The 51121-nt window shown below is 38.5% G+C and overlaps 1 protein-coding gene across 1 annotated transcript; it reads right to left on the reverse strand.

The window, feature by feature from the left end:
• Positions 1-6150: 6150 nt before the first annotated feature.
• cplx2b (complexin 2b) lies at positions 6151-45465 on the reverse strand. Its single transcript, XM_065266629.2, has 4 exons — positions 45333-45465; positions 26921-27066; positions 11129-11304; positions 6151-9180 (listed from the first exon to the last, which is right to left on the reverse strand). Exons 2-4 carry the CDS (start codon positions 26949-26951, stop codon positions 8983-8985), a joined length of 405 nt encoding a protein of 134 aa, XP_065122701.1. The 5' UTR covers positions 26952-27066; positions 45333-45465; the 3' UTR covers positions 6151-8982.
• Between the last annotated feature and the right edge of the window lie 5656 nt (positions 45466-51121).

Consider the following 51121-nt stretch of genomic DNA (forward strand, 5'->3'; position numbering starts at 1 on the left):
CAAATCAGTGCATGTCAAAGTGGGTTTATTGGTGTTATAAATAATGCAAAGCTCCATTATCTCAACACAATGACAGTCAATGATATATAAAGCAGTCAAGTGTCAGCCTCAGCTGGGTCAAGAGGTCTTTCTGTGTAGAGGTTGCTTATTCTCCCTGTGTCAGTGTGGGTTTACTTCAGGTATGCCGGTTTCCTCCAACAGTCCAAAGAGACACAGGACAGGTAAACTGGAGATTTCAAATGGTCATGGCATTAAGAAATAAATAAACAAATAAATAGTCAAGTATCATTTTCTCTTCTGTGCTAGCTCAGGTTGAGAAGTACTGTAATGACCTTGAAAGATAGTTGAATTGAATAAACTGAACCCGTAAGACCTCCGATCATTTTTAGAAACACAGTTTAAGATGTTTTAGATTTAGTCCGAGAGCTTTCTGACCCTTCTTTGAAAATCTATGTCTGGTATACTGTCCATGTCCAGGAAGGTGATAAAAACATCATCAAAGTAGTCCATGTGACATCAGTGGGTCAGTTAGAATGTGTTGAAGCATCGAAAATATATTTTGGTGCAAAAACAACAAAACAAATGACTTTTTCAGCATTGTCTTCTCTTCCGGGTTTGTTGTGAACTGCGTGCACAAGACTGCAGTGACGCTGCTGATGTACGACGCTGCTGACGTGTTATCGGGTGCCCCCCAGCTTTTTTTGCCCACGAGCTTTTTAACAGTCTGAGGGAGACGCACGCTGTAAGTTTAAAAAAAAATCTTTGCAAACGTTTCTGAGGATAACACGTCAGCAGTGTCGTACGTCAGATGTGTAACTAACTGTGCACGCACGTTTGCAACAGACGTGGGAAAGAATACAATGCTGAATAAAGTCGTAATTTCTGCTATTTTTGGACCAAAATGTATTTTCGATGCTTCAACAAATTCTTACTGACCCACTGATGTCACATGGACTACTTTGAGGATGTTTTTATTACCTTTCTGGACATGGACAGTATACCGTACATAGATTTTCAATTTAGGGTCAGAAAGCTCTCAGACTGAATCTAAAATATCTGTGTTTCCAAAGATGAACGGAGGTCTTACAGGTTTGACATGAAAGTGAGTCTTTAATTACATTATTTTCATTTTTGGGTGAACCATCCCTTTAACTGTCATCTGAATGAAATTTTATAGCAAAAAATAAAGACAAACCATCAGCTCACACTACCTGTTAAAGCAACCCTAAAAAGTGTTTTTGCTCTTTGCTCCCCCTACAGGTTAGAAGCGGAATTGTCCATTACCACTGTTGTAAATAATTGAGCCTACTGCAGCAAAGCATGCTCTGATTGGATTGTAGGTCTGCCGTAAAGCAAGTTTTTGTAGTTTTTTACTCGAACTACAGTACCGCGACCCGACGGTTGGAAACTCTTTGGTGTTGCTTTAACAGTTGCTAAGATTATTTATCAACGAGACAAATTTTCAATCATTATTGGTTTAGTATAAAACTTAAAATATGACAAACACAAAGAACATGAACAGAGAAAAAAGTTATAAACATTTAAACATTTTTATAAACCATTTTATTTCTTTGTTTTCCAAAACCAGTAGTTTCATCAGTGTAACAGATTTACAGTGATTTGGTTTGAGAGTTGTTTTGTATAACATGCAATTAAAGCAACACTATGTAGTTTTTTAACCTTTAAATAATGTCTCTAAAATTATTTCAGTGATAGAACAACTTTTAATTGGACAAATTGTACTGTTGCTGCAACCTGAGCAGCCTCCTAGCTGCTACAAGCACACACTGAAAGTGGCGGTGGAGGGTAGAGCACACAGCCCCGCCCCTCCCCCTGCCTGCAGAAGAGTGTCTGATACCAGGCACTGTTGCGCTTTTCAACCACATGGGGGAGCTGTAAGTCATTTTTACATGGAAACTACATAGTGTTGCTTTAAAGGAAACTCATTCTATACATTGTGCACGCTTGAATCAACCCTGAATCAAAATATCTCAAATGTTTAGATGCGTAGCATTTTTATTTACCTATTTATTTACCATTATATTATGATGCTATAGCCTTTCAACTTTATTACAGTATAGTCATAAATAAAAAAACATTTGTTGTGAAATACAGTGAAGAAAACGTCCTTTATTTCTGTTTATTTTTTGTGTTTTCTTTTCCAAGTCAAGATGTAAACATGCCGCAACTTGTTAAATGTTTTTGCTCGATGCTTGCTGTATTACACCCTCATTGACCACATCTGTGGTTGGAAGTGTAATTTTGTTAGCTTGCAAATCCAATAACAAATGCACTCAGCATTCACTCTTGTGCCTTAGGATGTAACATTTAATTGTATAACCAGCCTAATTGTTGCACCCGTTGGCTCATAAAATTAACCAAGAGGATGTGTTGTTTTGAAGAAAAAAAAACATATCTATCTATTTCAACACATACTGTATGTTAAAACCAGATAAAGCTGAAAGGTTTCACTGAGGTTAATTCTGAAATGTGAGGTTCACTTTAGTTTCTTTAAACTCCATAGGTTATGGTCAAAATCATCACAGGTTTAGTAAACAGTACTGTACATCATTCTACTAACATCACAAATCCATTGTTGTGTTGTAAATGCTAAAGTAATAACATTATAATTCTTTTAGGAACCCAGCAGAAGGGTCTTATACTACACTTTTAGAAAAAAAGGGTACAAAAGTCTTTAAAACGGTTCTAATATGTACCACATTGGTACAGATGTGTACCTTTGAGGAACCAGTATGTACCTCTAAGGTATGTGTACCTTTGAGATACCAATATGCACCTTTTAGGCTTTTGTACTTTCTATTTTTTTCTGAGAGTATCATATGTAACGGTAACTATTTTAAATTGAGAAAAACGATTACAAATTAATTTGGGTCCATGAGAACAAAAAATTGCTCAGTTAAATGTATTCGCTCATTCTGTACTTCCACAAAATAAATAAATAATTATTCTCATAATGAAACCATTCAATGACACAGGTTATGGTGTAAGCAAACAGGTCGCAATAACATGTCTGTATATGCTAACAAAAACTTTCAAGGGTGCCCCTGGGTTGCTTTGTGTGCCCTGATGGCATAAATCAGGTTTATATGTATAACATATTTGTTAAACTATAGAAAATAAGAGAATTTTGGGCTGCTGTTTGACATGTTGGTGCTATGCACTACTAGTTAAGCTGTATGAGAAGTTGTTGTCATATGTTTCCTACTGTAGCTTTTTTGTACAGTTGGTCATAGTCACAACAAATAAACATATTTTATTTCATTCTTGCAGTGAATCATCCAAATCTTTTCTTATTGATGCACATTCATGAAATGGTTGCTGTTAAACATGAGCCAATGAAAGCTAATCATTTGTAAAAGTATGTGTGTACTCCGACGCTAGACATGATACCAAGTCAAGACATATAGTAGCCCTTATTATGGACATTTCCATGTTTGCCATGACATGAGAGCATGTAAAGCAGGATGCACACTGAACACACGCACACACGCGCACACACGCACGCACGCACGCACGCACGCACGCACGCACGCACGCACGCACGCACGCACGCACGCACACACACACACACACACACACACACACACACACAAAAGGTCTGACACTGCCAGAACGGAAAAATGTTGGAGGAAAAATTGTATTGCAACGGTCATTATTCGGCTGCTGGTAAACATGTCAAACTAGAAATTAAAGACTGCATATTTTACAGGATTTCAGGAATCTTTTAGGATTTGGTCTCAGACAGCCAAATTTTTACAGCCTGATTTCATGAATTTCGGTATTATAGCCACAGAATATTTTGCTCATTTATCTTTGTCATTGTCACGGATCTCCACATTTTTCCGTGTCCGTACCACAGACTTTGAGTTTCACATATTGGTTACTCCATTGTTTTTTCTATTTTCTTACCATTGTTGCTTGGGTTTGGTGTTAGAACGACTTTACAGTATGTTACATAAAATGACATCCTCCAAACCCAACTCTAACCCTAATGTCAAGCGACAATTGATTAAAAATACGGAATAAAATAGTATAAACCAATAGTTAAAGTGACATCCTAGCCCAAACCAAATCTAACCCCAAACCCAAGCGACAATGGTTTAAAAATAGGAAAAACAATTGAGTAACCATTATGTGAAACTGACACGGAAAAGAAAGTCTGTGGTACAGACAGGGAAAAATGAGGAGATCCGTGACAATGACATTGAAATGAGCAAAATAGTCCATGACTATAACCCGGAAATTTGTGAGATCAGGTTGATTGTGGCCAAAAGTGTTATTACTTGTTATTATTTTATATATTGGGTTAATTCTGAACAATGATATATGACTATGTAATGATTAAAGCAAAAAAACTGATATCCAAGTACTTGCAAAGAACGTAAAGAGATTTACAACCCCTCCCATTTTTTCATGGTTTGTTTGTGCACCTGATTTTACATATTTGCACATTTTGGTGCTCAATTTTATAACCACTTAAATGTTAGATTTGGTTTCTGAAACAATACAGAATCCCAGACTGACTAGTTTTCAGTGTGCATCTATTTATTAATAATACTGCTCTCAACCCTGAAAAATACAAGAATTAAGTTATTAAAAAATAATTTAAAAACAGCAGGAGGGAAATCTTTTACTCTACATAATAACTTCCTGTTCCTCTGTTGAAGAAACAGAGCATTGACAATGTTTCTAAAGACCAACCAAAAGACATACATTCCAGATCTCTTTCATTAAAATCATTTTAAATAAGGGGATTGTTTTATAGTACTGGACATCTAAAGTCCAAAAGCATCCTAAGGATAGAGAATCATTAGGGAGCCATTTAACCCAGCTATTCATTATGTAATGCCAATGTAATAACAATAATACATGAAAACAGATGAAATGTATCAATGAAGGAGTTAACTAAATATACAGAGACGTCAAAAAGAATTTGAAAACTTACAAGACACTTTAAATGCATTTAAATCAAGCTTTTTAAAGGTTGTAAATTTTGCAAACATAATTGCAATGTGTAAAACTAACTTAAACAGGCTCTTTGACCTATTAAGTAGCTGCAGTGTTAAAATTTAATGTTAATTTGAGTTATTTTTCGGTAATGTTGATATTTAATGAGATTTGAGAATTATCGCTGTGATGAAGAGTAAAGTTTTCATTATACTGTAGGTTACAGGCAGGCACATTATACTTGTTGCTTTTTTCAAGTAAATGCAAGATGTCCTTTTTTCATACAATTCACCCATTTTAAGTTTAGAGAAATCTTTATATATGTGGAAGTCAGGAAAAGGAAATTAAGTTTTTTTTTAGAAAAACATTCCAGGATTTTTCTTATTTTAATTGACCCCAACACTTAACACTTAACTCAACACTTAACAGTTTTTATTTTTTATTTTTATATTCTTTTCAAAAATGACAATCGTTTCGCTAGATAAGACCCTTATGCCTCGTTTGGGATTGTTTAGCTTCCTTTGAAACTGCAATTTTAAACAGCATTAAAACTTTTACGTGTTGGGGTCCATTAAAATGAGAAAAATCCTGGAATTTTTTCCCTAAAAACATAATTTCTTCTCGACTGAACAAAGAAAGACATCAACATTTTGGATGACATGGTGGTGAGTAAATTATCTGGATTTTTAAAAAAATTTACTTATCCTTTAATTTAAACCAACAACTCGTTTTTTGCATAAGAACATGTATGTTTACGTAACAAAATATCAGTGGTTGTAAAGCTTTCACACAACCAGTTTACAAAAAGTTTCAAATTATTATGAAAGATAATGACAAAAGTTATTTATTTATGTCAAAAGTATTTGCAGTTTATGCATTTTTGAAATGTAACTTTTTGGTGGCCGCAGTATGTTTTAATGTTGGCGTGAACCACTACATTGAATTTTATTTATGCTGAGAGGTTGATAGTAGCTTACTATTTATTGTCAATTTTTTGTTCAACTGCAAATAATAATCAGCTAGAATTTAACCTCAGTAACATATCTTTTCAAATGATCATCCAGTTCAACAACAACCTGAATAACAGGCCTAAAAAGGGTATCATATCTCATAAAACAGATGGAGACCAAGCCCTGTATAAAGGGTGAAGAGCTGCAAGGACAGACAGTAATACATAAACATGTCACAACCCGACGTTCTGAATTTGGTATTTAATGCAAAGTTCATCTGCATGCATACATATACATTAAAACTCCCACAACCCTACGCCACTGTATCCATGACAGCGGCCACAGTCTGCTTGAATGTGCACACATGATTGAAAGACATCAACAGATACAACATGAAATAACATATACAAATACAGACACACATATAAATACACACATTAAGTACATATAGTAGACATTACTACAATGCAATCTGTCTCTACAGAAATGTCCATGTATATACACTTCCTGGCATACTTTGAAGAATTTAAAGACAGATTAAAGAGATACAAACATATCTGTACAGAAAACATATGCATGACTACATGTATTATTTTTTCATAAATTATTGCAGTCTAACAATATGGCTTTGACTAGTGAAAAACGCTTCAGCACTACAAAAATGAAAAAGTTAATCTCAATCTTTCTTTATAGTTTAATTTAAAAAACATACTTCTGTACCGCCAAAATAAGAGTTTACTTTGAAGTAGGACGTTTATTCTAAAATGCCATTCTGTACTTACTAAGATTTGAATGAACTTCTACCGTAAAAAGCATTTTGATCGCAGAACAACCAGCCTAATGGGTACAAATACATTTCTGTTTGCTAAAAGAGTTTCAAAGGGTTACATTTAAATCTGATTGGTTGAAAAACATATTCTTTGTGAAATCAGCAAAACAAAACATATCTACAGTTATTTTTATCATGCAACACAATTCCTAACCGAGTGTTACTTTACAAAATGAGTTTTCTTTATACCCCTGTATTCATAAACAGCTATGTAAACATTGTATCTTCCACCCCAAATAAGTCTTTAACATGTTTATCAAATGGCAGTGTTAAAACAAGGCTTTGAGACATTTAACAATGCACACCGGCAAGCACTAAGATAAATATTTTGAACCATATGAGAGGACTATCGTGTTATTTTCGTTTAACAGCAGGCAGAAATGTTTGTTGTTGATCAGATGTAAGCAATTCATCTACACATTATTGTTTTGTAATAGAGTTAACATGCTGTTTATTAGTATTTCAGCACTGTGCCATCCACCTCAAAGTTTACTAAAGCATTGAAATGAGATTTACTCACTCTCTCTTTGGTATTTTCATGTTACTGTTGTGATAAAAACTCATTAACTTTTATTAGTATTTCCTAATGCCTTTTGATTATAATCACGGCCAATATTATGCAAAATCCACTTTTACAAGGTGTTCAGACATAAATGTGTGTTGGCAGTGTGTAAACACAACCACCCTAGAATGAAAAATACACCCACTCCTCATTTTTAATCCCCATTAAACCAGAGCATGCTGTTTTGATTCTCTTGTTAATGTGATGTCACACTAACAAACCCCACACATAGACACTGACTGACTGATTAACTTTATCAAAAGCGTTTGTTAGCCCGTTGTAGCACTAATGCGGCTATTGTCCCAAACTGTATTCACAGAAATCAGATCAATTTTTAAGCAAAAACAGAAGCTCATTTGCATTTAAAGGTACACAGCACTTTTTGCTCCTGCCCATATAAGGGCATTTTGGACATCCTATAAAAAATAATTTGGTGTGGTATTTTAAGCTAAAATTTCACAGACGCATTCTAGGCACACCTGAGATTTTAATTTACATCTTGTAAAAATGGGCATAATATTAGCCCTTTATTGTTCTTTGTGATGCCAATTACAGTATGCTTCATTCATATTTTACACACAGAATGTTTTGTTTTACATCCATTCCTGTAATAAAATGTTATATATATATTTTTTGTAATTATCAATACCAAATCTTTACATTTTAAATGAAAGAGCTTTCTATAAGACTAGCTGAGTATGTATTTTTCATATCCATGTATTTATATGTATATATTTCTGATTGTCGTCCATGAGTAATCTAAAATCAGATCATCTGCTTGTTTTGGCAGTAGTGCAGTGAATGATATCTGAATACATATTGAAGTTATTTCTGTAATGTTTTGAGATCCGTAAATATCCCATTTAATTGTAAAGATTTGATTTGGTCCGGTTTGTATAAAGATAAACTGTGCCATTGTTGCCGTTTTAGTGCCTACTAAGCTATTCCTGATATAATATATTATCTACTGCTGGCAAGACATGTGTGAATATAACTTGTGGTCAAGCCAAGTTCTTATTCACATAATAAATGTACAGAAGTATAAAATAACAAAAAAATGAAACTATATATCACAGACAATGAGAACTGCCAGGTTGCAAACCATGTGAGCAGGTGATGGCACAGTTAAGCCCGTATAACAATATCTCACGCTTTTAAATGACAACACATCATTCCTTTCATCTTACAAATTGCAAACAGAACCGATCATACAATCAAAAATCTTAACCTCATGCACGCTACTGAAAGCATTCAGCCATATTATGCACAGAAGGAAATAATAGAAAGTTGCTGTTTAAAAATACTCTTGCTTCACTCAGAAAGTCTATAGGCTGTCCAAAATAGACTGTTAAATACATCAATGTGAATTTTATCCATCAATATCAGCCTTCTGGAATGTTCTGTAATTGTATGGGCTACTGTAATAGTAAAGTACCCAAGGAAGAAAACTTTGAAGATATCAGAGACCCTGGCGATGCTTTAGTAAACAAATAGAAAGATCTATAGAAAGTGTAAACAACCTGAACCTGAATGGCAGTGAAAAGACCAAACGTTGTTAACCTATGAACCGTGTTCCTATCTTTAGAAAGGCGCAAATGAAACTCTGTCAAGGCAGTGAAAAGACTTTCACCTGTTTGGCAAAAATCTCCCTTCGAGAAACTGCTCTGTGTCTTTTACTTCTTAAACATGTCCTGCAGAGGTCCAGGGAGGAATTTGAGAACGGTGTCTAGAATGCTCTCCTCGTCCTCCTCGTCGTTCGACCCACAGCCTGCTGGGATGGCCTTTTTGGGGCGAGTCAGTGAGCCCTCGCATGCTTGCTCCATAGCTGCTTTTTCTTCCGCTTCTTTCTCCTCTTTCTTCTTTAGTCCGTACTGAAGGAAACAGAAGCGAAACACAATTTCTCAAAGCTCTATATATCTTGCTTATGGGATAGAATGAGACATATAAGAGATCGCCTTCACTGATGTTCATGGATGATATAAAGAAATAATGTTTTATATCCATTACGCAGACCGGATGTGCAGCTCAGCGCCGCGCCGTTCTAAAAAAAATCAAACACATTGTTTTCTATGTGTATACGCACACCGGCGCCGACAGGTCATGAAGTTGCTCAAATCCCTGTCACGCCACAGAGCGCCACTCACATAGTTTAACATTAAATAACAATAAGATTATAAGATTATCATTGGCTGCTAACGTATATTAAAGCAATAAGCCCCAAGAAGCAGCGGAGTGCCTAAAACCCCCTTAGCTGTTATAAAATGCACTGTAACCCCACTGCTTCGCAGGGGTTATTGCTTTTATAAAATGGTTACTTCATATGCATAACGTTAGCGGGATTTTATAAAATAAAACACAAATAAGTTATTATTATATTAGTACAAATATTACTCTTCCGCCAAACAAAGTAGTTCCTCAGAATCAAGTGTGACTGAAACAGCGCAGTTCCCAACCAACACAGATGCAGCAAAGACACAATGAAAATATGATTTAAGACTTTGGTGTTTATTTTATAAATCAACATTCATCTAATTTATGCATTAACATTTATATCGTGCAACTGTTGAAGTGATGATCAAATATGCTTGGAAGCATTCAAGCATGCTGAACTCTTTCCCCGTCAGAGTTAAGTTGCCACCCAGTTTTAGTTTAATGCCTTGCAGAAAAATTATCTTCTTTAAATAAACATAAAATATCAAATTAAAAAACAGACCATCCGCTTTCAAACAACAACAACAACAAAAAAACGTTTCATCCTACCTTCATTTGTTCTCTTATCATCTCTCAGATTTTTTAGCTAAAAGCGGAGATCATTCCATTTATGTGAATAACTTATGTAAGAGATCAGATTCAAAGCCATCAAAACTTACACGCTGTATTTTCAGTGTTGAGTGAATGCGTCAGTGTTTAAGTTGGGTAAGATCGCCACCCAGTGGATAGCGGAAATATGAATTTGAGGTAGAAACTCCTCAGAGAGCGTTTTCTCTTTATTGATGAGATGACTCAACAATATTTATTGACAGTTATCTGGATATCGCCTTAATTGTGCAATTGTATACAAATTAAAAATATGATTAAAGACTGTGGTGTTTATTTTCATAAATCAGTACGCAGCAACAGTGGCACAGTGATACTCCTGTAATGCGGTCTGAACCGTGGGTTTACCGGGGTATTTTATCACGGCTTAGAACGCGTTTCAACCAGTCAGAATGAAGAACCAGAACTGCCGTTTAATAATTAGCATTTTGAAGTAAACGCTTTCTGGCTAAGCTCGCGCTATTTAATGTGCACTTCCGGTGTACAATACCTCCGAGTTGTCCTAGACACGACTCTGCGTGGTGCTGCGCTTCTCGTCCGGTGTGCGACCCCCTTAACCGGACAGTATGGCGTACTTAACGCTTCAAGTATTGGTGTATGACATCATGAGAGTGATGCAACAGTGCTGCTTAACACATGATTAAATATTTTATCGATTTAGAGCCCTAGAACAAAAAATATTAGACTGAGCTAGTGATTATTGGATATTTTAATGCAAAAATCATACATATTGTGCCTTTAAAAGTAAAAGCTGGAGACAATTTCTTTCTTTATCGAGGATCTTTTAAAATGCAGTAATTATCTGGCATGCAGACCTCCTGCAAATGTGACATTTCATTAAAAGGCTAATAGAGAATCTCATCTGATGCGCTATCCCCACACCCACATTAATCATTAAGTGAACGCTAACGGCCTCAACCTGTTTTACTTAGACATTGATTAACAATTAGTGAACGCTTCTTCTAATTTGACTTTAAAGTATCAGGGAAGGGTAAAGCTCACCTTATCTCGAATGGCCTGTCTGACTTTTTCCCTCTCCGCTTCCATGCGAGCGTGTTTGGCCTTCCGCTCCTCCTCTTGTTGTCTCAGAGCCTCCTGACGCTCTTCCTCTTTCTTCTGGGCATCAGGATCCTTCTCCTCCTCTCCTCCTAACATCTTACCCATGTCTTTGGTGGCTCCTGTATGACATAGATACATGTGTTGGCCTTCACCATTCATAACACTCAAAATCAGAGCGGCTCGTGACTGCTCATCCGAGGGGCGCAAATTCAAAATATGTGTTTGGAGTGTTGCTCGTGTTTTCAAAATATGTGTTTGTTGCGTCATGTGCATCACGTGTTTTGTCAAAATAAGTGCCTGCTGCACACGCGTCAAAACCGTTTATGATAAAAGAGACGCTCACGTTCACAAAAAAAGACATGTGTATGTTTTATGTTGTAAATCGTAAACGAATATGGGTTTTCACAGGATATTCCAATTTTTCTTCTCTGTGTGAATTGCTGATATGTGGATACACTAAGGCCAAAATGATGAAGCCAAACAGATCCACCAGAATGATGCATGCGCCACACCTCTCGCCACCATCTGCTTCTCTGGTTTTCCTCAACCTGTCATGTTGTTTTTCTCTATATTCTTCTTCATAAATCTGTTTGTTCTGGGTTTGTCAGGAGTAATACGACAAAAAGTGCAATGATAATATTTTCCTACACCTCCATGTTCACATCAACCATATGTTTCAAAACACAAAACACAGCTGTGTTGGTAGCTCGGTACACACTGAAGTAACTGTTAACAACCCAAACAGCAGGTTTCCAACAAACAAAGATTTGGTTGAGAAATTTTGCACTATTGCATTAAGTCATCATTTGCAAAATGCCTGTGTGCAATGTGTCTAAACGTAACTGTAAGAGCTAAACGTATTAATTATTAATCCTGGTCATTTATTATGCATTAGAGTGCATTGGAAATCCAACGTCGAGGGCTATACATCAACCTTCACCTGTGTTTAATTGCTTCGGTATCACACGCAGAACTTTCAGGAGGAGAGTGGAAATGTACTGATTTAAATGCCATGTACCTTTGTGTGGATGTGTGCTGGGTTTGACACATTAGCACCCATATTGTGTCATGCTGCAGGTGGCTTACAGTCCACAGACGACATGTGACATCATTTACTAATTGTGTCCTTGGGTCATTCAGAGCCCACACCACCACTTTCACTTCCAAGGTCCCTGACAGATACTTAACCTGTCGTTTAGGCTCAGTTACTGTAAATCTTTGCCTTTACATTTTTTATTTTTAATGGTAATTAAAGGGTCAATAACACTTAGTGCCTTCTGTATGTGGGCAGAAAATATACGGTCAAGGGTTTGTCAAATAAACGGATGATTCTGAGGTAAGCTTTAGTGAACCTCACCACTACCATCTGTTCCAGCCTCACTGCTCCAAAACAAATGTGTAATTTCTGTACCTACAGTACAGTGACACCAAATTAAATACACAATGAGTGTGTTTACATATACAACAAACACTGACTACAATAAAGAATATCCCCTCATTATATAAAGCCAACAAAGCAACCCTTTTGTTGTAGACTGTAGAACCAAGCGCCCTAAATCATCCCTAAAAATTTGCCCTAAAAAATTTGCCCTAAAAATCATCATATGACAGGATTTATGCGAGATTCATGAAACATTCGGATAGGACAATTTTGTGCCGTGATACAACTATTTAAAAAACACGACTGTTTTTCAATATTTTACTATTGTAAGGGTTTTATCTCGTGTTCTGTTTTGTGTTTGAACTTTTATTTTGATATCCTTTTCTGTTTTCAGTCTTTTATTTTGTTTTCTGGTCATGTCATACTTCACTTCCCACTTCCTGTTTGTTCAGTATAAAACCGGTAAAATCTGAATATTCCCTGCAAAGTATTGTTGGGCCGACTCAGGCCCGAGTCTATATTTAGTTATAAAATTTACTATTTGCCGAATTTTCGTCATCCGACATGCTCAAGTTTTCAAAGAACAGTGGACCAGCGATTATTTTTTTGTTCAGTGTAAGGACCGTGCAGTTTGTATTATATATAAAGAAAGTGTGGCAGTTTTCAAAGAATATAATCTGTGTCATCATCACGAAACCCGCCACAAAGTGTATGCTAGCTAGTGAGGGCAAGCAAGAAAAGACTGGATTCGGAGGATGAAAGGCAGACTGGCTGCACAACAGAATGTATTCCTTCGCCAAACTCAGGTAAACCAGGCTGCTGTCCGAGCTATCTATAAGGTAGCTCACCTAATAGCTACCCATGGAAAGCCGTTTACTAATGGGGACTTTGGCTGTGCCAGGCTAGTAATCTCTACTACACAATGAGGCCTGCTGGTGATCATTTTTGTCTGGGTCATACAATTCTATGTTATATAGCTGACCCGGCCCCCCATCACAGTCAGGAACGATAATGTGGCCCCCAGAGAAAAAAGTTTGGTGACCCCTGGTGTAAAAGCTGCCTTACCGAGCGTTCCCTTTCAATACGGTTCACTTCGCATTGCGTCAGTTAGCTGACGCTATGGGGGAAACTCCTGTTTACTCCGTGACTGAAGCCTATTGGTTAACGTCTGTACAAAGTACAGACCAATGACGTTTGAACCCGCGCGCGGGAGGAACGCGTCCCTATATAAGCGCGGTTCAATCGTCAGGAGCTCATTATTTTCTCCTTCAGCGCGAACCTCTCGCTGCTCCGAAGAAAAAGAAGAAGCCTTACCTCGCCGTTGACAAAAGCCCTGCAGCGGAGTCCAGGCCTAGCGTCTTCCCCTGCCGTTTTCCGGCTGAGAACCGAAGATAGCAGAGTCCAGGTCTAGCGTCTTCCCCTGCCGCTTTCCGGCCGAGAACCGAAGATAGCCTTCGCTTGCCGTGGTACGAGCCCTGTGCAGCGGACACACGCCTGACGAGGTCTCCCCTGCGGCCGCCCGGTAAGATCAATATTTTTAATATAAAGCTATAAGGTAAAAGAGCAGGCGCTGTTGTAATAGCGTCCAGCACAGCGGCTCGGTGAGCCTCTCTGCTATGAATTTCCTCCGAGCGCGTTACCGGTCTGGCACCTCCCACGCCGGGACCGCGCTTATGCTTTGGTTGTCTTATCCATGTTTCGTGCTCCCCCTGCTGTTCCTCTCTCGCCGGGATGAACACACGGCGAGCCATGAGACTAGATGGATGCATAGACAAGCACACACGGACTAACCCCCCCTGTGTTCTGTCACACCGCAACCGTTCATGCTTACAGAGTCCCTTCGCTCCTCTTACATTCAGTGGCGAGATCTCTGGCACATATATTAATCCCCCGAGTGCATCGGGTGATACCGTCACGACGCATGGCTGTTCTGTCTGTGTTGCTGCTCCCCTCTGCCGTTCCTCTCTTGTTGAGATGAACAAGCGGGGAACCGTAGACCTGGATAGATGCATACGACAAGCAAACACGGGCGGTCTGCCCCTGTCTCTGTCATAGCACAGCCACTCGTGCTCCACGCTCGCGGAGTCCCTCGCTCCTTTCCCCACAGTGGTGAGGTCTCTTAACGGCTTAGCTAGCACGCGGTATTACGGCTCGCTGCCTCTAAATGCAGCTGTCCAGTGTTCAACGATTACAGAGCTTCATGCCCCTCCCCTCCTGGAGCGGCGCGATCTCATTCGTCTGCTCGATAGGGCCGATTCGCCGCTATTGGAGCACCAAGAACACTCATTATAAGAGAGCTTCATGCCCCTCCCCTCCTGGAGCGGCACGATCTCATTCGTCTGCTCGATAAGGCGGACACGCCTCTATTGGAGCGCTAAAACACTTATTATAGAGCTTTACTGGCCTGAGCCGATCTCACTTCAGATAGCTCATTTTTTGTCTGCCTGGTAATTTCTCTCTGGTTTAGACGGAATCAGAGGCAGAACGAATTTGTTTATAATATACTGAGGCCCGAATACCTCCCTTTATTCAGTCCCGTCCTATATCAGTGCGCTGAATATTGGTACATTCTTATATATATACCCGGTTTTTCTGCCCTTTTAATAAACGGCAAAACCGCGGGCCTCACGGCAGACTTCCTCTCTGCGATGGGTTCAGTCTGACATTAAACCACCTAGACATACTACCCTGCTCCGTGAGCCGTTCGGTCACCGTCACTACTGAGGCTTGTGCACCTGAACGGCTGAGCTCTGGTCTCCGCAGCACAGCTGCATCAACAGAGAACGAAACTGTCTGGGAGAAAAGGGGTTATGTCGCGCCTCGGCTGGACTGCCCTGAAATGTTTTCTGTGTGCTGTTTATCCAAACATACTGTGTAATACTGTCGGCTATGCGACCTCACTATAGTGGCGAACGGTATTTAATTCCTCTAAAAAGAGTAATTTCCGTGCTTACTATACTGTGTTTTGACACCCACGGTTGTACGGTGTCTCTAAACACTTTATCGCCTTACTGACAAGCAATCAGTAATACGCACACACGGCCCGCTGTCCATAATTCTATCGACGCTAGCCGAAAAAACCCCGGTTTGGCCATATACTGTGTATTGACACCCCACGACTGTACGGTGTCTCTAACACCTTTCTGCCAAATTCGCTCGCAGCCCACCTCAGTTTCTCCGCTACGATGCTGATGGCGCAAACGAGCACGGTCTTACGGCTGTTATTCTCTCTTCCTAGAGGAAGGACAGCCTCAGACTTTTGCATGGCTCCAAGCGTTTGAATCGCGCCCTCTCCGGACGGCCACTCAAAGGCTTACAGCCAAGCGGTTTATGACGTTTTTCGGCCATATAGCTGATTTATATTAGCGGATCCGAAGACGCTCACACCTCCGCTCCAATACTCGGAGATATTAAGGGTAATATCAACCTCAAGTGAGCTTGCTACCCGCCACAATAAGTTTCAAAGCTTAAAGCGCGCGCACAGTCAGACGCGCGCGGCATCTCGTTTAAGACGGGCACACGTACCCCTCTAACGAGCCTCAGAAAGCTGAATATCGTGGCATTCTGTTCATAAGTCCACTTCAGTTTGACTAAGCAAAGGTCCCGCCCCGAGCTGACGGCCGGGAAGCTTGCTTAAGTTACACACGGCTGCATGAAGTGCTGTCATTACGAGCTAGCCCAGCATTTGCTGTGGGTTGAACACGCTTTACGACGGCAATCAGCCTTCGGCGCGTGGAACGCCGTTTGTCTCATATAAATCACCTTGTACTGTGAATACGGTACATTAAGAGGATGATTTAGCACTGCAGCACTCTCGACCGTGTTATTGTGATAATGCGGTCGGGCAATCTACGGTGGTTTCATTATTTACCGAACCAGACTGAGATCTCGCCCCCTGAACAAGCTGACGAGTCATCTCCTTTATAAACTCATTGCATCGCTTTATAAGCTATGTTCAATCAGAGTGATACGCATCTCATGCTTAACTACCAATATTAACCCATTACGATGGGCGTGCGGAGATGGCATCCGTGGGACACGACCTACATTACGTGCCTTATGACACATTGACACAAGCTGCTAGGACCCCTTTCACGAGGCGTCCTTATGCAAAGTCTGATCCATTCTGTCTAGTGACATTGGAAAGTCAAAACCCCCCGCGAATCGCCGGTGGAACACTTTTCTCCTCACTACAGAGGCACGGCGGCTCTCTCCCCTACCTATATCTATGTGGCCGTGATAACAGCGAACCACGCTTTTACGACCGACCATTCATTTAATTCACAAGCCTGTCATCTCTCAGATGCGGACGGCGGCGGTACAGCGAACCATGCTTTTACGGCTGGCCATTCACTTTATTCATAAGCCTGTCATTTCTCAGATGCGGACGGTGCCCGAGGCACAGCGCTCTGGAACTGTCCAAGGTCCTGTATGACACATACGTCTGACGTACATCAGACGATCAGCTGTTCATCTGCGTCACAGATCACTCACTAGAGCACCTGTCAATACAGGCTATTTATGGATCGTTGACGTTATCACCTCCCGTGACAATTATGCTCACTTGTCTTAGAGCATGGGCATGGTCTTAGAGGTTTCTCATTGACAATTGTGACACGGCCGGCTGGTCCCCGCCGTCCACGTTGTCAGTTTACAGCTTCGACATCCCTGCTTCGCGCACTACTGAGGTTTGTTGCATTAAAAGTGCGCCCATTAGCTCACCTGTATGCACGATATGGTTTTTAATTATATGCGTCCACCGTGCGCTTAGAGAAGCTCACATGTACACGCTATAACATTTTGGTATACAATAAGATGCGCTTGGGAAAGCTCACCTGTATACACAGCTGTGTTATGCTTTGTGACACATACATTGTTGTTCATCTGTGTACGTTCACGGTGCGTTGGGTGCCCACCGTTACGTTCATCAATCATATCTGTACACATTCACGGCGCGTTCTGTGCACTGATTTATCTATACGCATTCACGGTGCACTGAAGAGTTCACCCGTGTGCGCACAATTTATTATCAGAACACATGACGGCGCGCTCGAGAATCTTGCCGGCCTGTGCATTATAACACTCTGATTCATCTATATGCATTCACGATGTATTCAAGTGTTCACCTGTGCCCGTGCAATTTATAGTCAATACACATTTACGGCGCGCTTGGAAAGCTCACCGATCTGTGCACTATAATACTACCTATATGCATCCCGATGCGCTCGAGGGTGCACCTGGGTTCACACTATTGTGGTATCTGTATAATCCCACGCTACGAACCGTTCTGCCGCATATTATAGTCAGATCGGCCGTTCGTGAGCTGCGCAGATCACTCACTACGTATGTCTGTTGCTAACAGTGGTTATTTAGATGGATCGTTGAAACCATCGCACCGGCTCACGCCCCTCTATGAGCTATGTCCTATATAGAGCCCACTCTGTGCGAGTTTGGCTTCTTCATGAACTTGGTCTACAGGGGTATCTATATCTATATTTGATATCTGCTACGCGGCCGGCTGGTCTTCGCCGTCTACGTTGTCAGATTGTACAGCTTAGACGTCCCTGCCCTACGAGCGCAGGTTCTCTCGGCTCAATCATGCACGCTCATGCGTTTTATGTGTACACCACGGTGCGCTCAGCGAGCTCACCAACGTGACTCTGAATTTACTTATCTCGCACAGCCGCGGCGCGCTCGGTACCTCGCCGTCTTGTGCTATGTTATGTGCCCCCGGTGCGTTTAAAACCCCACCGTGTGCGCGTCAACAATTTATATGGTGCTTACACATTTGCTTTTAAAGCTGTGAATATGCCGGGTATAGGGCCACACGCAGTGTCTCTCCGGTAAGGCACTTCAGTACGTTGTGTATGCACGGCGTGATGGGATTACGTTCCCCCATAGCGTCAGCTAACTGACGCAATGCGAAGTGAACCGTATTGAAAGGGAACGCTTAGGTTACTCACGTAACCCCGGTTCCCTGAAATAACGGGAACGAAGCATTGCGTCTCTTGCCGTGCTACAAACGTCTACGCAGCGAGTGTTATTCGGCTGCGCGCTTCAGTCGAATATAATGAGCTCCTGACGATTGAACCGCGCTTATATAGGGACGCGTTCCTCCCGCGCGCGGGTTCAAACGTCATTGGTCTGTACTTTGTACAGACGTTAACCAATAGGCTTCAGTCACGGAGTAAACAGGAGTTTCCCCCATAGCGTCAGCTAACTGACGCAATGCTTCGTTCCCGTTATTTCAGGGAACCGGGGTTACGTGAGTAACCTAAGCGTTCTTGTTTATTGCCTGTTCCTGTCCTGTTTCTTGTTCAAGTTTTGGATTTTGACCCTTGCCTGTTATTTTGGGTTCTGATTGTTTGCTGCCTGCCTCGACCCTTGCCTGTTTATTGGATATCATTATTGGATTGCCCTTGATGGATGTGTTTGCTTGCCTATGTGGATTTTACTAATAAAACCTCTTTGCACATGGATTCATCTCTCTCTTGCTTTGTGTAAAGCAGCCAATGTTACAACTATGTTCTTACCTCAACTTAGACAAATTAATACATACCTATCTTTATTCATGAATATCAGTCATGTGACCTTTTACGTCATCTGCTCTTTTTCCGCCATTTTGAGTACCTACCGAGTACTAGTAGGCTACTGACAAGCATTAGCTAGCTTGCTACTATTTACGGATTTCTTATCTTTTAGATTCGTACAGATACAGTAAATGCTACGAAAGACAACATTTTGCACATTGACTGTCAAAAAATATCTTGGTTAGGGTGTGATGCCTACTCGATCCCTGATGCGTTCTTCCAGCTGCTGTCCGCTGCTACCGAACTACCACAATTTTTACAACACTAAGAAGACATGAAACAACATGAAACTTTGTAAGACGTACCACCTGGATCTCTACCCATGAACGCGAGCATTGAGAACATTGTTTGTGTACACAGAGTTTACTAAAAAGGAAGGTTTTGAACAACTGACTTTGGTTGTTTTGGTGTCCACTCGTCATCTTTGCCAGACATAAAGAATCGATTTCCGAATGCGAATGATTGGATCTCATATGAGGCTCCTTTTTCAACTAGAGGGTCAATATTGTTTTTCACTTGCGACAAAACAACAAATTATCCGTGCATTTATATGGAACTATGCTTTAGGAGCTATCCATCTTTACTCTTTTCCCTCCTTACGTCGCATTCGGAGATCGATACATCTTGACTGGCAAGATGACGGCGAGCGGACACCAAAACAGACAAAGTCAGTTGTTCAAAACATGTCTTTTTAGTAAACTCTGTGTACACAAACAATGTTCTCAATGCTTGAGTTCATGTGTAGAGACCCAGGTGATACTTCTTAGTGTTGTAAAAATAGCAATTTTGATGCTCACAACATATTGAAAGCATAGCTTCTAGTTCTTTTGCGCAACTTCAGGTACTCAAAATGGCGGAAGACAAGTAATATTCATCAATAGGTGCAGTAATATTGACGTTTGAGCGAGAGGGGGAGTAGTCAGGAGTGATGATGTTACTGCACATCGAGGATGAAGTCTCGCAAACTAAGTGCTCTTCCACCATACAATATAGTTCTCATTATTCGCTTTAAAAACTGCCACGTTTTATTTTGTTTGGTGGCTTCTAAATTCATCCCTGTTTGGATCCTAAGGAATGAATGGGGCTATGCTAAATGCTAACACATTCACAACACACTGTATGAAGATAAGGTGCACGCACTGAACAAAGATAGGGATTTATTAACTTCTTACACTCTGAGGCTATTTTGGGGATTTCCGCCTGGATTTGGCCTACCAAATTTCAAAAGCTTCCCATACCCACATGCAGAGGTGCACATACAAAAGTTTGGTATCATTTTACAAGAAACCCTTTGAAATTACATAAAACACTGTTAAAAGTGGTCAACATGGTTGTATGTGTTGTCAGTCCTCTAATAAACACAAAAATAATTAGGCGCTTTTTAATGTTTTTTTTTCTAAAGTCTGTATTTAAAAGTGTATAACTCTGGCCCTGAGTGGTAACAAAACCTACAGACAGTTTTGTTTGATTCCAGCTATTGCCAGCTTATTCTATCATAATAAATGCAAAAGTTATTTTACTCCAACTGAAGGGAGGAATAATACCCTTTTTGTATTTAATTTCTGCCTAAAAATATTTGAAGTGCTCCCATAACCACATACAGTGGAATAAATGGAATATCTTTATATCATTTTAAAGAAAACCCTTTGAAGTTACATAAAAAGCTGCTGTTTGTGACAAATAGTGTTATTTATGTTGTTTTTCATATGATGAAACACCAAATTGTCTTTTTTTAATTTGTAAACACTGTCTGTGATAGTGTATAACTCTGGTTCTGTGTGCTCTAGCAGACTGCAGACAGTTCTGGTTGTTAGCAGCAGCAGACAGTAAACACCCAAAAAAAGAATGAACTCTTTAGCATGTCGCATTCAAAAGTTATTCTCATTTTACTGAAGGGTGTGAAAATACATTTTTCATATAAATATTAATTTTTTGTTTTGCACATATAATAAATAGCAAGGGATTATATATGCACACAACCAAAGAAAATGCTGTGAATGGACTCATTTTTTAGAGTAGGACCTAAAATAAAAGATGATGTATCATTTGTGGCTATCTGTGCTATCTGAGGCAGATCACACTCAAGTTTCCCATATGTTTACAAAAGACCATATTTTACCTCATTATTCATTCGACGATTGTTGAATATGTGATAATAATAGAACAAAAATAACGTTGTAGCTTTATTCCTGAGAGTGAGAGCTTTCATTTGATATAAGACTTGCCCATGTTGGTCATACTTGAAAAATATGAAATACGTGAATATTAAAATCATATACAAAATTGTGGGGGGGTGATAGTGTAAATTAAGTGTAAATAACTTTCTTACAGTGAAAGATATCTCAAAGTGATGCATATCTGCAGAAAGTAGAGACTCTAAGCTTTCAAACAGTATCTCATATGTGGTACTGGGTCCATGATAGACCATTAAAAATTACAGGAATATTTTATATTAAGTCAAAATAAGATAATTCTGGACCCGGTACAGGGTCCCAGAGTTAAAGAAGTTAATTTGTCTAAGTTGAGGTAAGAACATAGTAAAATATTGAAAAATGGTGGTGTTTTCCTTTAAAGTTGTTCGAATGAAGTCCTTAGCAACTGCTAAGGACTTTTTACGGTTTACTAAATGTCCTGAAACAACATGATCTTTACATAATATCCTAATGATTTTTGGCATAAAATAAAAAAAATCTCTCATTTTGACCCATACAATGTATTTTTGGCTTTTGCAAATATACCTGTGCTACTTAAGACTTCTTTCTGGCGTTCCCAACAGGATTTTTATATAGCTTTAATAGTGACCCTTAATTGGTCAACCAGGTTTTCCTGGAGGGACCCTGCTGTTTGCTGTGTCCACCAGCCAGACTAAACACTGAAGTCTTTCAGTAGATAAGAAAACTACATTTAAATAGTTTTTAAACAATCAGGTTTCTCGTCTACCCTTTATGCGGAGCAAAAATCTAGGTGTCAGTCCAGTTTTCCGTAAACCATTTACAGCGTTTTCTGACTTAAACTACAGGTTATGCACAATCATGCATGTAAACACATCAGGTTTTCTAAAATCTGTCCCTGTCGTCCACTGGTTTAACAAACAATCAACGTCAAACGCCAATGTTGGTGGTTGGGTTTTGTGGAAGGTAATCAACTTCCTAAACATTTCCTAGATATAGTAGTCTTTGTATTAATCTAGCATATAGGAAAAGGAATTTTAACATCTCAAACCTTACACGGTGGGTACCTTTAAGAGAAATATTCGTAACATTTTCCCTCTGCACAAATTATTCTACAAACACAATGCACAGTGCTCCGGAGAGCTTAAAATTAAGATGTAGGCCACCAAATTCAGGCCTGTTGTTGTTTAAGGCCACACAGAGGATGTTTAACATAACAAAAGAATTGCTTCCCACTATCAGATTCTCCAAGGCTTTACATCAAAGCACCGAACAGGAACAGCAGTGATGGTTATGGATGGAAGAGCAAATCTGTCTATGTATTAACTAGGAAACAGCAGCTGGAACTGTGCTACAATATCTCTGGAAAAGCCCTAATACTTAATGTTTTGCGAATTATCAGAGCTTAAGAAATTAGCATATTAATGAAGTTCTTTCAATGCAATAAAGCAGTAGCGGTAAAACAGGTCACATGCATTTCATAATACCAGCTACAGTAGGCTTCAATACATAAAATATCTTAAGAGCCAGGAATCTGAGAATGGTTATTAGAGTCGGTGAATGCATCTGATAACATTTCCTGTGATTATTTCTATTAAAATATCATTTTACGAGTGCCTCTACACTTTCATTACACAGCAGGTCTTAAAGGACATCAATTTATATACTTAATATTACATTTTTTCTCTATATGGCCATTTCTATCTTTTTTAATGAAAGTCTTTTACACTTAGCAATTATAGTTAGTGTTGTTTATAGCTGTAAGTGTAGGGCGATTTCTCTATAGTAGCTTTAAGGAATGCTTTATGCTTCTGAATTATTTGCAAGGATTGATGAAATCTGGCTAGTGTAAATCTGTTTAATAATGGATGACTTTCGTGGCTAAATCACGCTCCATTACCTCCAAGCTAAAATGAGCAGAATCTAAACTACAGTACGTTCATTCGTTTTAAAACAGAAAACAAAGCTTTTATTGTAGCAATATAAACTGCAACAGTACACATTTCCTTTATTTGCATTCAAAGTTGGAATATGAAATCTTAATCTTATCCGTGCAGAACATTAAACAAATGATGTGGTATCCGACATCCATTGAAATTTCTGCTGCTTAAAGACACCACATATAGAAGGTCATCATGTGGTCACATGGGACTTCCAGGAGGCAATCTGCTACAGTCGGCCCACTCAAAGCAATTGACAGTTAGAGGAGAAATACATTTACTTTTATTGCCCATAGTCACTCAGCTGATAGAGAACCAAATCGTGAAATTGATTTAAGTGCTCAATGACCTTAAACAAGGTGTATGTTCAGGGGACTGAACAAATCCGTAACTTATAGATAACACGTAACGTGACGTCAAATAAAACCAAATAAATGATAATCAGTTTTGTTTTGTTTTTTTAAAAAATGCATAGAGAAGCTATGGTAGCCACCACAGGACAAAAGCTCTCCCTGATTGGCCAGCTAATCTGTACATTGTGATTGGCTTGAATACCTCTGACGTCAGCCAGAAATGTGACGCTCCTTACCATGTTTGAAAGATTTGGTTGCCAACAGGAATCAACTTAAAGGCTGTCAATCCAAGCGGGAGGAATTATGATAATGTCGATCTTGTCTACATCACCAATCCCAGCAGGGACGTGCACAGACATTTTGAGGGGCAGGGGCTCAAGTGAAATAAAGGGCACTTCTCATAATTATGTATAAAAAAGTATATATATATATTAACGCAATTCTGACTTCCTTTTTAAAAAAATATTAAAAAAGTTAATTAATTTTATCTTCCTCAAACTCACGCAATTGTTTAATTTTCAAAAGATGTCTACAAAATAATCAGTTGTTCACACAGACACCATGGTCTCCTTAGTAGTCTAGGTTTATAGAGCAGCAAAGGAAGCCATTACACAATCTGCATGTTTTGAAAACATTAAATTACACATTAATTAAAAATTTGTTAAAATGCTAAAAACAAAGTTGTGACTGCTGAGTTAGCGCTACATGCCAATAAATGCTATATCATATGCTAGCGTTTAGCTGATTAGTTGTTACTCAAAATGTATTTTTTTCTGATAAGGGCTCAAAATATAAGGTCTGTTTACTAATGTGAGCTTCTGGCATGAGCCTCGGAGCAGAGCAATCAGAGCAGAGCTCAACATTATTATTCATGACCCTTTCAAATAGGGCAAAAAAATGACAAATTCTAGGGTTGTAAATTGACATGTAAAAACGTTTCTGATAATTTTTGCACTTAATAAAGCAACATACCTTCTATGTAATTGTCAAAGAACAATTTAACATATTATGACAACACATCCTATGGCACCTTTAATCTTAGGTTTCATATTTATTAGGGTTACACATGTCAGAAACAACAAATATAGATTAGGCCTATTTTATTTGTATTTTATATTTTACTTTTTTGTGATGTCAGTGAAAATTCAGACTGGGCAAGTAAAATACTCAACCATCAGATTTCTTCCCAATCTACTCCAGCACTCCACTATTTAAGACATTATACTTATTTAACAGCCATTACAAAACACGCAAACAAAAAAGCTTACTACTGTAGTTAGCAATTATATTATTGTTTGTGCTTTATTATTTTATGAGCAGTCTATTTAAACTACATACACTACACTGTTACAAGTTTGCAACCCTTCAGGTTAATATGGGATTGCCATGGAAAACAATATCTCTGAATCGTTATGTGTAACAACGTGTCCCATATTTTGTGCATAAAACTGTTAATATAAGAATGCTTTCATCCTCAAACACTTACCGGTAGCTGCCTGCATAATCAAGCACATGATCGCGTCTCTTTCAGGGCAGGCTGAGCTTTGGCGCTTGAAGCACGAATGATGCAGCAAGAGTGTACACAAACCAATCATAAAGCGAAGTAAGTTAGAGAGGCGGGACTAAGGAAAGGTAAAGCCAATCATATTAGCGATTTGAATTTTGGAGGCGGGACTCATCTGTTAACCGTTTGTGTGCCACAAATAGCGCCATTTTTCTTTATATAAGAGTTTAAATCTCATTTAAATGATTTCTGAATAAATTAATGTTAAATTAAATAAGCAACAAGTAAAAAACACAAGAAACAGACAGACATCAGTTGTTATATGAATAAAGATCATATTATTATTATTTTTTTTAAATCACCCCAGAAAAAAAGGGCACTTTCTCTCCAGGAATAAAAAGGGCAGGTGCTCAAGCCCCCTTTGATGTCTATGTGTGCACGTGCCTGAATCCCAGGAAGTAAACTGTTGCCTACAATTCGTGTGTTTGTTGTAGTCCAATAAAAGAGATTTACGTTGGAGACGACAGCTCACGTCATTGTTTACTTTGGGATTTGTACCTTTTGCATATCGTTAACATGTACTAATACACACTTACACACCAAAGGAAATGTAAAAACGTGAATCGGACAATAAAGTGTAGTCAATATTTAAACCTTAAAGTAATAGTCCATTTTCTTAAAAGAAAAATCCAGATAATTTACTCACCACCACGTCATCCAAAATGTTGATGTCTTTCTTTGTTCAGTCGAGAAGAAATTATGTTTTTTTAGGAAAACATTGCAGGATTTTTCTCATTTTAATGGACTTTAATAGACACCAACAATTAATACTTAACTCAACACTTAACAGTTTTTTTCAACTGAGTTTCAAAGGACTATAAACAATCCCAAACGAGGCATAAGGGTCTTATCTAGCAAAACATTACAATTTTTGACAATAAAAATAACAAATATACACTTTTAAAGCACAACTTCTCGTCTAGATCCGGTCGTGATGCGCCAGCGTGACCCCACGCAATATGTCATGACGTCAAGAGGTCACAGAGGACGAACGCGAAACTCCGCCCCAGTGTTTACAAGCGTCTTGAAAGAGGACCGTTCCTACGTTGTTGTATGTCAACTGATACTAATTAATGTCTTTGTGTCAGTTTATTGTTTACAATGGTCCGCAAATGTGCGTTTTATATATGTAACACGTGACCTCCCTACGTCACTACGCATTTACGTTAGGTCGCGCTGGACTGGACCTACACGAAAAGTTGTGGTTTAAAAGAGCATTTTTTTTTCTTGTCAAAAATGACAATCGTTTCGCTAGTTAAGACCCTTATGCCTTGTTTGGCATCATTTATAGTCCTTTGAAACTCCGTTGAAAAAAACTGTTAAGTGTTGATTTAAGTGTTAAGTTATGGTGTCCATTAAAGTCCATTAAAATGAGAAAAATCCTGCAATGTTTTCCTCAAAAAACATAATTTCTTCTCGACTGAACAAAGAAAGACATCAACATTTTGGATGACATAGTCGTGAGTAAATTATCTGGATTTTTCTTTTAAGAAAATGGACTATTCCTTTAATAATAAATCAGTTTCTACACTTTGTCAATGCAAAACACATTCACTAACCAAATGAATATACAACATGCATAACGAAACTGATATTCAGAATTGAGATGCAGGTCATTCTCTCACATCATACACCCATATATATATGAAAGAACAATAAACAGCACAGGGTTATGAGAAAAATGGCTATCGTGCACATCTCTCAATATTAGTTTGTGGTGACAGCGTGACACTTACCACCCAACGCTTGCTTCATCACGAAATCCATGATGCACTCAGATATCTGGACCTCTTAAAGCTAAAGAAAATGTCGCATTTAGTCAAGCTGTGATCCTGATTATATTGGTCCACCAAAATGTGTTGATTTTGTGCGTCCTCCAAACCTATTGGGATAAAGACATCTCAGTTAGATGATAATGATTATAACAGCGCTAGTACAGTTTCAATAAAGCAGTTTAACTGGAATTCCTTAATGTTTTCTGTCAGGTCAAGCCATCTTCAAGCAGAAGTATCATCATCATTACTGCCGAGTGAATAATATGCATTATTTTTATATCAAACAAATGATGCACTTTTATATTCTGCTCACAGAGAGCTTGTAGACGAATCACATGGCAGACACATAAAATGAGTTCACCGTCAGTTCATGAAACTCAAGAAAATTATTGCTTACACACTGACACACTGGCATTATCCTTAGTAAAGGTCCCATATTTGTATACAAATATGTACCTATGAGGTACTAATATGAACTCTTTAGGTGCACTTTGTGAAAGGGTCCTGTCCAAGTTGTTTTCTTAAAGTCCAGTAACACGTTGAACATCTCCAGCTACAACATGGCATTACTGCTTTCAGAGGCTTTAATGGATATTTCTTTGTCTATCTAGTCGTGCACCCTGAACGAGGGAACAGCTTGGCCGTGACATCTATGTAAATGTTTAAGACATCACTGCATGACTGCAGGACTTCCCAGTGCATATTTCAGCTTCATTATTTGCTAAAGGCACCATCAACAATTAAACATTGAACAATTGAATCAAAGCAGATTCCTAAATGATGGGTACGCCAACCGTGGGTAGGCACACAAGACGTGCCCTTTCTCAAGGCACACCAACATACATTATACAATATAATAGAGAACCATTAACCTAAGGTAAGATACTGTATGGTTTCGTAATGAATACAAAACTGGAACATGCATTTGCATACGAAAAGCTTCTTTACACTTACCACTTTATTGACTTCTGCAATTTGGAAAACTCTTAAATAAACACCAAAGAAACTTCATGCTTGAACAGCTGGAACATGGAAATGCATCCACTGCATCCTGATAAACCATTAACCTCGCTCTCTCTCCCTTATCTCTCCATTTTCCCCTTCCTCTCTCTCTCTCTCCTTTCCCTTCCCATCCCCCTTATCCAAGCAGTGCATTCAAGCTATACATTTTATCCGTATGTGTGTGTTCTCTGTGATTGAACCCATGACATTTGTGGTGCCAATGCATTGCTCTACCAGTTAAGCTACAGGAACATACAATGTATTTTAATCAATTGTTTTGTTTTTATTACATTTTTGTTCCTGTATATCCATTTACATAAATTGCACTTTATGCAATATTTTTGGTCATCTACAGCACCCCCACCAAAGAAACATTACTAAGGTAAGATGCTATCACTGAACACATGCCAGATCTGATAAACATAACACACTGCACCCTTCTGTGACCTTGAGACTGGGTACAGTTTGAGCACATTTACCTTTTATATATACAATTCTGTTCAATCTGATTTTTAGTACAGCCGCTGCTTTGGAATAATACAATATTGATGTTTTCCAGTATTTTGTATAATCTAGCCTTCATGAAACTGGATATTGCATTTAATAATGAACAAGCCAGCCTGACCTTACTACAATTTATAAATATTTACAAGGTGGCTAAATCATATGAATTAGTACAAAGTGAATCGTAAAAAAAAACGAATGATTATTTGCAAAGTCCCAACATCACTAGGGGTTAAAGCAGGTCATACTAAATGTATGAATAAGATTGTGCCGCTGGATATGAATTACTTGCTTCGCAAAATAGTTACAAACAAGTCAAATATATTCAATTACTCTCACTTAATTTATTATCAATACAACACAATCAAAATATAAATTTAATAGACATTTGAAGAGTTCAGATGCAAAACCCTCTAAGTGCGTCTAACATGTTTTCTTGTAAATTAGATTTTTTTTATAAAAAACAACAACAACAAAATTTGTATTTCTTAATTTCCAGAGGCGGGATTAAACAGATTTTAAGTAAAGACATTCAATGAACATATAATACGTACTGAGAGTATTCGGCTAATATCAATATCATTCAAACTGACACTGTCCTTTAAAACATGAATGTGCTACACTGTAAAAAAATTCCATAGAAATTACAATGTTATTGCAGCTGGGTTGCCGGTAATTTACCGTAGATTTAAATTTATGTTATTTACTGGCAAGAGTTTGTTCAAAGTTAAATAAATTTTAAATATTAACAAGTCTTTATCTTTACAGAATAAAACTATACTATAACAGCCTCATGCAAAGCATTCTGGGAACCAGAAATCATCATCAACCTTTTTCTGTTTTTTGCTTCAGATTTTGTTTCCCAAATTTTTTTGCTTGATGCTGTTTTTTTACTTTTAGTCTGTAAAGACAAAGACTTGTAAACGTTAAATGTTTATTTAACTTTGAACAAAATGTTGCCAGTAAAAAACATAAATTTAAATCTACGGTAAATGACCGGCAACCCAGCTGCAATTTCTACGGAATTTTTTTACAGTGTACAGCCGCATGTACAAATACAAGAAAAAGATAAAGATTACAAAGAAAAAAAGCTATTAGCTAGAAGAGTCTATTAACAGATCCTTACGCAACCTTGACTTCAGAGACATCACAAGATCACGGCGGGGCATTTTATTTTTCAAAACATCACTGATGTACTGTATAGTATAGAATAATGTTGCAGTAAAGTGATAATTTTCTGAGAGAGATGCTGCTTGCACTAAATACTGTGATAGGTTTTCAAAGGCTTTGGAAAAACAACATAACAGCTTAAAGCACGGCAATGACTTTGCCCAACCGAGCATGAAATTATTCCTCTTGCTATTAAAGAATTTATCCTTTACACAATGATGCAGTAAATGACTAGAAACGTGGCTTTTGCACGTACAGCAAACCTCTATGAAGAAGAAGAACTTATTACTTTAGCTTGGATAAGCAGAATAAATGATTTCCCCCTTCTTTATATTTACACTTTTATAATAAGTTTGAACGTTTACATTAATGCATTTGGCAGACGCTTTTATCCAAAGCGACTTGCACTGCATATCCATTTTATCAGTAGCCTGTCTGTGTTACCTGGGTTTGCACCCATGATGACCTTTTGTGCTGCTAATGCAATACCACAGAGCTATACAGGAGTAAACAATATGGCTCTGAATAAAAATAAACATACTTCATGGTGAATCTGAATGTAATGTATTGTTAAGTAACTTAGCTATCCTTGATTCTGTCCACATGCTGTCTCATCTCCTTACAGATCCTTTCAAGGATAGTCATTTACTGTAGGAGCGATACACATGCCCCCTAACTGCATCCATTAAGTCTATGGCAAGCTATGTATCTTCAGTCGCAGCTTAATGACTGGTAAAAGAGGCCTGGAGGCAGCTGAAATCAATAGATATGGACAAGCAAAGATGCCTGACTTTCTTGAGAACCCTGGAGCTTTAAGCTTTAGACCGGGCTGAGTGCAAACACCCAACTTTAAAACACATTATACTCTCAAACCTTTCTGCCAGGAAGCTTCTCATAAGCAATGACGCCTAAAAAGCACAAAGAGCAAAGAAAACAGCAAAGAAACCAAATATTAACATCCTCTGTCATTCTTGATTTCTTGTTCTTTAAAGGGACACTTCACCCATTTGCATGAAGCTTTGTATAGTTAAAAACGCAGCCATGTTTTTGAATGGTCATGCATCATTCCCTCTGTTTCCCCTGAGACAGGAGAAATATGGATTTCAGTGTTGCACTTCCTTCTTTCAATGATGTAAAAATCATCATTTTGCATCATTGAAAGAAGGAAGTCCTATATCTTTATAGAGGGAGTGAGGCTACAAACAACCCTTTTCTCAGTCAAATAGGCACCAAATTCTAAATTTATGTTACATTTAGACTAAAAATATGATCCACTTTTAATAAAGATTAATGTTTCCACGGGTGAAATGCTCCTTTAATGGGCTTGAAAAGTCAAACGTTTGCATTTTACAGAATTAAACACAGTGACATGATGAACAATAATGTATAAATAAATTCCTCTTGGGGAAATAAATGAAATATTACAGATGTGGTATTTACATTTATGCATTCTAGCAGGCTGTTCTACTATGCAATTCAACTGATTTTCCCTTATAAAAAAACAGAAAGAGAATTACGAAAGTGATTTAAACTGCAATTCATCGACTGGCCGCTAGAGGCAGACTCTAAAAGGAAGTGAATCCCAGAGACCCCTATGTTAAAATGTCCAACTTTACAGTAGAAAATAATATGTTTACAGCCTGGTAGAAAATAGTTTTTTGGTTTGTAAAGCTAACAAACCCTTCATGACAACTGCCAGGGGGGGTGAATTTTTTTGTAACTCATCCGTTTAAATTATATTTAGCCTTAAAATTCTGCATAATTAGGGCATGACCACTTAAGTGAAGGTTAAAGAGCCACTGCTGTCACTAGGGGGGTCGGGTTTCAGCAACCAGTCACCTCAGGTTTACTCACGTCCCGCCATTTTACCCCTTTTCGGATATCCGCAAGTGTTGCACGGTGACCAAGATGGGGGTGACCAAGATGCCGAAGGCAGACAACGCTTACTTTAAGCTTCAAAAACGATCTTCAGAAACCTATGGGTTACATCACGGACACTACGCCCATATTTTTTACAGTCTATGGTTTGTACCCACACTCTCAAAAATAAAGTTACAAGCAGGTACAAAAGTAATCACTTGGGCAGCATCTTTTTAAAAAGTACACGTTTGTACCTAAAACTGGTACACACTGTTACCTAGAGGGACATACTGGTACCTCAAATGGACATATCTGTACCGTCCTGTGACAACTTTTGTACCTTTTTTTCTGAGAGTGCAGTAGCTTTGCCAACTATGGGATCATTTTATTGGTCCAAAATCCTGCATCATTAAAAGTCATAGTGAAAACAAACAATCAAATCAGGGCCATTCTGTAAACAGTCTGATTCTTTTTAGGAAACATGACAATTTTTTTATTTTTAACAGCCCCATCCTGGATATAATTTAATTTTACTAGAACACATTATATGCAATAATGGGTTTATAGTTCTGTATCATTTATTCTGTGCACTGTAGAACAAATAAATGTTTTCCTCTTAAGGTTACATCGTAATTTTAATATTTTATTGACTTGCTTATTTTGTAAAAATTAAGTTTGCAGGTAAATATTTCCATACCATTTTGTCTATATACTTGAAGTGGATATTGTTTATATATCTGTCTATAATAGACTAAATATGTAAGAAAAAGCAGCACAATTATGACAAAAAAAGTTTTTATATGTGACCCAGTCTGTAATAACCATACTACAGTTGGTTAAACATAACAAATGTTTTCCTCTTAAGGTTACATCGTAATTTTAATATTTTATTGACTAGCTTATTTTGTTTCATTAATAAATAAAAGAGAAGTCAAGCTAGCCTGTACAAGAACACAACCGACCCGAGGGTAACAAACAAAAGCGCCTAACATTTACAAATAAATGTTTATAGGTGTACGCCGTTATTACAAATAACAAATACCTACTGTTATACCTACAAAATGGATTTCAAAAACATGAAGCATATTTGTCCAGCTAGTTAAATTAAGTGATAACATTTGCAAAAGCACTCTTTTTCAGCCTAGAGACAAGCCTGAATTAAAGATGAACAATATTTTTTGGTTGAACTATATGAACGTGCTTTTGGCAAGCTATGCAATTTGTTACAATTATTCTGTGACATTTCTCTTAAGTTTGCCGAGCAGATGTGTTCTCAAAATATGACATTTGTGAATATGCTAGATTATAATAGTAAACTGTAAAACTACAGTATGCACTCAATCCAAATGTTGCCTAATTTTAAATTGATAATGAAAATAGAACAGCAAACCAATTACAATGGTTAAATTCTAAATAAGTGATACAGTTCCAGTTCGAGCGAGGCAGTGGGATGTTGTGGGAAGGATACAGGAAGGCAGGGTAATAAGGTTAAACTCAGAGAGGTTCTGCCTGGTTTATAGTGTTGTGCAGAAAAGCCCCACTGATGATTCGATTAAACATGTAGCATGGCCTGGCTGGCTGGCTAAAATACTTTAAAGATCCGACTCAACACATGGTAACATGAAAACAATCTGTTCATTCTCAGCTTGTATATTAATACATCATGCCTGAAATCATTTTGTTGGGAATTACATTTACAAGTACTGTACATCAAAACATTAATCTACAGTAGTGCTGAGTCTTGCATCTTATGTGTGCTGTGCTGCATGTACAGTATCTTGGTTATTACTCAAAACAGTGTAGTATAAATATAATGCAGCAGAACTAGACAACACAGCTTAAATTGATATGAAAGACTTCCATGTGTTGATTTGAACAGTATGTGGAAATTGTCCCAATGAGTTTGGGAACTTATAGCAGAGCACAGATGACAAAATATTTGCTTGAGACAGTGCAAGCTAGCCTAGCACAGGTAAAGCTAATCTACATTATAGCGATGACGCTGTAGTGACAATTCTCTCAGACCAATCAGTGACCTACAGTGTTTTCGCGTCACGTTTGGTATCAGCTCGGGTCGCTTGGAACCCCAACCGAGGTGATATGAAAAAAAGTATCGAGTACTACGTACTGCACCCAACGGAAAAGCTCCCAAAAGTAAGCTGACCCGACCCAGACTAAACCAAACCGTGGAGTACTATGCAATGGAAAAGCGCCATTAGAGCGACTCATTTCAGTAGCTCTGTGTGTGTAAACAAATGTTTGAGCTTGTATCAGACAAAGATACAGATTTGAATGAAAAATCAATTATTCTGAAATGTTAATGGATGGTTATGAGTGGTAAGTTTGTCAGTATGGACCTGAAAAACTTAACTGTAACGTCAATAGTAGAACTTCAGCCTAAACTTTAGCATATAGCATTAACTAGCATATAGCACTAACTCAACAGTCACAACTTTGTTTTTAGCATTGTAATTAATTTAATGTTACCTATTATGTCATTTCCATGTACAGAACTCTTATTATTCATCTTTGCCTATGTAACTAAGTTTTACATTCTATGGCACTTTTAAATAAATCAAAACTCAAATCAATACATTGTACAGTCAATACAGTCTTATATAGGCATAAATGTAAAAAATATAAAGTTTTTACAGAAATGCGAAATACTTTTCATGACTAGAAAAAATACGGCTAGTAAGTTTACTGTATTTTACGTGTGTTTTAAAGTTTATTCTAAAGTTAATTAATAAATATAAACGTTTAAATTAATTGGAAAATATTATGTATCTACTATATATACTTCATTGAATGGACTCTGCCTGTCCTTTACAAATCACTGTGAATAATTAAATGGAAATGGAGAAACAGGTGGAGCGTTACCAGAGCAACAGCGTCCTATGCAAAATGTCAAGCAAGAGTAAAGTACAGATTGACTGCAGGGAATGAAGCGCATGAGCTCTTCATTACTCTGACTTTGTGGCCTTGCCAAAAAGAAAGCTTTGCTATTGAATTTCAAGAGCTTGCCACAGATTGAAGAGAAATCCACTGGGAGTTTGAAAGACATCTTGTCAGGGTCTTCTTGGAGAGCACTGCTGAGGATCTGCTCATATTAATTCTTTCTTTTATAAATTATTCTTGTGATACGTGTTGGTGCTGTCCAAGCAATTTGTCTGTGATGTTACTGGTGACTAAAGGTTGCTGTGCTGAAAATGGGCAAAAAGTACATTTTCATGGAAATTGTACAGTTTGATTTTAAGTTTTTAAAAGCTTTTAATGCACACTATTTGTTTTACTCCAGATAAGAATATATGTTAGATGAACAATTATCTAATACACAATGAGCATTGCATCCATGTTAAAATAATGACACCCAATAACATGTGATTACAAGGTGTTTGGTATTTATTCTATGTCCTTTATTTTGGGGCTATGGTAGACGTCTAGAAAATTTTACTGATAGCCCAAAATTTTCCTTGTTTTAGCCTAGACACCTTGGCTGTGTTTGGACGGCTATACACTCTAAAAATGTCTGGGTTATTTTTGACCCATAATGGGTAAATATGGGACAAAACACACAACTGGTCCCATTGTCCCAATGCTGGGTTGTTTTTATCCAACTGATGGGTTATTATATGCCATATTTGCTAAACATCAACCCAACATTGGGTCATTTTTAACCCAGCCTGTGTTCTGTCCAATATTTTCCCATTATGGGTCAAAAATATCCCAGCAATTTTTAGAGTGTAGATGTCTTTTAATCCCTAAATTGTTTACTGGGTACAATTTTCTCTTTGTGGGCTGATAAAGTGCATTATTTAAGCAAAGTAATCACAAATTGGGTAAAAAGTAGTCCTCAAAACCAAAAATAAATGATAATCCTCTACATGTGTTACCAACGCAATGACCGATGCATTTGTATTAAAGACGCCATTATCAGCCGCACAGTGGAAAATTCAACCTTAACCGTACTAGTTCTGTCCGATTGTAACGTAATGGAACGCTTGCAAAATGACGGGTGATGGAAATCAACTATTTAGTCTCTTACTGATAATAGATATACTGTATATAGCAGAAATCTTGTCAAGGTTGCAACAATTGCAAACCTTTAAAAACTGAAAAACAGCTCTTAGTAGTATTTAGTTTGACCTCCTGAGGTTGACAATCGCAAACACCAACCGTTAAAAAAAGTCTGGTTCAGTTTCTGACTTGATGTCCCCCCCAGCTATCCCACGATACAATAACTGTTGCTATAGTGTCCCATAGTAAGACTGATTCTGAGTGACATATAAATCAACCAATCATGGTTCAGCTTTGTTTTCAGGCGGATACAGGGTCTTTCAATGTCCTCCAAAAAAATAACGACCTCATAAGTCGTTTGTGCAAGCACCTTATTACAGTACAACGTATTAACACATGAGTGTCCTCTAGCGGCAGTAGCTTATAAATACAATCTGTTGTTACGTTTTAAGTTTTTTGTCTTATAGACGGTTTCATTGGACGCACGTGATACACGTCTGGATCCGAACCTTACTTCCGGTTTCGTTTTTTTAATGGTCTGACTAGTTACTAAACTGATCTCTTGAACGAATGCCTCGTCAAAAATAACAAATGTTTTGGTTTCCTAGGTAATCTATGTGTTGTTTTTTTGCTTGTTATATAAATAAACTACGTTTAAAGAACTTTGTTGTTATTTATTCTTAGCGGAGTTTACCGGAAGTTACGTGCGGACCGTGACAGCCGCTTGTTTATATTGTTACTGCTGAAACGGTCTATACATCAGACACATTTAATTTTATGAATTTGTAAATATAGAAACGGTTTCATAAACATTTATGGTTTTAAAGATTTTTTGGAGCATCTAACCCCACCCTCAACCTAAACACAACCACTTCTCAACCATATCAAACACAACATGCAAGTAAAAGTACAGTCAGGTATTCATGACATAAAACAGTATAAAAGTATTACAAACAATTCGCATCGCAAACCTTGCGCACGGAAGCCATACGATTACTTTATACGAAGAACGCACAATCAGATCTCATTCAAACATAAACCAGCATGACGTAGTCGGTCATAAGTGCCAATAGCTGACGTGATGATGCGATTGGTCACGAGACACATGAGAGCCAATGCCTTTTCACAATCATAGATGACGCAGCATCGTGGCAGTTTTTGAATCAGTGTACGTACGGATCTGATATTTACAGCAGATTGTCATCACTTTTGCATCTATTCTTCAAAGAAATCAATCGTTTGACCTCGGTACACTTGGAATATTTTAGGTAAATTTTTAAAAAGTTGTGACTGTGAGGATTGCAGGACGAATGAACCCAATAGCAGACGATGTCGGGGAAAACAGAAAACACTTTATTACAAAACAAAGACCCACGAGGGGGTGCACAACATGAAACATAAAACTAACAGATAACACTGAGACTGAGACTGAGACTGAGACTATGACTATGACTATGACTATGACTAGATCGCTAGACTTGAATGCACACGCAACACGAGCACACAACACAATGATCCTGCACAGAACTAAAGAAACACTGACATTAAATAGAGCAAACCAAACACGATAACGAGCGGGGAACAGGTGATGGGAATAAGTAATAATTAACAATAAGCAGGAGGACGAGGGAGCGGGGACAAATGACAAGACACCGGAGGGACATGCCAAACACAAAAACTAGGCATGAACCTCCACACAAGGCCAGGGACTGCCAGAACTCTGCCACCCTGACAAAATACAAATTTAACAAGACTTTAAGGCAGAGTCCTGACAGTAGCCCTCTCTCAAAGGACGCCACCTGGCGTCCAAAAGGGAACACACAAGACAAGAAAACATGACAGATAAAAAACATGACAAGACTAGAAGACCTCAGACTAAAACTTAACAAAAGGTGCTAAAAACAAAACTCAAACACACTGAAGTCCACAAAATACTCAAAATAGGACAGTCCATGGGGGTTTGGGGCGAGGACGCAGCAAAGGCCAAGCAGACCTCACTGATTTAGTCCGTTCAGTCAATGACTGCGCGGGCTGGGTCGACTGCGCGGGCTGCGCGGGCTGGGTCGACTGCGCGGGCTGCGCGGGCTGGGTCGACTGCGCGGGCTGCGCGGGCTGGGTCGACTGCGCGGGCTGCGCGGGCTGGGTCGACTGCGCGGGCTGCGCGGGCTGGGTCGACTGCGCGGGCTGCGCGGGCTGGGTCGACTGCGCGGGCTGCGCGGGCTGGGTCGACTGCGCGGGCTGCGCGGGCTGGGTCGACTGCGCGGGCTGCGCGGGCTGGGTCGACTGCGCGGGCTGCGCGGGCTGGGTCGACTGCGCGGGCTGCGCGGGCTGGGTCGACTGCGCGGGCTGCGCGGGCTGGGTCGACTGCGCGGGCTGCGCGGGCTGGGTCGACTGCGCGGGCTGCGCGGGCTGGGTCGACTGCGCGGGCTGCGCGGGCTGGGTCGACTGCGCGGGCTGCGCGGGCTGGGTCGACTGCGCGGGCTGCGCGGGCTGGGTCGACTGCGCGGGCTGCGCGGGCTGGGTCGACTGCGCGGGCTGCGCGGGCTGGGTCGACTGCGCGGGCTGCGCGGGCTGGGTCGACTGCGCGGGCTGGGTCGACTGCGCGGACTCCGGCTCTGGCTGCGCGGACTGCGCTGACGGCTGCATGGGTTGTGCAGGCTGGGTCGGTTGCGCAGACTCGGTGGGTGACGCGGACTGCGCAGACTCAGCCATCCCGTAGGCCGAGACAAACTGGACAGCGGCCAGACCAAGGATCGGCCCGGACAAGGCAGCCATCCTCTCAAGGGCCGGATCGGACTCGACAGCTGCACTCCAGAGCTCGGAAAAGAGCCGCCCACGGATCCTCCCGGTCAGCCAGTCCGGGAAAGGACGCACCACGATTGGCAGCAGAAGCGAGACAGGAGATGATGCGATGGACCCCGACACCGTCGCTGGGTTCAGTGTTGGCAGGATCATTCTGTGAGGATTGCAGGACGAATGAACCCAATAGCAGACGATGTCGGGGAAAACAGAAAACACTTTATTACAAAACAAAGACCCACGAGGGGGTGCACAACATGAAACATAAAACTAACAGATAACACTGAGACTGAGACTGAGACTGAGACTGAGACTGAGACTGAGACTGAGACTGAGACTGAGACTAGATCGCTAGACTTGAATGCACACGCAACACGAGCACACAACACAATGATCCTGCACAGAACTAAAGAAACACTGACATTAAATAGAGCAAACCAAACACGATAACGAGCGGGGAACAGGTGATGGGAATAAGTAATAATTAACAATAAGCAGGAGGACGAGGGAGCGGGGACAAATGACAAGACACCGGAGGGACATGCCAAACACAAAAACTAGGCATGAACCTCCACACAAGGCCAGGGACTGCCAGAACTCTGCCACCCTGACAAAATACAAATTTAACAAGACTTTAAGGCAGAGTCCTGACAGTGACTGGTTTTGTATGCTGTGTTTATTTCATTTAATAAATAAATAGGTATGTAATTTGCCCTAAATGCCCGAATAATGTAATGTGTAATAAAATACAATTAATCCTGGCGGTTTAAATTGTAAAATCTTATCCCAATGTGTGTCATCATAGCGAAATGATACCCCAAAATATCATTTTATACCTTAATATATTAAGTTTCACATCCTGCCAGTAGAGGCGCTAATTTAGTAAATGCATCTATTGGTCGTATTTGGTGAAATGGACAAACGATACTATGTAGTACTGAATTGTGGAGTTACACCATTAAACAGTTTTTCCACATCTCTGTGTTAAGGATTATTTGGGCAGGGCTAAAATGGTGGATCAATGATGCAATAAAGCCACGAGCATGGCCCTGCCCCTAAATCAACCACTAGCATCCATTCAGGTAGTAGCAGTATTAGAAAGTGGGGTGAATGGCCATGGTTTAAGCGTTAACAGCGGACACGCCCCCAGCGCTTGAAAGCAGAGAATACTGCCTATTTTTCCAGAATGATTCAATAGAGGATTTGATAACATATTTTATTTATTTGCCGTTTTTCCACATTCAAATTAAGTTGGGTGGTTAATACCACGAGAACACAAGTGTTTTAGTTTTTGTGTCCCAACTGGCCACAGGCATGACATCTAGAGACTATTCGCTAAATGACAACAGTTAACGACAGGCAACAGTGGGCCTGTTGTACCCAATTCATTAAATAAAATCAATTTTGTAATACCATTTGTCTCAGGGTTTAGGAGAACTGTAGCGAGAATTCCAGCTATTAATAAATCTAGTTTTATGGCAATATATCAAGAATCAACAGTGACCCACTCATATGAATATTACACCCCTGCTGTGTGAGAGCAGTTGGACCCTTGATTTTCAGGAAGGGGGTCTATAGCTCCTTTCTCCAACCCCCTGCTATGTAACTGTCAAAACTGATCATTGCGTGCTGGGTTGGGCTCACACAACAGGTCATGAGAACCCCCATCTCCAATGGGGGCCAATTAGCTTCTGTCACATTTAAGTTTTCATGTCAGCGACACATTACTGCAGTGTTTCTGACTGCTCTGCTAAACACACTATTTCTGTTTTGCTGTACTCAAGCGTAGTACTATGTCATTGAAAATTTGTGTTGAATTTGGTTTTTAACAAGCAGGGTCACATATATTTGTGTAAACTATGAATTTTTTGACCACCTGTGGAAAGAGAACTTATGATGTGTTATGAAATATGCCTCATAGTGTTATAAATCATGATGCATGCATTGCCTGTTTTCAGAACGCCTCTTCTCAGTTTTTCATTTTGCCACACAAAATAAACAATACTGTACAGAAGCTCTAATAGCATGGCAGCTGTGCACATACATCTCTATACGGATCATTTCCCTTGTTTTGTCAGTCACTTTGTGAAAGTCTGCAGCACTTATTTTTATGATTATATTATTCTCATCAAAAGCTCTCACACTTAATATTGCTTGTACATGAAATGCATATCTGTTGACCTACAGGTTGTCCGTTTAAGCTTCCTCGTGCATCTTCTTGGTGTCTGAAGTGTGTTTGTATGTGTCTGTGCAGTGGATAAGCACTCAGAGGGAGTGGAAATCTGGGAAAGAGAGATAAGCTTTCAATTCAAATAGTCGCTTTTAGCATTTCATCCAAAGAACATTATCTTTAGACTATTTAGCCAAATTATAGGTCTTTTCAATTATAGTCAACATCTCCAACATGCTTCCACAGCTTGGCATTGTAACATATACATCTAGTTTGCAAAATCCCATAAATCTGCTGCAGACAAAGCTTTATCAGTTTTGGAGATATCGAAGGACACGAAAATGAAAATAAGTCCATATTTTACTCACCCTCAAGCCTTCCTAGTAAATTACTTTCTTCTTTCAGCCAAACACAGTTAGAGTTATATTAAATAATATCCTGGCTCTTATCAGCTTTATAATGGCATTGGATAGTGCCCCATTTTTAAAGCACAGAAAAGCATATCTTTTCATCAAAAAAACGAATCCATACGGTTATTAAATGTCTTCTGAGGTGTAGAGAGGTTTTTTGTAAGAAAACATTTATATTTCAAACTTTATAAATTACGGTATGTTCTTGAGAGAGTTGACATTAACACGGGCGGTAATGCCAGTAGAATGCGCGAGACCCTATTTTGCTTGCTGGTGTGCACGTCAAATTTTGTAAATTTGCGAGCGGCTCCGCAACTCAAGAATCACAAGTTCAAGGCGAATCTAGCTGAGCATGAGGTCTCATCACGCCGGCACACAGTCTGTGCGTTGAGTATAAACACCTCCCCAAACAAAGGCTCGCGCTGTGGTGCCAGACGAAAGTATACAAGGCTTCAGGTAACATACGGCACGAGGCTACATTGCGCATACGTCGAACCGAGACAGGCGAACCGACAACCGTTCGGATGTTTTTGCATGTACCGTGCCACCCCTAGTTGAGAGCACCACTGGCTTGCATGGTATTTCTTTACCTACAGTACTATGGAAGTAAATGGTGCTCCAAAACTGCTTTTAAACATTCCTAAACATATCTACCTTCATGTTCAGAAGAACAAAGAAATGTATACAGGTTTGAAACAACTTAAGGGTGAGTAAATGATGACAGAATTAGCATTTTTTGGATGAACTATCCCTTTAAGGCCTAGTCCACATCAACCCAGTATCACGAAATAAATTACGTACATAGTCACGCAATTTCGTGAGTGTTTTCCGTGACACTGACACGTTTTCCCGCCTTTTTGCGTGAACATGTCACGTATGTCTGTGAACGTGTCTTTGTCACGTATTTGTTACTCAACTGTTTTGTCATATTTTCTTACCATTGTCGCTTTTAGTTTGTCGGTTTAGGGTTAGATTTACATGAAATGACATCCTTACCCAAACCCAACTCTAACCCTAATGCCAGGTGACAATGGTTTAAAAATCATAAATTATAAAAAATAAGTCATGAAAAAAGTTATAAACCAATACTGATATCCTAACGCAAACACCAAATCTAACCCTAAACCGAAGAGAAAATGATTTGAAAATAGGACAAAACAGTTGAGTAACAAATACGTCACAGACATACGTTACATGTTCACGCAAAAAGGCGGAAAAACATGTCAGTGTCACGGAAAACACTCACAAAATTACATGACAATATAATTTTGTGATACAGGGTTGTCCACACATATACACAGGTATTTTATAAACCTTTTTATAAAACGTTTTTCCTTCTTTGTTTTAAAATAAAATCTTGTCCACAAAAGCACAGTTAAAAAATCTCTGCACAACACGAAAACGGAATAACATATTATGAAGTGCTAACAAGTGCATGCCAAACCAACAGCTGGCGATGTAACCCGAACCGTAAAGTCATGCTGGCCAATTAGAAGCCTAAAAAAGGTTATTACTGGCTAACATACTGAGGAAGGGTGCAAAGATCCGCCTTATGTACCTCACTTGTTAAATGCCAAATAAAAAAAGAAGAAAAGACTTGCCGCATGTAAACAGAGACTCACATTTCACCCTGGCACGAGTTTTCAAAAAGGTTCGGTTTCAGTGACCTGATACTGCTTTGTGGATGAACTGAATAGAAAAAGCTGCGGTTTGGAAAATACTTTCACATAAATTGAATTGAATGGAAAAGATTTAAAGTTTTTATATCCCATTAAAGAAAGAAAGTCATACGGCTTTGAAACAACATGACAAATTATTTACAGTTTTTAATTTTGAGTTAACTATCTCTTTAAGTAAATACGGAATATGGAACCTAGTTTCAAACTGCATAAAAAAGCCACTAAACTGCTACAGTTTTTCATCAGTGAATGGAAAATATAGCAATAATCACAAAAGAGACAAAAGCTGCTCTCAAAAGAGCCCTTCAGCAACCTGTCACCAACAGACTCAGAGTCACAGCCTACATAAAGGAATATGATCATAAAACCTCACAATGAGATTTGACGGAGGTTGGACACCACTATAAATAATTCATCTCCGTATTTCTCCCCTGCAGCTCTCCTGACTCCTCTCAGCACCAAACACACAGTGGATGCTTTAAAACTGCCACTCCACCACACCTGTCATAAACAACACCGCACCCTGTCCTCTTGCATTGGCAGACACCTATTTTTTTACGGTCTATGGCAGACACATGAGTCACTGACATGAAAGTGACATTTTACACAATCATGAATCATAACTTTATGACTGCACCAATGATTAAAAATACCTTAAAATGCAGTCACAACTTTAACTGTGCATATGAACATTAAATAGCATCTCAACAAATAGGTTTCGTGTAGTTTTTTTTTATGTGTGACCACTGATAGATGGAAACACAATTTTGCAATTGTGTTTTAAGAGGCATTTAAAGCTACATATCACATTCAAATATTCAACAACTGAGTCCACAAATATGCCATCTGTAAAGCAGCAGTCAGTCTAAGTACCATTTTCGTCCTCCTATGCCAACCTTTGAAAAAATTAATTAATCTATAGCTTTGCTAAATAATTCTCATACAAATCATCCAGAATAATCACATTCGTGAACAAACACATACATAAACGGAACATCCACAGAAATTTTCTTTTGCAAAAGTTACATTTTGAGAAAATGCGTTTTTTGTAACACACCGTAAATGTCAAGTAGGTTTTAACATGTAAAACCTAATGCTGTCTTCCAGTGCTATATGCATTCATTTCATGCATCCCTTCTCTCTTTCACTCCTCACATCTCTTTGTTTTCTCTATCTCTGAGGCAGCACATGAATAATGGTCAATGGTTAGACATAATTCTCATGCTTGCCTGGGGCCAAACCTAAGAAATAGTAATGCACATTTGCAGCATCAGTCTTTTGAATGCTATTGCCAATGCCTTTTGAAGTAAAAACTATTCCTCTGCTAAAGATTGCATGCCCAACTATAAACTTAATCCTCATATTCTGCTGGAGTCTGAGAGAAACACAGCTTTTAAGATTTGTTTGAACTGAGGTCAAAGTAACCATGTTAAGCCACTGTTCAGAGAAAGTGCACGTCTAATTTATAATACTAAAAAAAGGTTATCGTGAATTCATGTAGCTCAGCTGGTAGAGCATTGCTTTAGCAGCGCAAAGGTCGAGGGTTCATTCCTCAGAGAACACATACAGTATACCGATAAACGTATACCTTGAATGTGCCATAATTCACTTTGGATAAAAGTGTCTGTCAAATGCATAAATGGAAATATAATAACATCTATGCACTGGGTTTGATTAAATCAGGTGAACAATTTCAAAGGGGAAAATAAAATAAAATTACTCTTTTTTTTTAAATGCATGTCACGTATATATCTCAGAAGAACTGTTCTGAAACTCTTTGGTCTCTGTTACTGATAAATACACCATTAGTACATCTGCTCTATTTATTTATCTCATAATATTAAAAAAAAAAATGTAATAGAAGACATGACTGACACACAACTTTAAAGAATCACATAAAAAACACATGAAAAAAATATTGTACTATTTATAGCCTAGTAATTTGGCATTTTTACTATAGTAAACTGTAGTATTTTGCAATATACTATTAAACTCTCTCAAAAGGTCCAAAAGCTGTCACTGGAAAGGTATCCCTTTAAAATGTCCTAATATATGCTTTAAGTACAGATATATACATCTGAGGTACTAATATGCACTCTTTGGTACACTTTTTAAAGGGGAAACCGCCAGCTTGTTAGTGTATAGTATGTTCATAAGGTCTAAAAACATTATTATCTAGAAATTGTACTTTAATTTACTATAGTAAATACCAAAGTATACTACATTTTTCATGTGGTAATGAACGAAACCATGAAACACTGTGATAGATCTGCCAAGCAAGGCTATGCTACACATTGAAGCTCAATGCAATTGTAGTATCACATCCTGCTTTTTCCTACACCCACTCATTGAAACACTGCATCAGAAAAGATCTCATTACAAAAAAAATACATATCAACGTAACGCATGTTGATCTTTCTGTTGTCGTTGCTTTTCGGCCTCGTGCAGTCTATCTATTTATCAGCTGAAAGATTTATCAATTACTGCACCTGCGCATATTGTTCTCTCGCGTCGCGCGCTTCTCCATCTACCTCCTCATAACTGAAATCACACAATGCATCTCTGTACACTAACATTTCACTAGTCTATTGCTTACAAACATGGTGCTGAAACTGGCAGATCACGCCTTACCCTGCGTGCCCAACCCTCTCCATCGCCGTGTTTGCACCATCGGCACCAGCAACATGCGGCATTCAATGGCATAAACGCGCCGCGTCTGATCAAATGGATGCGGAAAAGAGAGCATGCGAACATTTACAAACCTCCACGATGCGAGCGTGCGTGCGATGCGGCGGCTCTGTGGTCCTGACTCTGCTTTGAAATCTGCGTCTGTGATGTGTATGGCTCCGTATCCAAGCGCCTCCTCCCTCTCCTCTCTGCCGCCACCCTCCTCCCCTGATCACACCCCAACACTTACAGTACCATCAACATCAGCTCCTGTTTAGAAGCATTAGTGTGGGTGGTAACACCCAAGATATCAAAATTAAAGTAAAAGTGTATTGGGTTTAACTATGGGGTTTGATTTTAAGTCATGAATGTGAGTACTCCTTTTGTGTTTTGTCCTTTTGTGTTCTGATATATTTTCTTCTTCCTGGATCACACCCCATACAGTATTGCAATTCTCTTCTTACCTTGCCTATGCCCTTACGAAAATTAACCAAGGTTTTACTACAGTTAAAATAAAATAAAAATAAAAAATAATAATAATAATAAAATGATTACTGTAGTAAAAAACATCCTTTCCATATAGTTTTGCTAATAGTAATCATTACAAAAAATGGGTTCATTTTTGTAAGGGTGTTACACACTAAAAAGGTGCTGAAGTTTGGTTGTGCACTGATTACAAACAATAATGTTCATTGACATTATCTGTCAGCAACGTGGCATTAATGCATTCGTCCTTTGGGTCTGCCTTTTTCCTTTCTGAAGGTCAGTAGGATATTGTTGTATAAGTGCTGTGTACATTGATTACTGATCCCTCATTACCTCCTCTATAAAGACCTGAACAAATATCACTGGCAGGTGCTCAGGCTCCACCGAGCAACACAATCAGCACAAACAAAGCAGAACATGAACCAAGCCTCCACAGTAAAAAAAACAAAACACAAACTGATGGGGTCTGATTTCAGAGGGCTTTGCCATGTAGGACTGGTTATGACATCACGTGCATTTATGCAGCTGTAATGTAAACCACAACTTAATTATCATTTAGATACAACAGTGATCAGTGAGTAAACCATGATGGACGATTGCGGATCCTTCAGACATAAAAAGCTATTTATTTGTCACAGATCCTCAATCCTTGGGATAAGAAAGTAGTTACACACAACTCCTTGGCTTTTTCTTACATATTTACATACAGTACACTGTCAATTATGCAGCTTTATATCAGCACAAATGTGACCTCAACCACACAAAAAATTGTAAAAAAAATTGTCCTAAGTTGTCACTGGGACAGTACTATTTAGAAAGGTCCAAATATGTATATTTAGGTATATGTTTGGTACAAATATATACCTCTGAGGTACTAATATCAACTCTTTACATAAAAAAAAAATCCATATTGCACTTAATTTTTTTAAGTTCAAACAACTTGCATTAGCAAGTCATTCCAACTTTTTGGATTAGTGAGTAGAGCAATTGGTATAAATAAAAATTGAAGTTGAATGGGCTTATTTTTATAATTTATAGGAACTTCTAACTAGTAAAAAAGTTGAAATGACTTACTAATTCAAGTTGTTTAAACTTAAACATTTAAGTGCAGCAAGAAATTAGGTGCAGGTGTCCTTTTTGAAAGGGTACTGCCCCAGTGACTGCTATAGGGACCATGTTTTGACTATTGTTTTTCTGACAGTGCATGGTGATAAACAGCCATAATGATAATAATGCTTTAGTTGAAGTGACATCATAAAAAACATTAACATTGACAACAGTAGCATACATTCAATATGTTGTTGATTTTGTTGTTTTTCATTTGAGCTCAAAAGCAGTGACCTTAAATAAAGTACAACATTGCTATTTTCTGCAAAACATATATGTCCTCCTCAATTCCTTCATAAGTTTGTAAATATTAAGTCTCACACTTGAGCGTCACTGAACTCTGAATCATTGTGTTTCACTGAGTTTGTAAGGATGACTCTTTCCTGTTCAAAAACACAATTTAATATAATTTAATTTAACAAGCTACGATTCATTTGAATGTCTGTAGAGAAATTGCATTATGCAAACTAAATGTCCACAGAGAAATCCCATGTCTTATTTGGACAGATAAATGTTGTGTGTTCACTTGACCGCCAACAAAGCCACGTCCATTTGTAAGTCTAGAGCTAAAGGTTAACCGCCTGTGGCTCCGTGGACAAATGTTCTGAGAGCTGTCAAAATATCTAGCTGAGGAAAGACATGAAGGGTGTAAGTTCAACAGTTTTTATTTATTTACACATTAGGTCACTTTCAATGGAGGTATAAGGTCTTTCAGGTAAGCAGATAAGGCAGTTGGTGTATGTTGGTTTCTTTATTATTGCAGGGTGTTTAAGGCTTTAAAATCACTAATAAAGAACAACAGATGGTATGTGCATGTTTGCTTTCAACAGTAAATGGGCAATAAAACATTATTTATGATGCACATGAACTGCCCGTGAAAACACAAGCAGGATATTTCAGCTAATAAAGCACAAGGAAAATAAACATTTCCTCATAGCTGGACTTTGTGTCAGCTTTTTTAACCAAAGGTCTGGATGATGCTAACTGACACGAGAAGGACATCCATCTTCATTATCCTGTTTCATATAGTATACTGCAGTATTTTGTCATTTTTAGTTAACAGTATGCTTAAAGTAAAATTGTATATTGTCATGATGTGTTTAAAGGTAACATAGAATGATTGAACAGGGTATTTATCCTTGTTCTGTGATGTGACATGTAGACAAAAATGTTTTGTTTGGGTCTGTAATGCCTTAGAGCCTCCTAAAAACCTCTCTCAGATAGCTCTATTAGGTGGGGGATTTTAAACAAGTGGTTTTGCACATATTTGGCTCCCCCTACTGGCTTAACTTGCAATCTCATTACTGATTGGCTGACTTTGCTGTCACTCAAAAAATGTAGCCAATTATTTTAAAGTGGAGGGGCAGTTAGATGCCTGTGATGTCATAAGCATCAGTTTTTCTGATTGGGCTGTTTTCTGGCTGACATTTCAAAAAGAGGAATTTCTATGAGACTGAGATGTTTAGCATGTCTAGCACTTTCTGTATGTTCGTGAATGCGGGTAGACTACCATTATTCAACAAAGACAAGGTTAAATGTTTTTTTATTCTCTGTCCCCTTTAATGCATTCTGCTATTTTTATTTAGATTCATTACAAGTGTCTTGCTTACAGCAGATATTTTCATAAAAGTAAACAAGTCTCATAATGCATTTTATTCTTGGCAACCACATTTTACCAACCTCCCTACATTCCACCCCGCTCATAGTCTAATAGTGAAAAATGGGTTCGAATTTGACAACACTGCACAGACTGTGCAGCACAGTTTATGTCTACATATAAAACATCAAACTTGACATTAGAGTGCAAAATAAAAGCAGTAAACATCAGATAAATATGCATTAGTAAAATGTATTAATCTTTAATAAATGTTTAATATACAATCAAGCTGTAAATCACTAAAATGGTAGCATCTTTACAGCTTTATTGACTGAGCATACATCGTTTCTGGTAGAAACCATCAGTATGGTCAGTGGAGTCATGTGATGCCATGTGAGGTAGACAGTGTATCTCAGCTTTTTCACCTAAATCCCATCTATCACTCTATATCACTGATTTTCAAACTTTTCAGAGTGCGGCCCCCCTTGTGTACGGCACATTCCTTCGTGCCCCCTCCAAAGAAAATTTATGACAAAAACTGTTCTAAAACTCAACTTTTAATTAAAGGGGACAGAGAATGAAAAACCATTTTTACCTTGTCTTTGTTGAATAATGGTAGTCTGTCCACATTCACAAACATACAAAAAGTGCTAAACATGCTAAACATCTCAGTCTCATAGAGATTCCTCTTTTAGAAATGTCAGCCAGAAAACGGCCCAATCTGAAAAACTGATGCTTATGACATCACAGGCATCTCACTGCCCCTCCACTTTAAAATAATTGGCTACATTTTTTGAGTGGCAGCAAAGTCAGCCAATCAGTAATGAGATTGCAAGTTAAGCCAGTAGGGGGAGCCAGAGTCGTATAATAACAGAGTTACGAAACGCTTTGATCTCGCCGCCGTGCGGTCACGTGATTCATGTAACGTTCTGCAGTTCCAAACCAAGCAGGGCTGTCAATCTGTTTGCATAGGTTTTCAGCTATTTTAGATAAATATTAGCTTGTAATGTGAATTGATCACTATACTTACTATGTTTATAACGTTTTTTTACTAGGGAGTGATGTAAATATAGTAAAACAGTTAATAAAGATAAACAGTTAATTGTGGCCCAAAGATAACTGTGGTTATCTATACCAACTACAGCAACACAGTTTATCTTTTATTTTTGTAGCAAAATATGGCTATATAAATGGCTATCAATCTGCTAAAAACATAATTCCTACACTTTTACTATATTAAAATCACAAAAAAGATCGCCAACGCGGTTATTTGTAACAGTGAAGCATAACATAAACACACTAAATTAATATTTAATTGTATTTATAGTACACACATTAAATGTTAATATAATCATACATGATTTTCGAGGATACATCACTCGTATTACTTACCAAACACAATGAAACACATAGCAGCATTGTAAGCAGTGTGACTTTCTTATAAGGCATTTAGCTTGTCGCTGTTGCCCCCTAGTGTTACTCGTAATATATAAAAAAGATAAGTATAAAGTAGATGGCCACCAGTAATAAAATATTAAACCATTAAATCTATATTAGCCTATTCACACATTATACACAACTCATTAAAATATAAAAATTTTACTAGTTATTATTAACGAAAATCATTACCTACAGCAGAGTTCATAAAATATCACTGTTGACTATATTAATGAAATGTCCGAAAATGTAAAGAGAAACGGTAATTTCATCGATTTACCTGCAGGTGCCATTGAAATGAATGGGCTTCAGTGCTGCGTTTGGAACTATGCGTCACTACCGGTCACTACATGAAACGCTGTTACTTCCGCATTCCATTCTTACAACGGACGTCTATGTGAGTGTCGTAACTCTATTATTATACGACTCTGGGGGGAGCCAAATAGGTGCAAAACCACTTGTTTGAAATCCCTCACCCTAATAGAGCTATCTGAGAGAGGTTTTTAGCAAGCTTCTAAGGCATTACAGACCCAAACAAAAAATGTTTTGGCTACATGTCACATCACAGAACAAGGATAAATACTCCGTTCAACCATTCTATGTCACCTTTAAACAAAACATATTGAATGATACAAAGTAGTGCTGTTGGTTATTATCCTTATTTTTTAGGTTTAATTGCAAAGAATTCATGATAAATTAATCAATTTGATAAAATATCATAAAAATGGGGCCCCTCTGGCACCATCTCGCCGCACCCAGTTTGAGAACCACTGCTCTACACTGTTAGAAGAAGGTACAAAAGCTGCCATTGGGACAGCACATTTAAAAAGGTCCTAATATGTACCATTTAGACTGACTCATAATTGGGTAAAATATGGATAAACCCAACTGTTGGGCTATAAATAACCCTATGATGGGTGGTTGTTTCCCAACTATGAGTTGAACCAACCCACACTGTAACAAAAGATCAGCATTTTTGTGAAATCAACATAATATGTTATGTTACGTTATCTTCTAAAAACAAGTTGAAATTTTTTAACAAAATTTTTAAGTTATGTTAACTTATCACAGGTCAAAACTTCAAATAGTATGTTGAATTGACTTGCAAAACCAAGTTGTTTTAACCTCATGCTGCATTTTTTACAGTGCCGGATATAAGTTTTTTACAGTGCCGGATATAAGTTGGGTTTGAGACAATTTTGGGTTAAAACAACCGAACATTTGTATGTGTATCTTTGATGTACTAATATGCACCAT

This window comes from Paramisgurnus dabryanus, chromosome 16 (genome assembly GCF_030506205.2).
Source record: "Paramisgurnus dabryanus chromosome 16, PD_genome_1.1, whole genome shotgun sequence".
Classification (NCBI taxonomy): domain Eukaryota; kingdom Metazoa; phylum Chordata; class Actinopteri; order Cypriniformes; family Cobitidae; genus Paramisgurnus; species Paramisgurnus dabryanus.

Excerpts from the sequence above, each read along its gene's own strand:
- cplx2b (XM_065266629.2), bottom strand. The coding sequence starts at position 26,951 with ATGGATTTCGTGATGAAGCAAGCGTTGGGTG. Across the intron at positions 11,305-26,920 it reads GATGAAGCAAGCGTTGGGTG|GAGCCACCAAAGACATGGGT; the intron begins GTAAGTGTCACG and ends TATGTCATACAG. Across the intron at positions 9,181-11,128 it reads GACAGGCCATTCGAGATAAG|TACGGACTAAAGAAGAAAGA; the intron begins GTGAGCTTTACC and ends TGTTTCCTTCAG.